Source organism: Mastacembelus armatus, chromosome 16 (genome assembly GCF_900324485.2).
Source record: "Mastacembelus armatus chromosome 16, fMasArm1.2, whole genome shotgun sequence".
NCBI lineage: Eukaryota > Metazoa > Chordata > Actinopteri > Synbranchiformes > Mastacembelidae > Mastacembelus > Mastacembelus armatus.
The window spans coordinates 14,671,613-14,743,701 of NC_046648.1; the positions used below are offsets into that span (position 1 = coordinate 14,671,613).

General features: G+C 40.9%; 2 protein-coding genes across 2 annotated transcripts; one reads left to right on the forward strand and one right to left on the reverse strand.

The window, feature by feature from the left end:
* Nucleotides 1-20,804: 20,804 nt before the first annotated feature.
* On the reverse strand, nucleotides 20,805-30,034 carry alg2 (ALG2 alpha-1,3/1,6-mannosyltransferase). Its single transcript, XM_026317836.1, has 5 exons — nucleotides 29,846-30,034; nucleotides 25,993-26,164; nucleotides 25,725-25,862; nucleotides 25,180-25,347; nucleotides 20,805-22,399 (listed from the first exon to the last, which is right to left on the reverse strand). The coding sequence occupies exons 2-5, from the start codon at nucleotides 26,161-26,163 to the stop codon at nucleotides 21,659-21,661; spliced, it is 1,218 nt and encodes a 405-aa protein (XP_026173621.1). The 5' UTR covers nucleotide 26,164; nucleotides 29,846-30,034; the 3' UTR covers nucleotides 20,805-21,658.
* A 233-nt stretch (nucleotides 30,035-30,267) lies between these two features.
* sec61b (SEC61 translocon subunit beta) lies at nucleotides 30,268-34,126 on the forward strand. The gene is made up of 4 exons (XM_026316555.1): nucleotides 30,268-30,425; nucleotides 30,984-31,081; nucleotides 32,249-32,353; nucleotides 33,582-34,126. The coding sequence occupies exons 1-4, from the start codon at nucleotides 30,423-30,425 to the stop codon at nucleotides 33,667-33,669; spliced, it is 294 nt and encodes a 97-aa protein (XP_026172340.1). The 5' UTR covers nucleotides 30,268-30,422; the 3' UTR covers nucleotides 33,670-34,126.
* Nucleotides 34,127-72,089: the final 37,963 nt, after the last annotated feature.

Below are 72,089 nucleotides of genomic sequence, written 5' to 3' on the forward strand. Positions count from 1 at the left end.
ATATATATGTGTGTGTATCCTCCTCTCACGGAAAGAAAATAACGCTCGAGAAATCCTTTATTTTTTATTATTGGTCTACAGTGTTTAAATTGTAATGTACTATTTAATGAAAATACTGAAATGACCCATTAATAAACTGCCTTAAAGAAAAAACCCTCCCATATGAAATATAAAGATAATCAGAGTGTTCAGGTTAAATTAAATAAAATCTGTCATATCATTTTTGTTTCTGTGGTTTTTAAGGTCCAGATTTTTTAATCTATTTAAAAGTGTAGGTGTATTCTTGCATAATGTACAAGAAGGCTGTGTACAACATTTGAATGAATTTGCATTGTGGCAAATGAATAAAAGTAACTTGGCTCAAAAAACATCACCCAGCTCTTCTTGCTCACATCCTTCAACTGTTACTCCATCCCTCCGTCTTTCTCAGTAGTTGTACCTATTCCGGCCACTTGATGGTGGTATAAATCCACAGATTAAACTTCATATCCAGCTTGGCTTGAGGAGGTTAGACTACTATTTTTATCATTTTTTTAGGTTTTATTTATCACTCATAACAAAGCACTACCACTCTGTGCATTGTAGCATGTAATATCTTGGATTGCTGTGGGTTCATCAACTTTTGTATTGAATCTTTTCACAGTGATGGTGCTGTACACCTGACAATCAGCATTTCACCTATTTACCAATTAGTTTTATTTTGGAACAGCTAATCGACTAAACAGTCAAGGTGGAGGAGTAGCTGCAATCTTCCACTCAAACTTATTGTTAAACTTTCAGCCTCAGAACAGTTATGACTCATTCAAGAGCCTTACTCTGCGCCTCTTACATCCAAACTGGAAAACACAAAAACCAGTTCTACTTGTCATTGTGTACCGTCCACCTGTCCCTTACTCAGAGTTTTTAACTGAATTTCCAGACTTCCTGTCTGATTTAGTGCTTAGTTCGGATAAAGTCATTATAGTGGGAGATTTTAACATTCATGTAGATGTTGAAAATAATAGTCTCAGCAATGCATTTAATTCAAGGAAGGGACAAGATGGCGACCGACCCCCCGTTGCTCAGCTACTACATCAGTGCGCCGTAGGATCCTTCGCGATGCCGTGCTCTGGAAAACTCATGGGCTCCCTAGCTACGGACCAACCGAACTGCCGCCTCCATCTTCCACCTCAGCACCCGATGTCACCGCCCCGCCTCCCCGCCAGCCAGCACGACATCACGGCTCAAGCGGCCAACTACTGGCGTCTTCTCCACGCCCCCTTTTTCCCCCAACCACGTTAATCATCGGAGACTCAATTATAAGGAACGTACGCTTTTTCAACGCCACTACTCACTGTCTCCCTGGAGCTACGGCCTCAGACATCTTGGCCATGCTTCCTGGATGACTGCCAACACTTCCGTCTTCCATCATTAGAGTGATTGTTCATATTGGAACTTGTGACACGTCACTCCTCCGGTCTGAACTGACTAAAAAGGATTTTATCTCTCTCCTCTACCTCCTAAGCAACTGTGGTAAGACTGTTTTCATGTCTGGTCCCATCCCCACGTTTGGAAGAGGCTATGGCCGCTTCAGTAGAATCCCCAGTCTCAACACCTGGCTCAAGTCTGTCTCCCTGTCCTACAATCTCCAATTCATCGACAACTTCAACCTCTTCTGGAACCGACCTGCCTTCTGTACCCCACACGCTAACACTGGACAATCTGTCCATTCTGTCCCACATGCCTGACTATCTGACTCCATACTACCAATCCCCTCCATCTGGTCATCCTCCCGACCTCAGCCTAGAAAATCTGGTATACGCCTGATCAACCACTCTGTACTAGCTAACATCCCCAGATACATGGACTCTACATCTTTCCATAACACTCATTTTGGGCTACTTAACGTTCGCTCCCTCTCTCACAAAGTATCCCTCATCTTTGACATTATTCTTAAACACAATCACGACATCCTGTGCTTAACTGAAACCTGGCAGCAGCCCAACGACTTCACTGAACTTAATCAATCTATTCCTCCTGGTTTCACATATCTCACCCATCCACGCCTCTCGGGACGCGGTGGCGGCCTCGCCATACTGTACAACCTTAAATACAAAATATCCATCCACCCCACTATCACCTTCCAGTCCTTCGAAGCTCTCATAGCACGTATTCATGGTCACACACCAACCTTCTTGGCCACTAGCTACCGCCAGGTCCATACCCACCTTTCCGCCAATAGCCTATACAAACACTTTCAATCTGGCTTCCGCCAACTTCACAGCACTGAAACTGCCCTGGTCAAAATCACCAACGACCTCCTAGTAGCCGCAGACTCTGGCCTTGTCTCCATCCTCATCCTCCTTGACCTAACTGCAGCTTTTGACACCATCTCACACAATATTCTCCTCCATCGCCTTGCTTCCCTCGGTATAGCCGGCTCGGTCCTCTCATGGTTCACCTCCTACCTCTCTGACCGCACCCAGTCCGTCCATCTCCAGAACTTCCACTCCCAGCCCTCTACTGTCAGTTGTGGCGTGCCTCAGGGCTCTGTCCTGGGGCCCCTCCTCTTTATTATTTATCTCCTTCCTCTCGGAAATAGCTTTAGGCAACATAACATCAATTTCCACTGTTATGCAGACGACACCCAGCTCTACCTCTCTGCTGCTCCATCTTCTACCCTCCGCCCTCCCTCCCTCCTTACCTGCTTACATAATATCAAATCCTGGTTCACCCATAACTTTTTGAAACTGACAAAGCAGAAATTCTCCTCGTGGGCACCAGATCCACCCTTTCTAAAACCAGCACCTTCCCCATTCAAATTGACAACAATACTGTCCTCCCCTCCCCCCAAGTTAAAAGCCTGGGTGTCATCCTAGACGGTACTCTCTCCTTCACTCAGCATATCAATACCACTACCCGGTCGGCCTACTCCCATCTCCGTAACATAAACCGCATCCGTTCCTCACTCACCACCGATAGCACGGCCATACTCATTAATGCCTTTGTCACCTCTCGTTTGGATTACTGTAACTCACTCCTCACTGGTCTACCTCTCAAATCACTTCGCAAACTTCAACTTGTCCAGAACTCTGCTGCCCGAATCATCACCAGAACTCCATCCTCACATCATATCACCCCTGTCCTTAAACAACTTCACTGGCTCCCTGTGTCCTTCCGTATAAACTATAAAATCCTCCTTCTCACCTACAAAGCCCTCCACTCTATTGCCCCACCATACATCACTGAACTACTTCATATCTATTCTCCGCCTCGTACTCTCCGCTCCTCCAGTTCCACTCTCCTCTGAACCCCTACAGCGTGCCTGGCCACCATGGGCACTAGATCCTTCAGCCACACTGCACCCCGCCTTTGGAACATTCTCCCTCATCACATCCGGTCGTCTCCGGACTTATCAACTTTTAAATCATCACTCAAAACATATCTGTTCCGTATAGCGTTTTCCACCTAACTCTCTTAACTTCTCAAAGCAGCCCGTGATGTTCTACCACCCTCTGCCTATTTCATATTGTCTCATACTGTTTCATATTTGTTGTTCTGTCATCTGGGTTTCTGTATTTCAATTTACTTTTACTGTACTTCGCCCACTTCCTAGATAATCCACACTTTTGCCTTTACATTCTCGCCCTCTGTTTATGCATTGTTGTTACTGTTGTTTTAATGCACTCTATGTACTTCATGCTGTATGCTTCCTTTTCTCTCTGTAAGGTGACCTTGAGACTTTGAAAGGCGCCATGAAATAAAATCTATTATTAATATTAGATTCAATTGCTTTCACTCAAAATGTTAATAAACACACCCACTGTTTCAATCACACCCTTGATCTTGTTCTGACCTATGGCATCGAAATTGAACATTTAAGAGTTTTTCCCCCAAATCCTATTTTGTCAGATCATTCTTTAATAACTTTTGAATTTAAGATAATGGATCATGCAGCATTTGGAAGAAAATTCCACTACAGCAGATGTTTATCTGATAATGCTGTTGAATTTAAGAAAATGATTCCATCTTTATGATGATGCCATGTGCCAATACAGTGGTAGGACGCTGCCTCAATCCCACTCCCTATCAAATTGATCATGTTGACAGTGCTGTAGCCTCACTGCATGAAACGCTTGATACTGTGGCGCCTCTGAAAAAGAAGTTAGTGAATCAGAGGAGATTAGCTCCATGGTACAGTTCACATATCCGTACCTTAAAGCAGGCATCATGAAGCCTGGAAAGGAAGTGGCATTCCACAAATTTAGAGGAATTTTTTCTAGCCTGGAAAAACTGTTTAACATAAAAAAAGCTCTCCATGAAGCCAGAACTGCATACTATTCATCACTAAGAGGAAAATAAAAACAATCCCAGGTTTGATTTCAGCACTGTAGCCAGGCTGACAAAAAGTCACAGCTCTGTTGAGCCCAGTGGTCCCTTAGCTCTCAGCAGTGATGAATTTATGAGTTTCTTTACAAATAAAATCACAACTATTAGAGATAAAATTCAGCAGATACCTGCAATAAATGAATCTTCTACTACAGTAGCTCTTGACGCATCTGTAAGACCCCAGTTATGTTTAGAATGCTTCTCTCCCATAGATCTCTCTGAATTCACATCAGTAGTTGCTTCATCTAAATCATCAACGTGTCTCTTAGACTCCATCCCAACTAGACTGCTTAAAGACACCTTGCCATTAATTAACTCATCTTTATTAGACTTAAATTTATCTCTAGTATCAGGCTATGTACCACAGGCCTTTAAGACTGCAGTAATCAAACCCCTACTCAAAAAGCCTAGTCTTAATCCAGGAGTCTTGGCTAATTAAAGACCGATATACAACCTACCATTTATTTCTAAAATCCTAGAAAAAGCTGTTGCTAAGCAGCTATCAGACCACTTACGATGAATGAACTATTTGAAGATTTTCAATCATCACATCATACTACAGAAACAGCACTGTTAAAAGTCACCAACGATCTTCTCTTAGCCTCAGATAATGGACTTGTTTCTATACTTGTCCTCCTAGACCTTAGTGCTTATTTGTGCTTAGTACTTATTTGGACCAATGATAAGCCCACTCTGGCATTCAGGTGCCAGGTAACTTTATTCCAGAACAAAAGAAAAACCAAGGTAAACCAGAAACAAGAAAACAAGGCAAGAGAGCAAAGGATATGGCTTAACTGAACAGAACACCAGGGAGTGTGGGGAATCTAAGCAAAGGGACAAGGCAACATGAACAAAAGGGGCAAGACATGAGAATCTGGGTCAAACACACCGGGGACACACCAGACCACAGGTAACAAGGACAAGGGAACAAGGGGACAGAGCATGAAGGTCGGGGTCACACACACACTCGGGGTCTCACCAGACCATAGGAAAACAAGGGCATGAATACAAGGGACAAGGCATGAAGGTCGGGGTCACACACACACTTGGGGACTCAACAGACCATAGGGAAACAAGGACATGATTACAGGGGACAAGGCATGAAGGTCTGGGTCACACACACACTCGGGGATTCACCAGACTACCAGGGAAACATGAACAACAAGGCATGAACAAAAGGAACTAAACATAAACATGAACTAGGAGAAACAAGACAAGACTATGGGGAGAACAAGGAAACATGAACACAAGGGAACTAAACAAGAACACAAGACATGGTGAGGAAACCTAGAGAACACATACACAAAGAAAAACTTAATAGGAACGAGGCAGTACATGAACAAAAATTAGTGATGGGCAAATGATACCGAGGCTTCGGAGCTTGTGTCACTGTTCCTGAAGCGGAGTGATTCAAAACACTGTGTCTAGGCTTGTATCAAAACACCAGTGTCACTTCGAACGTCATCACTGTTTCGCTTCGTGCTTCATTGCTTCAAAATGTTTCAAAGCTTTTCATTGGCTCATAGTCTTTCAGTGTGTGTCATTGGCTCATGGCGTTTCAATGCATTCTGAGGCAATGACAGCTTGACAGGTTTGACAGATTTGAGTGGTTTGGTGCCATACCAGCTATATAAGATGCATCATTTGGAGAGTGAGAGTGAGAGTATTTTGGCAAGTTTCACGGCAAGTCCCACCAATAAGCGACGTTCTAAAGTTTGGGATCATTTTGACCTCAAGAGGTCTGAATTTTTATTGCTGTCATGGGATTGAAACAGTGCCAGTGCTTCAGTCGTGCTCTTTAGAGGTTGCTTTTGCTTCAGTTGTCCACCAGATGTCACCGTCACTGAAGTCTCGAAGCTTTGAATCTTTTTCGGCACAATTGTCAGGAAAGCCTCATGCTTCATGAGGCTTCACTTGCCCATCACTAACAAAAATCCAAGAGGGAAATCCAGACGTGGGAAAACAAAAGGCAAAAACAAACTTGGAGTAATGGGCTTGAATAAGGCAATTCTCTGCAGTTCTAAGTAGTATTAGGCAGTGCTGGGTAGTTCTAGTCAGACGAGCTGGCAACTTGACTGGGAGTGAACAAAGGTATATAAACCAAAGGAACAAAACAAGGCACAGATGAACACAATTAATGAAATCAGGACAAACTAAAGAGAAACAGAACAGAACAAAACTAGATCCTGCATGATCCTTCAAAATAAATGTCCACAACAGGAAACTCAAAATACAGATCATGACAGTTCACCCTGTACATGCTTCCTTTAGGCAATGTCATTAGGAAGCACTCTATTAAATACCATTGCTATGTAGATGACACTCAGATGGATCTATCTATGAAACCTGTTAACACAAACCAGTTAATCAGACTTCAAGCGTGTCTAACTGACATAAAGGCCTGGATGACCAGTAACTTTCTACTTTTAAATTCAGAGAAAACATTAGTTATTGTATTTGGGCCTAAAAACCTCAGAAATAGCTTTTCTAAAATTATAGCTACTTTAGATGGCATAGCCCTGGCCTCCAGCACTACTGTGAAAAACCTTGGAGTTATTTTTGACCAGGACATAAAACAAATCTCTAGATCTGCCTTCTTTCACCTGCGCAACATTGCCAAATTTAGGAACATCCTGTGTCAAAATGATGCAGAAAAACTAGTCCATGCATTTGTTACCTCAAGGCTAGATTACTGTAACTAATTACTATCTGGATGTCCCAGTGTCTCCATAAAAAACCTCCAGTTAATCCAGAATGCTACAGCCAGAGTCCTGACAGGAACTAGCAAGAGAGATCATATTTTTCCTATATTAGCTTCTCTTCATTGGCTCCCTGTAAACTACACAATATAATTTAAAATCCTTCTTCTTACATACAAATCCCTTCATGATCAAGCTGCTTCATACCTTAAAGACCTCATAGTACCATATTATCCCAATAGACCACTTCGCTCTCAGAGTGCAGGTCTACTTGTGGTTCCCAGAGTTTCCAAAAGCAGAATGGGAGGCAAAGCCTTTAGCTATTAAGCTCCTCTCCTGTGGAACCAGCTCCCAGTCTGGGTTCAGGAGGCACTGTACTTTTAAGGCTAGGCTTAAAACCTTCCTCTTTGACAAAGCATATAGTTAGGGCTGGCTTTAGGTAACCCTGAACCATCCCTTAGTTATGCTGCTATAGGCCTAGACTGCCCGAGGACCATCGGTGCACTGAGCTCCCCTACCTCTCCCCTCCCCTCCCCTCCCTTCCCTTCCCCTCTCTTCCTCTCTTCCCCCTCACATGTATATTCCACCATTGAATGTCACCAACCTTGTGCTCTCTCTCTCCGCTAGTTTGTGCTCTCTCCCTCTCTCTGTACCTTCTGCAGGTGTCCCCGGTCCTGGAGCTGTAAATCGCTGATGTGCAGTTACTGGCCCCACCAACCTGCAGTGTCTATTTGTTGTTTATTGTTGCTGTTCTTTTCTCTCTGCTCTATCCACTCACCCCAACCAGTCGAGGCAGATGGCTGCCCAAACTGAGCCCGGTTCTGCTGGAGGATTTTTCTTCCATTAAAGGGAGTTTTTCCTCTCCACTGTTGCCAAGTGCTTGCTCATAACGGTGATTTGTATTGTGATTTGGCGCTATACAAATAAAATTCAATTGAATTGAATTGAATTAATAAAATCCTAAAGCTAAATATGTAAGTCTACACTGTTATGAAACACACAAGAAATTTAGTGAATCTGCAACCACTGATTCAGTTATTCCTCTGCCACATTTTGGAATAAACATTACAGAATTGCAGATGCCTCTGACTCATAAAGACAGGAATGGCGATGGTGAAATGAATATTTTTACACTTGATCATCATCATTCCTGGATACTTTCATATTTCATGACTCAGTCCATACACTCTGAGAGCTGTAGATAGCACCACAAAAAAATGCAGTGAGGAACATAAATTTGCAACTGAATCAATACAAATCACTGTGGCAGTGACACCCTGATCCCACAGATAATAAATAAATGTAATATGTAATAATGAAAAAAGGTTGTGTAGACACTAGACTACATATTTACAATATTATCACACACACCTATTTACGAAATAAATCAGGTCTGAAACATTATTTTATATACTTGTTCTGTTTACTTTTGTTTACTCTTGTTCAGTATTTTAACCCAAACAAAAGTAAAGAATGTTTGCATAAGTTGAGGAAACATGAATAAAGCAGGGGTAATTTGTTGTTCATGTCTATGTCCTGTAGATGGTGCTGGTGTAACACTGTGCAAAACTGACTAAAAGCATAAATAGATAATTACTGTCAGGAAGATTCAGGGCTGATTGACACACATAATCACACAGGCAGACAAACAAACACACAAACACAAATACATGGCCTAGTAATGGAAATAATTTGAAAACTCTCAGACATATTACATCAGATGAATGTCAACACAAAAATTGATAGGGAACAGTATAATAACGCTACAAAGCTTCAAAGCTAGTATTGATCACTTTTGCACTGTGAGTTTTCATGTATGTTTCAGCATGCTTGCATGAATATCCATCCACGCACGTAAAAAGTGCATGTAAATGTTTGTATAACCCTGCGTGTGACCTTTAGCCTCACCCTCCTTTATACCATCTACCTCAGCAGACACAAATCAACCTGATCAATCACACCTCTTGTTCTTCAACCGCCCAATTATTACTCATTTTTTCTTCTTATTTCGACTTCTACACCATCTCTCTCTCTGTCTGTCTGTCTTTCTTTCTCTCTCTCTCTCTCTCTCTCTCTCCCAATTACCATTCTGTGTAGGGGGCAATGCTTGCTGGGTAATGAGGGACTCTGGGCGTACCAATCTTATCTTAATAGCCTTAAAGGGGCACTCATTAACACAAACATTCACTCTGGATCACACACCCACACACACATATCCACACACATCATGCCATAGAGAGAAGTGGAGTGACAGGAAAAGAGAACGAACGAGGGACTTGATGGAAACATTAGAAGAGAGGGAGAGGAAGGGTATGGTGCGAGAGGAGAGATGAGGAGAGGGTGAGGCAGGTGTGGATGGAACTGGGGGGGGGAGTCTGGTAAATGTCAGCAGTGTGTCTCCTGGGCCTGAGAGACAAGTTATTGACAGGAGAACAATGGCCGCTGGATCCATTCAGAAACACAGCTGCTATGAGTGCATGCCTGGAACTGTCTTCTGCTCAGGCCGTCAACCAGCAACTTGTAAAGGAAAAGTAGACACATACACACACACTAACAGAAAATGTATGCCTAGTGCACATGCAGACACTCATAATTGTGTATCTGGACACACAAGGTAAGCCCAAGGATGTTATGGGGGGGATCAGCAGTGATGTGGATGGCTTACTGTCAGTCAGTAACAGTGGATGGATGAAAACTGGCCAGTTGAACATATGGCCTGCATACTCATATCTCTGCTACTGTGACTTGTCTTCTCTTCTCTGTCAATTTAAAGGATAAATATGGTAACAGTCAACAATTTTGTTACTATCAACGGACGTAGGAACTGACAATGAACTGATGTGCCAAATTTGTATTTGTTGTCAAAACCGGACATTGCTTTTTCTGCTGTGCCATAGAACTTCCTGATCAAAAAGGCATAAATTGCATTTTCTGAAAACAAACGTCTTCAGGTGAACATTATGCTGGCTACATGCCACATCATTCTGCTGGACAGAAACTAGATCACTTATTGACTCAACTCCGCTTATAACGCCAAGCTATTACCTCTGTCTCTAACTCTCTCACACAGACAGAGTCATAAAGCAGGTCTGTGATCTAACCTCAGTCCCTCCACCTATACCCCCAGGGCTTCATTTAGAGGTTGTCAGAAATCACTTTACTCTCAATGGACAGTAAGCACTATTGGCATGTCCCTCTAACTGTGTATCAAATGTGCCTCAATCCCACTCCTCCCATCTTCACACCCACAAAGACACTAAACAGACACACATCTCTACCACAATATGCTTATTAGACTTATTGGGTAATTCTCTGTGACAAGGGGGTTATGAACAAAAGCTTGTCTGTCTTTGTCATATTTGCATGCCTTGTTTGGTTTGTGTAGTTTGACTGTTGGGGTCTCTGTGTGTACCAAAAGCTGAAAGGTTCCACTGTGCTGATGAAATGTTTGCTTTAGAGATAAGAAGGCACAGATGAGACATCGATCAGCACTCATTAAACACCTCCAACTGTGGTGACACACAGAAACACAGAGGCTCACATTCACATACACACTCAGCCACATGCACAGTACAATTGACAAACACAGAAAAACTATTTAAGCTTTGAATGTATTTGATCTAATTCCAGCCTCTCATATATTGGTCCCCTGCCATGTGAGTGACTCTCAAAGCTCATATTGACAGCTGATTTAAAATGCTTGCTGTCAGTAGACTTATCCATTAAGCTGTGACACTGCTGTCTCTCCATATAGACATGCGGACTAGCCAGGGCCTTCAGCAGTGATTATGGTGTTGGGCTTTGGGAGCTAGAGGCTCCACTGTCATTAGTCTGGTTAATCAGAACCTTGCTCCAGGTTAAGCTCCGCAGCCTCAAGAGATAGGCTGATGAGCTGAGAGCCGTGCCCAGCCTACAGTTCTGGGGTGTGGGCTGCAGCGGCTCCCCTGGCCCATGCCTGCTCCACTCAGTAATCTATAACTCTCCCCTGGAGCACCACAGAGAGGCTCAGCCTCCTGGACAACACTGACACATGATGCATGGTAATGAGACACACACAGAATGACACACTGTCACACACACCTGTTCGCACACACCCACTCTTCCCACTGATGCATTGCAATCATCACTGTGTTTCTATGAGTTTGCTCTGTTCAGCTTCCAAGAGCAGTGTGTATTGCTCAATAACACAAAACAAGCCAATCCGTCTGCGTCTTACCAATTAGCAGTGACCTTGAGTTAAATGGCAATGTGTTTTGACATCTAAATGCTTAACTACCCCTGTCTAAAGAGCAAAATAATAACCATCTCAGCAGACCGACTTTATGACCACAGGGACTGCTGGGTTTTCAAAGAAGAACTATCAAGACACACACATTCATACACAAACAAAATCCCACAGGGACATAAGGGGCCTCAGCTCAGCAGGGATCCTCCACAAAGGTGTATGTGAGCCAGCCCTGCCATTGGCCAGCCTCCTTTGTCCCAGTCTCCCCTGTGAGCTCATTAGCCCTAATCATAACCACTTCCCTATGTCTACTTTACACACTTCATCCATTGCTACCCTGCTAAACACAAATTACACTCTCCATCAGGGTTGTACAGATTGTGTGTGTGTGTGTGACTGCTATGGTACATGTGTGTCTAAAGGACAAGGAAGGTCAGAGAGCCCCCAGAGACCCTCCACCATTCCCAGTGGACTTTACAGACCAAAGAAGAGCAGAGACAAATGGGTGGAAGGCAGGAGAGGAGGTGACCAGAGATGAAAAATAGGAAGAAGGAGGTTAAGAAAGTATTCTCAGGTGATGAAGTGGTTGACCACGTTTCAGTTCAGGGCCTATGTTCTGCTCTTTTATACTGTGTGACCCAAATGGGTGGTGAGGGAAAAAAAGAGGAAGGAGGGGGCGGTAGAGAGAGATAAAGAAAGAGGCTTTTCATTTTAAAAATGAGTGTATGCTGCAGACACAGGAAGGACCCTAGAGAACCACAGAATGGGCTGAGACAACAAAGAGCCCCATCATCAGTTTAGTGAATAGATCTGTCTATCTATCCCTTTTATCTCCCTCTGCTCTCTTTTTTCTACCATCTCTTCCTCTCTTAATCAGCCTTTCATTGTGCTATTAGCTGAACCTGTAGTCTTAATCAGAGGCTTGGCGCAGACATCATTGCTTTCTGCTGTCCTTCTCACACACCTACACATCAGATCAAACACTAAATAAACACATTTTAATGTGACACCAATCATGTCATCTACTCAATGAGCCTTCCTCCCCTCCCTCTTGTAGCCCACAACCCAAACATAAGACATGGGACGTCCGTCTACCATCCATCAGTCAGCCAACACGCTGCCAGTCTAAAAATGTGTGTGCGTGTGTGTGTGTGTGTGTGTGTGTGTGTGTGTGTGTGTGTGCGCGTGTGTGTGTGTGTGTGTGTGCACCTGACTTTTTGGTGTGCATCCTGAAGGGAGGGAGGATGAGTTTAATTCAGTAACTTGAATCACCTCCTATCCCAAATCTTTGCATGAATACTGTACACACACATACCCACACTTATGCATGTCACTGAGTGTGTATTGATAATCTCCATTAGCATATTTATGATCATTGCCAGCCTCTTATTGTTTGTGCGCTCCATTAATCTTCATCTACTGCCTGCCGACTGACAGCTCAATCTAACGGGCCATCGCTGGGCACTGGGCACACGCACACATGCACACATACACACATTAAGAATGCTTAGTTGTACATAAAGCACGCTTGCATCAACAATCAAGAGGCATTGTCTCACAAACACAGACACACACATACCCACAGACAGCATGACTGGCATTCACCCCGGTGAGTCTAATCACCGGAGGTTATCATCTCCAGCTGTGTGGGGGTCTGTTTAGCTTCTGCTGTGCAGTGCTGCGGTGTTGTACCCACAGGCGAGTGTGTTCCTTCTGGGTCATAGGTGGGTGATGGTGCCCTTTGATCAGAGTTTACCAAGCCTGCTTCCCTCTTTATGCTTGCCTGCACACACCACACAAATGCACCCTTGTGTATGCCAGACCTATACCCACATCATTAAAAACCCTTTACTGTGGTTGCCCTAAGCCAGTCCCCACCAACCTATACCCCAAATGCACCCCAGAGGCCATAGTCCACAAAGAAACAGACACTCCTATCTTCTGTGGGTGATAACATAGAAATATCCAGGAATCTAAAAAGTGATGGGTTGTTTGTGTGTGTGTGTTTAATGTGATGACAGCATGTGTTTTGTGCATGTGCAAGTGAGTGACTGCGTAATGTGCACTCAAATGTTAATGTGTTTGTTTAAAGCCAGTATGACTGACTCACAGCTGATTACTAGCTGAATGAGTGCTGGAAGTGAACCAAGTTCAATGGGAGGTCTGTTCTCCTGTTGCTTCTTCCTTTCTCTTCGCTCTCTTCCCCCCTCTTCCCCATTTACATCCCCTGCTGCTCCAGGAAGAGCAACCAGGGAGCCAGGATATCTGTGTCTGTTCGTGTGTGTACATATGTGCACTTATCTGGGACATAAATTTAAAATAGCAGATGAATTACAGCATAATAAAATTTCAAATTTAGCCTCTACTCTAGTTATGATAGATGGTCTACATTTACCATTATTGACTATATTGAAGGATATTCACCCATTGACCTGTCTTAAAGGTACAGTATACCTTAACCCTGGAAAATAAAGTTATCTGCTTTATTTTTGAGAGTTAGGTGAAAAAACAAAGATTTAGCTTCTTGAACACTTCTGGGTGTATCTTACAGATTTTTCCTGCTGTTCATAAAAATCACCTTTAAATGTACCTGCCACCTACAAAATCTTGTTTTTCTAATTCCTCTCATATTTTACGTCCAGATTTTAGCTTGTAGTCACATCATTCAACTGTCCTAAAGAAGCCAATTTTACTGCTGTTTTGTGTACTGTGTCACAGTCAGCACTTTTCACAATGCCAGACTCAGAATTGTAACTAGGAGGCTGATATGATTGGTTGTTATCATTTAAATTGAACTTTGTTACCCTTCTAGTGTCCACTTTCTCTGTAAAGGTGATTTGAGAAAAAGATATATGGTTTCCTTGATGTGTGGTTTGGCCTAAACACTCTTACCAACAGAAACATTATCATCATTACCAAACAGCTGGGAGGCTTTGGGGTACCAATTGGGGAGTGGATATATTATGGTGTAAAGCTGTCTTGAGCTATGAGAATACACAAAGCCAGGTTGTGCTTCCTGATTTCAAACTGTGCAATAGTAACTGATGTACTCTATCACTGTTCAGCTAATATACTGTAAATGAGAGCAGCAACAAAGTAGCTGGAGTTCAGATGTAGCAGAATGACAACCAACTAGTAATATATCAAGTAGACATCACAGAACACAATGTATATGTATGTATGTATATATGTGTAGTTTACATTATTGCTATGTGGAAACAACAGTGAATAACTTATACCTGTGTCAAAACAGAAGATGCAACCTACTTCTTTTGTTTTTTCCCCCTAGGATTATTTATTAATTCCTACTGGACAAAACTCCTAACAGTTTTACTGATAAACCTACTGTGAATTACAGTAGATGACATCTGATGTGTGAAATCTATGGACTCATTTATCTTTGACCTATTAGATGGTTGAAACCACAATACACAGGGTAAAAGTCGTAATGTTTCTCTTTCCTGTGCCATAAAGCCATTTTTATAGAGGCTATCTATAATATTCTACTATCTCAGATTAAAGAAGTTTTATTGTGATCTCCCACAGAGAGAATAATTTTATGAAGCAAAGTAAATCATTCCTTCCTGTGTGATATCAGCACCAAATACTGTTTGCCAGTGTGAGCACAAGAGTTGTGCAGTGTTAACATTTATGAGATTTGAGATAATATATTTGAATACTTTATGGAAGCAGTAAAGTATGAAACACATAATTTGTTAACATGCACCATGTAAAACAGCTCTTAAAGATGAGCCGTGAATACAAATGCAGATGTTTGACTGTTCAAGCATATTCTATCATGCATGACAAGCGAGGATCTTTCTCTTTTCTGTGCACTACCTAACAATAAAACTCCAATCATCTGTGTTGAAAATGAAAATATCTGGAGCAAAAAAGAACACTGAGATAGATTATACATTATGAATCTTAATACATCGTTAAAAAAATGAGGAACATAATTTGAAAGTATGGGTTAGAGTTTTTTAAATGTTCTTTTTATTTATCACTGATTAAAACACCACCAATAAGAAATGTCATTTTTGTATGTTTGTGCTTGATGAATCATGTGCTGAGAAGCAGACAAGATTTGTTTGTATTTTGAAAAATTAAGCTGAAACAGAAACTAAAATAGAAATGAAATACAAAATAGAACTGCATACAGAACAATTAATACTCAAGTCTTGTACTGGCTCTTTTTATCATTGAATGGCATATACAGTGTAGAGTATTATACTTCACACAACTGTGCAAACTCATACTGCAGTTACAATATTGTTCATGTGCACAAAGTCAGTAACATATTTCGTATACTTCAATTCATGGCAATTCAATTTGATTTATTGGTATATCACCAAAGCACAATAAAGTAAACTCAAGGCACTTTACATAGAAACCCAGCAAATCTGTAATGAGCAAGCACTTGACAACTAAATGGATGAAACCTCCAGCAGAACCAAGCTCTTGTCCTTTCAGCAGTAGGAACTAAATTCAACCAAAAAATAAAATGATCAATGAGAAACAATACACTTCAAGGACTTCAAATCTCAGTTATATATTTCCCGATTCCCTAAACCTGTGTAAAACACTGGTCTATAAACCATCCAGTTCTTGCTCAATGTTTATATTCCATGTACATTTCTCAGTTTTCAGGTTAATGAGTCCATGACCTGCTTAGTGCACAAACACCAGGCTTCAGATTGATGGAGTAATACAAATTGTTTCTCTCATCATCATCCTCATTTAGCCCATGATTAACTAACAATCATAAGGCAGGATTAAAAGCCAGAATAAAAATATTCCATACATATTTAATATTCCACTAACAAGGTAACCAGCTCCCAAACTGCCAACAAAATAGATATCCACCCATAACACGCACACACTCCTGCATGCATCTCTCCTTTCCTTGCCTGAAAACACACACCTAAATATTTCGGGGCTATCTCCCCCACACCACGGTGCTTGGTTAGGTGGAATTAGAAAACCAACCCTGCGGTCTCATTAATTAATTAAACACCATGTGCCAGTGGCACCTGGGTACCGGTTATCACTGCCACTCAGACACACCGTGATCTCAATAACCACCCCACCGCAAGGCAATGAGAGAGAGGAGGTGGAGGCAGATGAGAGGGAAGGGACATTCATTCTTCTTTTAAAACTTTGAGCTAAAGACAGTTTTTTTAAAAAGCAAAGAAAACATGAAGAAACAGAAAAGTGACTTCAGACACCATCTTTCTTTATAGGTAGTAAAGTGGGGCACATATAGACTGGACTAATACAAAGGTGTGTTTACTGCTACTGTGTTTTTGTTTGTGTCTCTTTCCCTCCCTTGCAGGCTCCACTGAGCCTTTTTATCATGTGGCCTAACAGGGCTCTAAATCACTGCAGCTGTGCCTCCTCATCATCTACTTTTAATACCTCTGCATGTGGCAATACTGCAGGAACACACGCACAAGCACACACTTTTCCATTCTTGCCGTATTTGCATTTTAAAAACTGTCTATATAGGTTGTGTGTGGCTAGTTCCTGAGTTCCCTATCTTCCTTTTTGAAGTGGACACGCTTTATAATGTTGTGTACATTGGAAACAACTGGGTTTCGTCTATAATGATTTTTTTATTTTTTCAACATAGTTTTAAAAGCCAATAGTTCAGTTATAAAAAGGGCCTAATTATTTTATCAGAAAAAAAAATGACATTCACATTTTTTGGGACTGGTTTAAAACAGCCTCAATGTTAATAAACAGCCAACTGAGTATATGTAGTACTGACAGATCAAATAACCTACAACAAACTACAAGTCACAGCCTTGTTGAGCCCAGTGCTCCCTTAGCTCTCAGCAGTGATGACTTTATGAGTTTCTTTACAAATAAAATCACAACAATTAGATACAAAATTCCGCAGATGCTTCCTATACCTGCAATAAATGAATCTTCTACTACAGTAGCTCTTGAATCATCTGTAAGATCCCAGTTATGTTTAGATTGCTTCTCTCCCATAGATCTCTCTGAATTCACATCAGTAGTTGCTTCATCTAAATCATCAACGTGTCTCTTAGACCCCATCCCAACTAGACTGCTTGAAGACACCCTGCCATTAATTAACTCATCTTTATTGGACTTGGTAAATTTATCTCTAGTATCAGGCTACGTATCACAAGCCTTTAAGACTGCAGTAATCAAACCCTTACTCAAAAAGTCTAGTCTTGATCCAGGAGTCTTGGCTAATTATAGACCAATATCCAATCTACCATTTATTTCTAAAATCATAGAAAAAGCTGTTGCTAAGTAGCTATCAGATCACTTACACAGGAATGAACTATTTGAAGATTTTCAGTCAGGATTTAGAGAACATCTAGTACAGAAACAGCACTGTTAAAAGTCACCCACAATCTTCTCTTAGCCTCAGATAATGGACTTGTTTCTATACTTGTCCTCCTAGACCTTAGTGCTGCATTCGACACTATTGACCACAACATCTTATTACAGAGATTAGAGCATGTGACTGGGATCAGAGGAACAGCGTTAAAATGGTTCCAATCCTATTTATCGGACAGATTCCAGTTCGTTCATGTCCATGATGAACCTTCCAGACGCACAAAAGTTAGTTATGGAGTTCCACAAGGCTCTGTGCTAGGACCGATTCTGTTCACCCAGTACATGCTTCCTTTAGGCAATGTCATTAGGAAGCACTCTAATTACCATTACTATGCAGATGACACTCAGCTGTATCTATGAATCTATCTGTATCTATCTATGAAACCTGTTAACACAAACCAGTTAATCAGACTTCAAGCGTGTCTAACTGACATAATGGCCTGGATGACCAGTAACTTTCTACTTTTAAATTCAGAGAAAACAGAAGTTATTGTATTTGGACCTAAAAACCTCAGAAATAACTTTTCTAAAATTAGAGCTACTTTAGATGACATAGCCCTGGCCTCCAGCACTACTGTGAAAAACCTTGGAGTTATTTTTGACCAGGACATGTCCTTTAACTCACACATAAAGCAAATCTCTAAATCTGCCTTCTTTCACCTGCACAACATTACCAAAATTAGGAACATCCTGTCTCAAAATGATGCAGAAAAACTAGTCCATGTATTTGTTACCTCAAGGCTAGATTACTTTACCATAAAAAGCCTCCAGTTAATCCATAATGCTACAGCCAGTGTCCTGACACGAACTAGCAAGAGAGATCATATTTTTCCTATATTAGCTTCTCTTCATTGGCTCCCTGTAAAACACAGAATATAATTTAAAATCCTTCTTCTCACATACAAATCCCTTCATGATCAAGCTCCTTCATACCTTAAAGACCTCATAGTACCATATTATCCCAATAGACCACTTCGCTCTCAGAGTGCAGGTCTACTTGTGGTTCCCAGAGTTTCCAAAAGTAGAATGGGAGGCAGAGCCTTTAGCTATCAAGCTCCTCTCCTGTGGAACCAGCTCCCAGCCTGGGTTCAGGAGGCAGACACTCTCTGTACTTTTAAGGCTAGACTTAAAACCTTCCTCTTTGACAAAGCATATAGTTAGGGCTGGCTTCAGGCAACCCTGAACCATCCCTTAGTTATGCTGCTATAGACCTAGACTGCCCAGGACCATCAATGCACTGAGCTCCCCTACCTCTCCCCTCCCTTCCCTTCCCGTCTCTTCCCCCCTCACATGTATATTCCACCATTGAATGTCACTAACCTTGTGCTCTCTCCTCTAGTTTGTACCTTCCGCAGGTGTCCCTGATCCTGGAGCTGTATATCGCTGATGTGCAGTTACTGGCCCCACCAACCTACAGTGTCTATTTGTTGTTTATTGTTTCTGTTCTTTTCTCTGTTTTTTTTTTTTTTGTTTTTGTAAAGTGCCTTGAGATGATTTGTATTGTGGTTTGGCACTATACAAAAAAAAAAAAGAATTTACCTGAATATAATATAATATATATATATAAAGCCGTAGTGGTAGATGTAGCAATCCCAAGTGATAGCAACATCCGAAAGAAGGAACATGAGAAGCTGGAGAAATACCAAGGGCTTAAAGAAGAGCTAGAAAAGATGTGGAAGGTGAAGGCAACAGTGGTCCCCGTGGTAATCGGCATCCTCAGGGCTGTGACCCCCAAACTGGGAGAGTGGCTCCAACAGATCCCAGGAACAACATTAGAGCTCTCAGTCCAGAAGAGCGCAGTGCTAGGAACAGCTAAGATACTGCGAAGAACCCTCAAACTCCCAGGCCTCTGGTAGAGGACCCGAGATTGAGGAAGACACACACACACCACCCATAGGGGTGAGAAGGGACTTTTTTTTTTTTTAAATAATAAATAATAAATGTAACGCCCCCCCCAAAAAAACAAAACTCAATTCTCTGCTCAAGCTAATTCTGAATATAAAATTATAACATATCTATTTTATTCTAATTGCACAAATCCAAAATAAAAGGATTATATACATGAATTGACTGAGGTCTATCACTGTGATGCTAGATGTTAGTATCTATCTTAAATTAAACCAAAGCCACCAGCCCTAATTGGACAAATAATTTGCAGTTCTGAAAAACAAATAGTATCTGTTAAGTTTCTTTGCATTTGAGCTTTGGAAATTGACTATGAAGAAATGTCCGAATCAATATGAGAAAAACTCAATTCAAGTAAAATACATTTGACACTAGAGCAGCCAAGGGGTCATTTTTTACTCCCCTCATTTTCAAATGCCTGTAACTCTCTCAAATAAACCCCATACATATCTCAGTTCATGACTTTTCCTAAAATGGTGTTATTAATTATTTAGTGAATTAAACCAACTCTGACAGTGTTAATTTAACACTGGTGATATTGCTGAGATGTCTAACCAACTTCCCTTAGACTGAAGAAGCCACTTGGATGAGTGGTGAAAAGTCTCAACTCAACAAGATGTCCAGTTGTCATGACACAGATTCTAAAGAAATCTAATGATTTATGGGGAAGGACAGAAGAGGACCTTCTGTAACACAAATTTTGTAATAGTTTTTCATAGATTTTTGTTTTTAAATCATGTTTTATTTATTAAATGAAAAACAGTGATTTAAACAACCCGAGACATGACAGAAAAAAAATCTGATTAGTGGTGGCTGAATGAACAATACAGCCCATAATGGATTAACATCTTATCTAATTGGCAGATTAATCAACCAGCCATTAACCTCAATTATCTACTCTCTTTCTTAGATTACCTTTAAAAACACAAGAATGAAGCACATATTGATACAATTTAAAGTTTGCATATGATAATACAGCAATGGATGAAGACAAAAACTTGAGATCTTCTCCAGTGCCTCTTATGTATATCTGACAGACTAACTTTGCTAATGAGCAAAACAAAAGAAATCCTCTGCTGCTACTTTGTCAGAGAAAGTTTTATCTAACAAGTCAAGGAACAATCAAATTTGTTCACAACTGTAACAATGTTTCTGGGCCTCTGTGCTCACCCACAGAATCCTTAGCAAACTATTAAAGGCCAAAAAAAAAAAAAAAAAAAAAGCACAGCCAATAAGAGTCAGGAAACTATGTGTCCTCTTGTTTATTAAGACTTCAGGAATGTCAATAAGAGCATTTTTATACTGTAGGAGGACTGAGGAGGCCAGCATGTAGACACAATGACCTTCTGTTATTCTCCTCTTTGATAATGACCCAGATGCAGGCACACTGCCCATCAGCCAGACCTCTAATAAAGCCAAACACACTCTATCATGTGCTAATAACCTCCACCCAGCAGCAGGAGTCATGGACAGGCCAGCGTCTTACGAATGTGAGGAGGGGAACAAAGCTCAGGGTGGACAGGAAGTTGTGGGGAGCATCCTGTTTATTGATCTGGGACTGTGCACTGTCTGATGGCACATGGTGGTAACTACATTCTTCTTCTTTAGCCCCAAACACACAAAAACAAAGACTACTAAAGCAAAGACACGCACACACACGCACACGCACGCACGCACACCTTTTGGTACACTCATTTACTAGACTCTTGGTTGCTGGGTTGCTACACCTGTACAACATGTACAATAACACTTAAACATACACACACATATAGACTTATAAGGGTGGTATTTTTCTAGAGACAGGATAGATAAACTCGTTACTCTTTTCTTAATTGGTATAGAAATTCCGTGCTGTTTTTCTCTCAGCAACCTCTCTAGGGGAACGCTGATTAATTGCCCTCTAAGTCAACCCCCCCCCCCACACGCGCACACACACACGCGCGCGCACACACACTCACACACCTCCTTGCACATATGCACATACATTTTCTGTTACAAAACATTTGCTTCAGTCAGTTTAACAGTTCAGTTGATTATTTTTCAACAAGTCCACAGATTTTGTCTAGCTTCTCTTCCAGCCTTCACATCACTGGTTCAGCCTGACAATGTACCCGTACAGCTGGTTTGAGAAAGCCTGAAGCGAGAACTTATCTTGTACCCTCTTCCTCCCAGATTGTCCCATGTCCCTGCGGAGCTGGGGCTCCCTGACGAGCCTCTCCATGGCCTTGGAGAAGGCCTCAGCTGTGGGCTCACACAGGAAGCCTGTCTCTCCGTCTGCAATGCTCTCCAGGGGGCCCCCAGAGTTCACAGCGATAACAGGGCAGCAGCAGTACATGGCCTCAACAGGAACTATCCCAAAGTGCTCCCTGCTTGGGGTGTATAGCACGGCAGCACTACCCCGCAGCAGTGCCACCTTCTGTGAATCAGAGGGGGAGCGGAGGAAAGTGACACAGTCTTCCAGGTGGAGCTGCACAGCCAGCTCTTTCAGTTCAGTATAATGTTGAATGTTCTCAGTAACCCGGTCATCATAGCCACCTGCAACCACCAGGTGAATACCTGCTCCCTGGCCTGGAGGAAGGCTGCTCCTTAGGGCTGCCAGAGCCTCCAGAGCCAGCCCCAGATTCTTCTTCCTCTCATATCGGTTGAGAGAAAGAAACAGACAGGAGGTTCCCTCAGGAAGAAGCCCTTCCAGGCCTGGTGCATCAGTGGACAGCTGGTCAAAGGTATGTATGTTGAGGGAGGGATAGAGGACATCCGTTTGGACACTTCTTAGACTATGAAAGGTCTGCCTGAAGATGCCCATGGTGAACTGACTGTTTACCAGAATCTACTAGGAAGTACAGAGAGCTTAGTTATAAAGATCTCACATATATCACTGGTGTTTTCAAAAATCAAAGTATCTGCCTGAGAAGATCAGGTTGTATCTTACTTTGAATAATCACTTCAGTTTATTTAGGCCATAAGTAAAATTATAATACATTGTATTTATTTGTTCTGTTACATTGCAGTTTTACCACATCTTGGCTGCAAAAGCACTGTGGCTTTCAAGAGTCAAAGTCGGTGGGGAGCAAACACACAACCTCTTTTAACCTGTCAAACAACATCTGGGTGAGATAAAAATGATTCTGAGCAAATCAACTCTGGTTGTTGTTAAAATAGAGCAATATTTAAATGGCTTGTGACTGCAATCTAATTTGGATGTGGCCAAACCAATTTCTGGGTTGCTAATTGCAGGTTTGCATGAGCTGCATTGTTTATTGCATTGGCAGTAAACAAAATTATGAAGAAACTATTTTTCCGTAAAATTCAAAACCACTGAGCATTTATATTTTGTATAGAAGTCTTCAATGTATCGCCTGACCCATGTACAACATCTACATATTTCATGATTACAAGGAATGGCATATACAAAAACGTTTACTAAATTTTTAGACATTATTTGTTAATATTTACTTCATAGGCATGGAAGACTATGACTGGCTAATTAGCAGCAATAATAATAATAGTAATAATAATACTAGGCTGCAAATGACTTGCATCATCATTATTATTATTTGGGTCTTCATGTCATTTCCACAATGTGTACACAATCAAAATACATCCACAAAAAATGACTATGTAACACTGTAATAAGGTTGTTACCATAGTTAAAACAAGTTATACAAATTGCAGCAGAAAGGCCTTGACATTAAATTGAGAGAATGGCCTTTTTATGCTATTACTTTTAAAAAATTAAAATAAATGCTCCACCTGAGGAACTTAGAACAAACCTCAAGCATATTTTCTAAACATTTTTTTCTTAGATTTTTAAATTTGTCCTAATTTCTGCAAGCCATTTTTGTACTGTGTATGTTCTTTCGCTTCTTTGTTCATTTAACATTTCACACCAAGTCTTTAAAAGAAGCTAGGCATTTGTATTCATCTACAGTGGGTACGGAAAGTATTCAGACCCCTTTAAATTTTTCACTCTTTGTGTCATTGCAGCCATTTGCCAAAATCAAAAAAGTTCATTTTATTTCTCATTAATGTACACTCAGCACCCCATCTTGACAGAAAAAAACAGAAATGTAGAAATTTTTGCAAATTTATTAAAAAAGAAAAACTGAAATATCACATGGTCATAAGTATTCAGACCCTGTGCTCAGTATTGAGTAGAAGCACCCTTTTGAGCTAGTACAGCCATGAGTCTTCTTGAGAATGATGCAACAAGTTTTTCACACCTGGATTTGGGGATCCTCTGCCATTCTTCCTTGCAGATCCTCCCCAGTTCTGTCAGGTTGGATGGTGAACGTTGGTGGACAGCCATTTTCAGGTCTCTCCAGAGATGCTCAATTGGGTTTAGGTCAGGGCTCTGGCTGGGCCAGTCAAGAATGGTCACAGAGTTGTTCCGAAGCCACTCCTTTGTTATTTTAGCTGTGTGCTTAGGGTCATTGTCCTGTTGAAAGGTGAACCTTCGGCCCAGTCTGAGGTCCTGAGCACTCTGGAAGAGGTTTTCTTCCAGGATATCTCTGTACTTGGCCGCATTCATCTTTCCTTCAATTGCAACCAGTCGTCCTGTCCCTGCAGCTGAAAAACACCCCCACAACATGATGCTCCCACCACCATGTTTCACTGTAGGGATTGTATTGGGCAGGTGATGAGCAGTGCCTGGTTTTCTCCACACATACCGCTTAGAATTAACGCCAAAAAGTTCAATCTTGGTCTCATCAGACCAGAGAATCTTATTTCTCATAGTCTGGGAGTCCTTCATGTGTTTTTTGGCAAACTCTGTGCGGGCTTTCATGTGTGTTGCACTGAGGAGAGGTTTCCGTCGGGCCACTCTGCCATAAAGCCCCGACTGGTGGAGGGCTGCAGTGATAGTTGACTTTGTGGAACTTTCTCCCATCTCCCTACTGCATCTCTGGAGCTCAGCCACAGGGATCTTTGGGTTCTTCTTTACCTCTCTCACCAAGGCTCTTCTGCCACGATTGCTCAGTTTGGCTGGACGGCCAGGTCTAGGAAGAGTTCTGGTCGTCCCAAACTTTTTCCATTTGAGGATTATGGAGGCCACTGTGCTCTTAAGAACCTTGAGTGCTGCAGAAATTCTTTTGTAACCTTGGCCAGATCTGAGCCTTGCAACAATTCTGTCTCTGAGCTCCTTGGGCAGTTCCTTCGACCTCATCATTCTCATTTGCTCTGACATGCACTGTGAGCTGTAAGGTCTTATATAGACAGGTGTGTGCCTTTCCTAATCAAGTCCAATCAGTTTAATTAAACACAGCTGGACTCCAATGAAGGAGCAGAACCATCTCAAGGAGGATCAGAAGAAATGGACAGCATGTGAGTTAAATATGAGTGTCACTGCAAAGGGTCTGAATACTTATGACCATGTGATATTTCAGTTTTTCTTTTGTAATAAATTTGCAAAAATTTCTACATTTCTGTTTTTTTCTGTCAAGATGGGGTGCTGAGTGTACATTAATGAGAAATAAAATGAACTTTTTTGATTTTGGCAAATGGCTGCAATGACACAAAGAGTGAAAAATTTAAAGGGGTCTGAATACTTTCCGTACCCACTGTAAATACAGTAGAATAAAACAACACAATATGACAATAACAACCACGTACCATATCAGCCATGCCCGTGGTGCATTCCTCCAGCCAGTCGATGGGAGCACGGTAAAGCTTCTTCAGTACTGACTTTCTCTGGGTCAGTAGCTGGTCTGGGAAGTGACAGTAGAACAAAATCTTCTTCCTGTGTCGTGACAGTCTCAGCACCGGGATACACACAGAAACCTGAGGACAAATAAACAAAAAAGTACATGTCTTCTTTAAAAAAATTGGAAAAAAAAACAAACTTTCTTTTTTTTGACTAATCAGAAACAAATATGACAGCATTTTGAATCTATGCATATGTATGACTCATAGTGCTTTGATTAATGTGATCAGTGTAACATGTAAGAGTAATGTGGCCTATCATTCACACATGGAGATAAAACTAACAAAAATAAACTTGAAACAACTCACTATATATCAAATATATGTAAATACTAAAAGTATTTAACCACTGAATACACACCTATTAGTGTGAAAGAGAACCACAGAAGGCTCAGAAGAACTCAAATAGGCAATGACAAAGCCAACAGAGGTAGTTACTGAATGACACAACTCACCTGATCACAAAAGATGACATCATACTCAATCCCGCTGAGAATGACTAGGTAGAGGGCCACATAGATCATCCTCAGGTAGGCACAGAGAGCATGTAGGTAGCCAAACACACTGGTGGGAAGCCAGTCTCCCACGCATACCTATTACAAGAGTGATAGAAACTATGAAATCATAGCCATCACAGATTCTGCATTTTACACAAACTAGTCTTTGTTTTTGCTATGAATCTTTGAGAGACAACATTATGTAGTAAGGCATTTGTTAATGTACCACAGGCAAGTCTGGGTCCAGGGTCTCAGAGAAACAGTGTGCTGGATCATAATGGGCCGTCCAGATCTGTACGCTACAGCCACGAGACTTCAGAGCCACAGCAGCATCTATCACCAGCCGCTCTGCTCCACCAATACCCAGGTCCGGATGGAGGAACACCACCCGTGTCATCCTGCACACAAAAAATGAGTAAAGTTCAAATTAAAGATGGAGTATATAAAAAGACAATGCTAATGCAACCACAGGGGGGTACAAGGGGGTCTTCATGTGCCGTTCCCAAGTCCGGGTAAATGCAGAGGGTTGTGTCAGGAAGGGCATCCGACATAAAATTTAAGCCAAATCAAACATGCGAATCACAAATATGACTTCCATATCGGATTGGTTGCAGCCCGGGTTAACAATAACCACCACTAGTGCTGCTGACTTACAGGGTGCCAGTGGAAATTGGACTACTGTTGGTCGAAGAAGGAGAGGAGGAAGGCATGTTCGTGGGGAAAGAGAGAAGAGGAAGGGCAGGAGTGTAGGACTTAGAATAGGGACTTTGAATGTAGGGACTTTTTCAGGGAAAACGGGAGAGTTGGCTTATATGTTGGAGAGAAGAAAGGTGGATATCTTGTGTGTTCAGGAGACCAGGTGGAAAGGTAGCAAGGCCTGTAGATTAGGAGCAGGGTTCAAGCTGTTTTATCATGGTGTGGATGGAAAGAGGAATGGAGTAGGAGCTATCCTGAAGGAGGATTTTGCTAGGAATGTTCTGGAGGTGAAGAGAGTGTGAGATAGTGTGATGAGTCTGAAGCTGGAAGTTGAAGGTGTGATGTTGAATGTTGTCAGTGGATATGCCCCACAAGTAGGATGTGAGTCAGAAGAGAAGGAGAAATTCTGGAGGGAGATGGATGAGGTGATTCAGGGTATCCCTAGTGGTGAGAAAGTGGCGATTGGGGCAGACTTCAACTGACATGTTGGTGAGGGAAACAGAGGTAACGAGGAAGTGATGGGTAAGTTTGGCATGCAGGACAGGAATGCAGAAGGACAGATGGTGGTAGACTTCGCAAAAAGGATGGAAATGGCTGTACAACACATTTTTACAGAAAAGGGAGGAGCATAGGGTGACATATAAGAGTGAAGTCAGGAGCACACAAGTTTCAACCTGAAAGAGATCAGTGACTGCAAAATAGTGGCTGGGGAGAGTGTAGCCAGACAGCATAGGATGGTGATGTGTAGGATGACTGGTGGTAAGGAAGATGAAGAGGACAAGGGCAGAGCAGAGGACCAAGTGGTGGAAGTTGAAAAAGGAAGAGTGCTGTGTGGCTTTCGGGGAGGAGCTGAAACAGGCTTTGGGAGGTCAGGAGGTTCTTCCAGCTAAAGTGATCAGGCAGACAGGTAGGAGGGTACTTGGTGTGTCATTTGGAAAGAGGAAAGTAGATAAGGAGACATGGTGGTGGAATGAGGAAGTTCAGGAGTGTGTTAAGAGGAAAAGCTTAGCTAAGAAGAAATGGGACACTGAGGACAGAAGAGAACAGACAGGAGTACAGGGAGATGCAGCGTAAGATGAAGGTAGAGGTGGCAAAGGCCAAACAAAGGGCGTATGAGGATTTGTATGATAGGTTGGACACTAAGGAGGAAGAGGTGGATTTGTACAGGTTGGAGAGAGAGATGGGAAGGATTGTGCAGCAGGTTAGGGTGATTAAGGACAGGGATGTAAATGTGTTGACAGGTGCCACAAGTGTGATGGAAAGATGGAAGGAATACTTTGAAGAGTTGATGAATGAGGAAAATGTTAGCAAGCACAGAGTAGAAGAGGTGACTGTTGTGGAGCAGGAAGTAGCAAAGATCAGTAAGGATGAAGTGAGGAAGGCGTTGAAGAGGATGAAGAATGGAAAGGCTGTTGGTCCTGACGACATACCTGTGGAGGTATGGAAGTGTTTAGGAGAGGTGGCAGTAGAGTTTTTGACTGGGCTACTTAACAAGATCTTGGAGAGTGAGAGGATGCCTGAGGAATGGAGGAGAAGTGTACTGGTGCCTATCTTTAAGAACAAGGGAGACGTGCAGAGAGAGGAGCTGTGGTTTTGTATGAGGAAGTCGGGAGTGGCAAAGAAGTATGTTCAAGTGGTGCAGGACATGTATGAGAGCTGTAAGACAGTGGTGAGGTGTGCTGACAGAGTTCAGGATGGAGGTGGGACTGCACCAAGGATGCTTTGAGCCCCTTCTTGTTTGCTGTGGTGATGGACAGGCTGGCAGGTGAGGTTAGACAGGAATCTCTGTGGACCATGATGTTTGCAGATGACATTGTCATGTGTAGTGAGAGCGGGGAGCAGGTGAAGGAAAATCTAGAGAGGTGGAGGTTTGCTCTGGAAAGGAGAGGAATGAACCTTAGCCACAGTAAAACAGAGTACATGTGTGTAAATGAGATGGACTCAAGTTGAACAGTGAGGTTACAGGGAGTAGCGGTGAAGAAGGTGGAGGATTTTAAGTCAACAGTCAACAGGGTCAACAGTCCAGAGCAACGGAGAGTGTGGAAAAGAAGTGAAGAGACGTGTGCAAGCAGGTTGGAACGAGTGGAGGAAAGTGTCAGGTGTCATGTGTGATAAAAGAGTGTCAGCAAGAATGAAAGGAAAGGTGTACAAGACAGTGGTGAGACCAGCAATGTTGTATGGTTTAGAGACAGTGGCACTGAGAAAAAGACAGGAGGCTGGAGAGCTGGAGAGCTGGAGGTAGCAGAGCTGAAGATGTTGAGGTTCTCTTTAGGAGTGACGAGGATGGATAGGATCAGGAATGAGGACATCAGAGGGACAGCTCATGTTAGATGTTTTGGAGAAAAATGCCAAGGAAGCCAGATTGAGATGGTTGGACATGTTCAGAGGAGGGACAGTGAATACATTGGTAAAAGGATGCTGAGGTTAGAGCTGCCAGGAAGGAGGCCTACAAGAAGTCCAAAGAGGAGGTTCTTGGATGTAGTGAAGGAGGACATGAGGATAGTCGGTGTGGGTGAGGAGGATACAGAGGATAGGGTTAAATGGAGGCAGATGATTCGCTGTGGTGACCCCTGAAGGGAGCAGCCCAAAAGAAAAGAAGAATATAAAAAGACAATGCTGGTTTACATATAACATTTAAAATAAAATAAAAGACATGAAACATCTATATCAGGTAGAATGACAGATGAATTGTTTAGCAAACAGACAGGGCAATTGCTGCCAAACTCAAGCTACTTAATACAGTTTAACTTAGACACGACACACCAGAGAAAATACTCATTTTTCATATGTAAAAAAAAATTGAACTCATGCATAATTTTCTTTCTACTTTACAATTGTATGCCACTTTGTGTTGGTCTTTCGCATAACATTCCAATAAAATATATTTATGTTTGTGGTCATAATGTGAGAAAATGTGGAAAAGTTCAGTGTTAAAGTTGCTGAAAACTATTTCCAACATAAGAGATTCATAAATCTATTCTGTGATTCCAGGAAACATTTTAAAGCTGCACTGCTCGCAAACTTTGCTAATCTATCCTTCTAACTGTGCAACTTTAATTTACACCCTTCACCTCTTACAGCACTTAATGACACAACTTAAGAAAATAACGTTATACCGAAGCTACACCTCTCAACGTTGCTGTCACACTGTGCCCAAGTAGCTACCCTGTTGGCCACACAAACGAGGCTTCAGATTTAGCTAGATAAGTGTATACTTTAGAAAAGGCAGATTAAATCTCTTTAGCTAAATTACCATGGTAACGTTAGGATTATGGGTACTAACTAACGTTAGCTTATTTGATGAAAATAACCCGTTCCAGATAGCAAATATAACAGACAACCACAATCACATCTTGGTACAGATTAATTATAAAGCATTTTACCTTGGGGTTTCTTCACTACCTTAAACTTGGGAACTTGTCTGGCTATCCATAACAGCAAGCAACCGTCAAGAATCTCCACTATACAGACGCCTATTTGGCTCATATAAACCGTTGTGGTCAAAATGCTAGTGTTTCAGGTTTGAGCCACAATGGCGCCTGTTTCCTCGTTGTGACCAGACATGCTTCCTGTGAGACACGTCTTCTTCACAGTCGAGGTGATTCATTAATTTGCCTTTGAATTAAAGTACAATGAAACATATAAAACAAAAACAATAAGACAAATTTTTAAAACATATGCGAAATGCATTCAAATAATACAAAATAATCTAAAAAAAAGAATGCTTGTTTGAAACTTTTTGGGGCTGAATGAGTTAAACCAGTCAGGCATCTGCTTGGTTGCCTTCGCCGGTCCTGCGTTTTTTAGTCGTGTCCTTCTTAGCCAAGCGTCAGCTTTTTGTGAGCCCCCTTATTAAGTTTTAATCAACTCAAACACCGACTGCCTTCCCTTCATTTGACGTGGACATCAGCTTGAAGAGTGGCTCAGGGTTTCAGCTCGCATCGGAACAACTAAAGTAACATGGTAACATACTCGTCTTAACCTAAAACCTTCTAGTGTTGAAGCTAACAAGCTTTATTGCATTCATTTACTGTTATCTCTAAGCTAGCTTGCTAATGCTAGCGTAAGCGTTTGTAGACGTGGCTGTTCTAAAGCATCTCTAACCTACGATGTAACTACAAATCAGTCAGCAAGGCACATTTTAAACTGCTATAACACTGGATGAATTATTTATACACATTTACATTTGGTGGACACTGCATGTTACCACTAGACGGTGAAAGAAATGAACAGTGCAATTATTATATAGTTAGGCCTGTGCTACCAGTTTCTGAAATAAAACATTGTGCAGTTTAGAATAACACGTGATTTAACTAACTACTCAAGAATCAGTCTTTTTTTATTATTTAAATGTAATAGATCAGATTTAGGTGTGTTTGTGTGTGTGTGTTGGTGTTCTTTGAGGGTTAAGGCTTGGTTTTAGGATTAGGATTAGAATTTGAATAGAGGGTTTATGTAAACAAAGCTGAATCCTGTCCAAGAAATGCTAACTTTGAATTAATTTTGGTGTCTTCTTCTCAGCCTGGACCAGCAGCAAGTGCAACCAACGTTGGGGCGTCCAGTCGTTCCCCCAGTAAGACAGTGGCTCCGCGAGCTGCAGGCTCCACAGTCAGACAGAGGTAAAAACTGACCACTGAACTTCTGCTGGTACAAGCTGTGCTCATTGAAGCATACAGATACAGTGGGAAAAGTTTCCACATGATACATAAAGATGAATGAAAAATAAAATGAATTGGTGGAGAAAAACAAGAGTAGATTCTTCCATACAGGCCACAAGTGACCTGAGTATGACAGATGTAATTTATGATTAGAGCCTTAGCTCAAGCCCTTTCAGAACCTATGGGAGATTTTGGACAGATGTGTTAGAGAGGACTCTCTGACATCATCAAAATGTCAAATGAAGGAATATCCTTTGGGAAAAGGTAAAGTTCAGAGACCTGAAAAGTGACTAGTGGTTCATATCTTACTGAGACACACATGTATCCTACGTGCTACTTTAAACTCATCTATTGATGCCCAATTTGTATTAAACATGAGAACATAAGTTTTGTTGTTCTAGTCTGCACACAATCTCCAGAATTATGACCCTGCCTGATCATGTCATCATACAGTAAAAAGTGATTGATGATTTTGAGATAGCACTTCCCTGTATATTTCTGTGTCCTTCATAGATTAGAGCAGCAGATAGATGTTCTGTAGGCTTAATCAGTGTGTAATCAAAGGCTTGTTGTTACCCCTGTCATTATTACCCGTTACTTTCATCCTGTTCATTACCTCATTAACCTCAGTTTAATCTCATCAGATGAGTGAAGCAGCCATGAATCATTCTGTTTTTTAATCACCAGCTACTGTATTTGGAATTGCATTCAAAGTCCAGGCTATAATGCACTGTTTTATTTATTTATTTTTTTAAATAAATTTCAAGATGGTTTTAACACATTAGTTTGTGAAGTTTGCTAAGATTTTTTATTTGAAAGGTCATAAAATTCTGGTTTGAGAATGAGTTTTTAAAAAAAAAAAAGAATATCTGAATTTCACCTAATTGGGTTATGTTCTCATAAACTGTGATTTTTTTTTTTTTCTTTTTTTTTTTCTGTATTTCGTCATTATTTATGTAATGTAAGTAAAGCATGTTTATTTAAAACAAATTTTACATTTAACAGCTGGAAATCAAATAAAATGTCATGTAAACACAGATATTGTGTTGGCATGACCACAGTTACTGTACCGTATTAACATATTTCTGACATTGTGTGTGTGTCTGTGTGTGTGTGTCCTTTCCATAGGAAAGCAACCAGCAGTGGCACACGCAGCGGTGGCAGGACCACAGGATCGGCAGGCACTGGTGGTATGTGGCGCTTCTACACAGAAGACTCGCCAGGACTCAAAGTGTAAGTGCAAAGCAGCCATTCATGCTAAAAGTGAGCAGGGCATAAACACTACTGAAGTGTTAAGTCTATTCACTCCACCTCAACTCCAACCTCTGAGCAGCGGACTGAAAATGATCTCCACCAAGTTTGCTGACAGCTGAAATGTACAGGAAAAAAATGTTTTTATGTAGGCTCATGATGAACAAATCAGCAATGTTTTTATTGATTTGATTGATAAACTCCAGCTCACTACATCATCAAAAAATGTCTAAAAACACTTTGTATGTGAATAGGCCTTGAGCTGTGGCAGCAAAGAAAAACTTGGACACTGTCCTCATCAGAAATAAGTCGTGTGCATGGATGCATTTTCAATCAAAGAAGACACACACACACAAGTCAGTGCTGACTTATGAATGAATTTTTCTCTCTAGAATCAAAGTTTACATTGAATTAAGAGGTCATCATGAGGCTTTTTGAATAACATTTTATAATGAACTAAGAACAGCACAAAATGTATTTATTTTTTTAAATCAACTCTGACTTATACCTATACTCAAACAAATTTTTGGGTTGCACCTACTCACAGAATAACACTAATTTTCAGTATTTCCGACCCTTGTGTCATCATTATTTTTGTTCATAAGGCTGGTAGAATGGGAGGAATGTTTAATGTCAGGAAATTGGGCAGATGTGCCTCTGTGGCAAAACAAATATCTGAGCTATGGACAAGCTTGACTTAAGTGCATGTGTCTGTATACAAACTGTATGTTCGGAAAGCACACATTAAAAAAAACTCTGCCTCACAAACTTCTGTTCTGCCGCATCCTCGCCCCTAATATCACAGAAGGCATCCTGTCTCCTGGCCTTAGTCAGCTATGGTTGATCGATGCTGAGGTGGTTATTGAGTGTGTGTCTCAAGCAGTCGAAGCAGGGCAGACTTGCCTTACAGTGCTGTATATCGGGTGCATGTTTGTTCCTGCGTTAGACGCCGGTCTCAAAGCTTCATTAAAGGATCCACTCTGAAAGGTCAACTCAATTACAGCCTTCTGACAGGAGGGAGGAGATGGTTGGCATGGCAATGCTGCTACTTAGTGATGTGCCCCATCCCCCACTCAGTCCCTCCTTCAGAGATGAGAGCCCCTCCTTGTTTCTGAAGCCCATCAATAAAATCAACCACTCTCACTCTGGTTGGAGTTACAGCAAATGATGGTTTTGTGTTTGGGTGTTAAGTGTTTCTTTGTTCTTACAGTGGTCCGGTGCCAGTGCTGGTGATGAGTCTGCTTTTCATTGCTTCAGTTTTCATGCTGCACATCTGGGGAAAGTACACCCGCTCTTAAAACCTGCCTGATGACCTCTGACCCTGCACCTCGGCTTCTTAACACATTGGATCCGGACCAAACAACAAATGAACAAAACAACTATGCCCTTTATTACTTTCTTTCCCCAACTATTACTACATGACACATCTGACACACAGACTGGATTTTTATGCAGCCTTTACATTACACAAGCTTCATCTGCATCTAATGCTGGTATGCACCTTGTTTGTTACCCATCTGTTTTTTTTTTTTTTGGTTTTTTTTAATCATCTGATCGAGTGAATGGGAGTAATCTGTAGTAGCGTATGCGTTCCTCCCTTCAAGCGGCTGCAAGGTTCCGTGCAGCATTCAGACATTGTTTTCAGGCCCCCAGCAAACGTTTCTCCTTGTTGCCTGATCTTTTTTTTTTTTTTTTTTTTCACAGCATTTGTACAAAATGTAATTGTGATATTGTACAATAAAAAAGTAAAATTCAGTGTTGGGAAAATAAGTTTTTTTTTTTTTTGTTTTTAAAATATTTCAAGTTAAATTAGTTATCAGCGGAGGAAAAGATTATATTTGTCTGTTTAACCAGGTAAAATCAGATGGAGGTAAACAGCATCCCAATTTCACAGGGAAATCCAACATGAAAACAGCAATATACAACAATAGTACCAGGCAACATACATAAAGGCTTAAAATAAGTAAACAGGACAAGTTGAATCAGAATCAGAATGAGTTTTATTGCCAAGGAATTTGATTTGGTACGGGGGGGGGGGGGGTACTCCAGTGCAAACAGAAATAAATACAAATGCTATAGGAATTAAACAGTAAACATAAATGCTACAAAAGTAAGTAAAAAATGCACGGACAATAAAAAAGTAAACAAATTACAGATAACCTTATGACGAAACAAGGGTCGAGTGTGCTTACAAAGTCCAGTGTGCTTACAAAAAAGACAATGTTAAGAAACATAGTTTGTGCTAAAGACAAAGACTTTACAACAGACCCAAATTCAATTTGTGATACCCAATTTGTTGATTTAATTTTCCTCTGCAAAATATTTGAAGTTGCTGGAGCAGAAAACATGAAAGCTTTTCCTGTCTCTGTCCATGCCCTAGGGCCAGATGGCAAAAATGTGACCTGCGATCTATGATTAGAACTGGAAGATGAACTCTATTGTTTCTCATTCATATTTTTCTCATTCATTATCATATTCAATGACAGGTGAGGTAATGCTCTGGCTTTGAACTTTCTATAACCACTGCAAGACTGATGCCAAGAGGCATTTACAGATCCTTTGTTGCAATAAAAATTACATTCTGGATAGTTATGCTTTGAGACAGAACAGGCATCTTAGGAAAGACAGCTTCAAAAATGTTGAGAATCTAGTTTCAGAATGATTGACAGTTCACCTAATGATTAATGCTAAGTTTAAACAAATTACAGCTACTTGCAACTTATTTGACTGGGATTTTGGACATACCTCACTCTATAATCCTATCAGTGTTCTTTTTAATTTGTTTAACCTTAAGTGGCACCTAAAATCACATGTATACTCACTGTATAGTCAACCTTAACTGTCAAACTAATTGTGTCACCCTAAGGCTTTGCATGTTGACCTTAACAAGATTACACAGCACACATATTCTGTATAGCATCTTATCTGCATGAGCAGAAAAGCCCAGACATGTCTCTCTTTCCATATATTTATATATATATGTGTGTGTGTGTGTGTATCTGAATGAAAGCGTTAAATTCTCAGCATGCATATTTCTATAGAGATTTAAGTCTCCAGCACAGCCTGCCCTGAGGTTTATTATCACCACTCGTACTGCCTCTTCCACTAATTGCAGACAGGCTAAATGAGTTTTTAACATAAGACTGCATAATGTCAGAATAATACCAGAAGGCATACAATATGCAGAGCATCAGAGAATGTGTTGATTATGTCTGATCACCTAAATACTGAATGTCACTTGGCTGCATACTTTGTATATGTAATGTTTTACTCTTTCCACCTAACTGTCCATAGAGTTCAGGTTTACTGTGTCCAGAAGAACAGAGCCGTTTGACAAAATACTAATATCTAAAATCAAAAGAATACAGTGCGCATTTATACATTTTCCTGTGTAATCAATGAAAACCATACTATCTTATAAATTTCTTTTCAGAGTTTTGGCCAGGTGTTTGCTTTTTTCTCCTGAGGGGGGTGCTGCAGACTATTTTCTGAATATCATTCAGAGGACATCAAGATATAACTGCCTGTGCTGGCGATGGACAGGAACACATGTTTCATATGGGGATTTTGTTTCCTAGTCAAATCCGTAAAATATTAAGCAGTGTAACACGTTTGTATAACCAAACTCAGCTACCACAATGACATCACGTGGTGTTTGATAATGAAGTGCTTCATAATCAGATTTTTTAAGATTGAGTAAATTTGATTCAAACAAACTGATCCGAGTTTATCAAATATAAACAATGAGGGAAAAAGCTTTGATTTGTTTGATTAATTTAAACAGTGTTAGACAGTTTATGACATGATGTTCAGTGAAATAAGTCCTGCTGTGAGCTGCTGGCTGGATGGTTTGAGTTTTGTAGTAGTTCTGGCCCTATGCCTGCATCACTACGTTATCAGTGTTGAATATGAAACCACCAGCTGGCATGGCTTGTTCTCGTAGGTGTGTGTGTCAGTGTGTGTGTGTGTGTGTGTGTGTGTGTGTGTGAGCTTGTGTCTTGTGTTAAACATAGCATTCAGATCCTGTTCATTAATTCATTGTGTTACTATGGCTCTACTTTCCCACAAGTTTCCAGTTTTCATGGTAAACTAAAGCACTAGTGCCACATCACCCTCCCTCTCGTCCCTGTGCGCCACGCACACACACACACACATGCACTACAATATGATTACAAACTCTGTAGCCCAATTCATGGTGGCACAACACGGCAGTGAGCCAGAATAATTCAACATAATTAAATATGAAAGAGCTGTGGTAAAGTTGTCCCTCAGTGCTCAGGAGTCAAACAGGCCCATACAGGCAGCATGTAGAGAGCTGTGACCCTCCAAAGCTGCAACCTGTAGTTCCAAACTCCTCTTGACATCTATACAAGTCGCATCAGCTTTTCATCAGGGGATAAAAGGAGGTCTTTTTTTTTTTAATTTCCTGATGCTGAAGCCAGAATCCACAGTCTTTGTGTTTTGGACACATAGAGCCACCAATAATCCTCTGAAATCACTCAGTAATGAAATGCTTTCTATCTATCTTTCTTTACTCTGTGTTTCTCTAGTTAGCACTTCTTGGTTTTTAGATACAGGGAAATGTTATTGTTGCACCATTTTGTTGATTATTACTCCCTATTTAGGAACTCTGTGTCTATGTCCTTCAAGTTAATTGCCCTGTGAGCTCTGATTTGGAGTACTTGTCCAATAGTTAGTACAAAGTGTGTCTTATTTTATTTTGAAGAAGGTAATTTGCTGAAATGTAAATCTTTATAAATGGAAATAAATTATTGCTCTGAGTCATGAGTGAGGAGCTTTTCTAATCTTTCTTTTTCTCATTCATGCAAGGTTACATAGAGAAAGGCTGCTTTCATCCATAGTTGTGAGTACAGCATAGTATTATAAGGTCCATGACATTAAAGAACAACTTATAGATTAAATAAAATTATTTAATCCATCCACCTGCAATTTGACATTTGAGTTTTTTTAAGTCAATTAACCTGTCTGTGAAGAGTTCTCAAGAACAACTGCTGGTCTTTCTGTTCTTAAGAACAACTGGAATTTACAAGTGAGTGATTTATTGTCCCTGCAAATGAGATTATTAGATAAAAAGCATCTGGATACATATTTATTTCCACTACACCATAAGTACATTCAGAGATTCCATCTTTCAGTGTATTTGATGTTACTAAAAAAAGCAAATCTTATGTATATCACTCTGCATAAATCACCCGGAACATACACATGTGCGATAACTCGTGGAACGAGAGGAGCGAAAGATAGTATGAGAAAGAAAAGAGAAAATTTCTTTAGAGCATGTTTTATGTCTTTTTCACCAGAAACCCATATCCTGTAAAGAAACCACACACTTTTACAGGGGATGGTCCCTTACATAGAGAGGTGAGAATGCACATGCGCGTGCAGACATACACACTTACATACACACACACTGATAAGACCTGTAAATAGGTCACATGTACTTTTTGTTCTACTTGAAACATGCTGCACTGTGGTTTAGCAGGAAAGAGGAACTGTTTAAGTCAGTCACTCTCTCTCTCTCTCCTTCCTCTCAGGGTCAATGTCACTCTCTCACTCATCTGCCATGCCCAGAGATGTCGCCCTCTGCAGGTATCAGCTAACAGGATACATGGTGCAGCAAAGGGCCTCTGATTTTAAACTCCTCTTTTCCTGTGTAAGAATACACCTCTTTTCAGTGTGAGCACCCAGTCTTGCATGCACATATGTGAAATAGGTGTGTGTGTATTTTCTGAACAGATCACATGATTGGTAAAGCATGGAAGTGCATAGACAGACGAGTGGAATCAATCCACGTTCACTCACTAAACGAATCCTGAGGGATGGTACAAAACACGAGGGCTGGTCAAGGGGATTTAGGGAAACCTGGGACAGGCCAATCAGCAAACTAATTTCATTTCCAGAAACCTGTTCCACAATATATGCTGTAGCAGATGCATATTGGCAGGTGGAACAAGATTTTAGCTTCTTTGTTTGAATAAATCAATAATAAAAAACAATGTGAGAAAAAACATCATGCTTGTTTTCTGGTTTTATGCTGCTTATGTCCTGTCATTGTGAATTACATAATTCACACAAAACAGCTTATATATAAACCGTATATTATTTGCAAGTGCAAACGCTTCAAAACTTTATTCTATAATACAAAGTTTTCCAGTTACATTGGCACAAGGTGCACAACATATTATTCATCTTTAAATCTTTAACATTCTCTGTGTTCATGTTGGTCTGATCACTATGATCATCAGGCTGTGATTAGTCAGTGGCATAAAAGCCAACTGGTACACTCTGTTAATGGCCACTGATCAGTAGCACAACATGTTCTGCTCAGATGGTTCGCTGTAAAATAATCTGACTGCATATTCTGCCATCCAGACCACATGGTCACTGTCATGTGTACTATATGTGGGTCAAGGAGGTCGCAGGGAGCAGAGACATACCATGAAGGAATTTATATGTGTGTTAGCTGGAGGATCCCTGATCTTTCTGGACTAGGATCCTCCTTAAGACAGAAATAAGAGACTCCAGGTTGGAGCCAAGTCTGAGTCTGCATGTAACAGTACCTCATTTTTCTCTCCAATCCTCTATGTGACAAAGACGCAGCTTGTGTTTTATGTATGTGTGAAAAAGTTGAAAAAAGTTGGAAGCATGTCACAAATCTGACTGTAGTCTCGTAAAACAATATTTTAATTTCCAAAATAATATCTACAGTGTCTTGGTTTTGCCTGTTCCTAAACAAAAAGTAGCTACTCCAAAAACAACAAAATCAATTAGTAAATTTTCTGACAACCCTGACAAAATTCCTTCGGCAGTTATGTTTGTCAGACTAGACATATCTGATGTCCAGACAAATGCCACATGTATATTCACCCTGCTGTTGTCAGATTCTCAGTAAGAGAACATGGTTTCTGAAAGATGATTTCCACAGAACTGGCACTCAATCTCAAACCTCTTCTAGATATTGACTTCACAGAGCTCATCCATGTTCACATACACAGTTTATAATTGACTGAACATGAATCTTTCAGTTACAGTGGTTAAAGGCAAGGAGGGTTTAAATATCTTTTGTATACAAATCAATTAGAACAACAAACTGAGGAGTCAAATATTACTCAATAAATGTGTCAGTTCAGATGAAGGATGTGATCAGAAAAGACAAAAGAGGTGCATAAAGATAAACATATAGGGTATAAAGTGAGAAAATAAAAACTGTAAAAACAAACTGACAAATATGACAGATTAAAAACAAGTCAGAATTAAAATGGAAATTGAGATCTTGAAGAAGAATATCGCTCCAACGGTTAAAAAGAACAAAGGAAAGGGAAAAAAATATACAGAAAGTTGAAGGAAATATAGTTAGAGCAGAAACAACAGGCAAAACAAAGTAAGAAGAAGAAACGCAAAGCTATGAATAACTACAGGAAGATGGAAACAACTGGAGCCAGTCAATGGTGGGAGAAAATCAAAAGAAATGTAAGAGTTCTATAGTGATATATGCAAAGAATTTAACAGAATGGAACAATGTGGAGGCTTCGACTAAAGGCAAAGATGACAGCCGAATAAAACCTTAAAGGAGCAGGAGTGGAAATCAAACAACAGTTCTTTTTGATGAGAACACAGAAAGCATGTGGCGAGGGATCAAACAAAATGCAAAAAGTTCAAACTGCAGGCAAAGCAGCCAAGCAATTAAACTAGCTCACATATTGAGAATTGGTAAACACTGGTGGTATAGAAAAGCATACTGTCAGTTAGTACGTTTTCTGTATGTGTATATGTGCAGTAGAGTGTGTGAACTGGGGCAGCGGTGGTTAGGGGGTCTATGATACAGAGAATCCTGCGACGGAGGCTACAGTGGTCTCAAACTTCCCCTCCCATTGTCGACAGGGCCACGTCAGGCCTGGTGATGCCCCGTGTGACTGCTTCAGGCATGCTGGGCCAACTGAGCTATGATGTCATAAACATGTGTCCCCCCCTACCTTACACATACCCCCCACCCCTTGAGACTCCCTCTGCTGACTGCCAGCCTGCAGCAGAGCAGATCAGACTGGACCCTCAGGAACATGCTGGCCAGGGCTGGACCTATTTGAGGGGTTAGGGTGGGGGAGTGCGGAGGGTGTTGCCTCTGTGCTGAGTGTCTCAGGTGTCAGCCTTGTGCTTTCTAATAATAAAGACACTTGGCCTGTGTGCGCATGGGTGTGTGTGTAGAGTACCCATGTGTTCGTAAGGATGTTGTTTATGTGCAGTGTATTTTTAGGTCACTGTATTTTCCATTCCTTGTGCAGCACTCCCAGGCAGCTACAGAGGGGAGAGGTGTGGCAGAGAAGTAGGGGGGAGTGTTGTATAGTAACTGTTTCCAGGGACAATCTGGAAATCACCTGACTTCTGTATGATAATTTTCCTTATTAAACTGTATATTGACAAAGTCTGAAAGAAATTCTAAGCAAGCTTTCAGTTTATGTCATTGCATACAGTGGGTAAGGAAAGTATTCAGACCCCTTTAAATTTTTCACTCTTTGTGTCATTGCAGCCATTTGCCAAAATCAAAAAAGTTCATTTTATTTCTCATTAATGTACACTCAGCACCCCATCTTGACAGAAAAAAACAGAAATGTAGAAATTTTTGCAAATTTATTAAAAAAGAAAAACTGAAATATCACATGGTCATAAGTATTCAGACCCTGTGCTCAGTATTGAGTAGAAGCACCCTTTTGAGCTAGTACAGCCATGAGTCTTCTTGAGAACGATGCAACAAGTTTTTCACACCTGGATTTGGGGATCCTCTGCCATTCTTCCTTGCAGATCCTCCCCAGTTCTGTCAGGTTGGATGGTGAACGTTGGTGGACAGCCATTTTCAGGTCTCTCCAGAGATGCTCAATTGGGTTTAGGTCAGGGCTCTGGCTGGGCCAGTCAAGAATGGTCACAGAGTTGTTCCGAAGCCACTCCTTTGTTATTTTAGCTGTGTGCTTAGGGTCACTGTCCTGTTGAAAGGTGAACCTTTGGCCCAGTCTGAGGTCCTGAGCACTCTGGAAGAGGTTTTCTTCCAGGATATCTCTGTACTTGGCCGCATTCATCTTTCCTTCAATTGCAACCAGTCGTCCTGTCCCTGCAGCTGAAAAACACCCCCACAACATGATGCTCCCACCACCATGTTTCACTGTAGGGATTGTATTGGGCAGGTGATGAGCAGTGCCTGGTTTTCTCCACACATACCGCTTAGAATTAACGCCAAAAAGTTCAATCTTGGTCTCATCAGACCAGAGAATCTTATTTCTCATAGTCTGGGAGTCCTTCATGTGTTTTTTGGCAAACTCTGTGCGGGCTTTCATGTGTGTTGCACTGAGGAGAGGTTTCCGTCGGGCCACTCTGCCATAAAGCCCCGACTGGTGGAGGGCTGCAGTGATAGTTGACTTTGTGGAACTTTCTCCCATCTCCCTACTGCATCTCTGGAGCTCAGCCACAGGGATCTTTGGGTTCTTCTTTACCTCTCTCACCAAGGCTCTTCTGCCACGATTGCTCAGTTTGGCTGGACGGCCAGGTCTAGGAAGAGTTCTGGTCGTCCCAAACTTTTTCCATTTGAGGATTATGGAGGCCACTGTGCTCTTAAGAACCTTGAGTGCTGCAGAAATTCTTTTGTAACCTTGGCCAGATCTGAGCCTTGCCACAATTCTGTCTCTGAGCTCCTTGGGCAGTTCCTTCGACCTCATCATTCTCATTTGCTCTGACATGCACTGTGAGCTGTAAGGTCTTATATAGACAGGTGTGTGCCTTTCCTAATCAAGTCCAATCAGTTTAATTAAACACAGCTGGACTCCAATGAAGGAGCAGAACCATCTCAAGGAGGATCAGAAGAAATGGACAGCATGTGAGTTAAATATGAGTGTCACTGCAAAGGGTCTGAATACTTATGACCATGTGATATTTCAGTTTTTCTTTTTTAATAAATTTGCAAAAATTTCTACATTTCTGTTTTTTTCTGTCAAGATGGGGTGCTGAGTGTACATTAATGAGAAATAAAATGAACTTTTTTGATTTTGGCAAATGGCTGCAATGACACAAAGAGTGAAAAATTTAAAGGGGTCTGAATACTTTCCGTACCCACTGTAATTTATGTAATCTGTAAATAGTTGCTAAGCTTTTCTGCTTTGATTGACTCAAAACTTATTGTACATATGAGCCCAAATTAGTAGCAGAAATAGTCTAAATGACATGTGCAGTCTTTTTAGGTTTTCGTTACAAGACAAATCCAGCTTTTATTGCAGAATTTCTGAGTCATTTTTTTTTCTTCCTATATTACATTAAAAATAAAACAATATTTAAAGAGCAATGTTCTGAATGTAAAAGAGCTAAATGAGCTGAAATTCTTGACAAACATGCTGTAATTGTGCTGAATGGGATCAAATAAAATACAAGAAATTATGCTGTCAGATTTCTGACTCTGACTGGAGTGTTACTGTTGTCCTCTTGGTAAAGTTAGAAATATCTCTGATTGCATGAAATTAAATATTCAGTTCTTCTGTGAAGACTGCTGGCAAAGCAAATGTTATTGTGTGTGTGTGTGTGTGTGTGTGTGTGTGTGTGTGTGAGTAATAATAATAATAATCCATTTTATTTGAAACGCCTTTCAAAAATCTCAAGGTCGCTTTACAACAGTGGATCTGGATTTGAACAATGGAAGAGAGTCGATGTTGCGGATGGCCGAAGGTAGTAAGTTCCAGAGTTTGGGTGCAGAGTGACTGAAAGCTCTGCTCCCCATGGTGCTGAGGCGAGCAGAGGGCACGGTGAGGTGGATGGAGGAGGAGGATCTAAGGGAGCGGGAGGAGGTGGTGATATGGAGGAGGTCAGACAGATAGGGGAGGGCGAGGTTATGGATGGCCTTGAATGTATGGAGGAGGATTTTGAACTGACCGGTAGCCAGTGCAGATCTTGTAGGATGGATGTGATATGGTGAGAAGAGGGGGTTTTAGTGATGATACTAAAGGCTGAGTTCTGGACTAGTTGAAGCTTATGGAGGGATTTGTGAGGGAGACCATAGAGGACAGAATTACAATAATCTAATACGGGAGGTGACGAGGCTGGAAATGAGAGCTGAGAAATGATAATGAGCTGTCAAGGATGACACCTATTCTCTTAACGTGAGCGGAGGGGTAAACTGAGGAGCTGTCGATATTGAGGGAAAAACTGTTAACTTTAGAAGTGTAGATAGAGTGAAAAATTTGAAGGGGTCTGAATACTTTCCGTACCCACTGTACATGTGAGGGGGGAGGAGAGTAGGCGAGGGGAGGGGAAGGAGGGGAGGGTTAGGGTAGGAGAGCTCAATGATAATTGAGCTGAATGAGGTCTGCAATCACTGAGGTATCAGGAAGGTGAAAACTGGAAAATGGCTGACAGTGCACAGGTAGTTCAGAACGGGGGAGAGGCGGGGAAACAGGTGGATATTGTGAGTTTTCTCAATGAAAAACTGCATTAGGGAATTACAAGTGTCAGTGGTGTACAGGTGAAGGAGTAGGGAGTCAGGGGGTTGAAGAATTTGGTTGAACAGTGAAAACAGTGCCTTGGAGTTACCTTCGTTGGAACAGATTAAACCATAAGTGGATTTAGTTTGATTAATGGAGTCCTTATAGTGAAGTATACGAGATTGTGTAGATCATTATTGTAATGTGTATGTCTTTCTATTGTAGTGCAGTTTAGTTCAGTACCGTTAGAGTGAGAACGCTGCATTGTGAGGATATTTTGGCCAGGCCTCAGGGTTAAGGATAGAAATAGGTCAGGGTGAGGGGCTCGATTGAGGTTAACCATTCAGTTGTGATGGTTAACGTTAGGGTAAGTAAATGCATTATATCAATGAGTGCGCTCACAATTATAGAAAGACCAGCATGAGTCTGAATCTTAACACTACACACACCAGCTTGTACACTACAGGCACTGTGGTTTTGCGGTTTATATCATGTTTTCCAAATGATGAGTGGCAGAGGTGTGGTGGTAACCACAAACAAGAGCCAGCCTTAGGTCACACATCTGATGGACACCCTTCACTGGTGATTACTGAATAAGGTTAATAATGATTTACTATCATCAATTAGCTGCTACGTTTAAGGTTCTATTAAATATTTTCCTAAAAAATGAAGTCGGTCAGTTTAATCCTAAAGAAATTTTTAGCAGTTACCCATTTCCACTTCCACTGCATACAGAGCAAGACTAGCCTTTATTCACTTTGTGTCCAATTGTCTGGCTCTTTAGCTACTCCACATCGGTAGTCACCAAGAATGTCTGTCTGTCATTTGATGCTGGGCATAAAACTGTTTTCAGCTTTTTTGCTAAAATCAGCTGCTTGCTGTGTCTGGAAATGATAATGATTAGAGTGGAGAGAATGAAACAAAATAGAAAAGTATTGCAGGCCCAAAAACCAAAGTAATGTGTTGAAAATTTGTGTAATGGGAATTAAACTGCAGAAGGCTCTACGTCCATAATCTGGATATAGGAATCTAATCTGCTATTCTGAAAAGGATCAATTATTATAAAGATTCAGCAGATGCTTCCTATACCTGCAATAAATGAATCTTCTACTACAGTAGCTCTTGAATCATCTGTAGGACCTCAGTTATGTTTAGACTGCTTCTCTCAATTCAATTCAATTCAATTCAATTCTATTTGTATAGCGCCAAATCACAATACAAATCATCTCAAGGCACTTTACAAAAACTAAAACTAAAAACCCAACAATTCCCTTATGAGCAAGCACTTGGTGACAGTGGAGAGGAAAAAACTCCCTTTAACGGAAGAAAAAAACCTCTAGCAGAACCGGGCTCAGTTTGGGCGGCCATCTGCCTCGACCGGTTGGGGTGAGTGGATAGAGCAGAGAGAAAAGAACAGCAACAATAAACAACAAATAGACACTGCAAGTTGGTGGGGCCAGTAACTGCACATCAGCGATATACAGCTCCAGGGATAGGGTAGGGGAGCTCAGTGCACCAATGGTCCTCGGGCAGTCTAGGCCTATAGCAGCATAACTAAGGGATGGTTCAGGGTTGCCTGAAGCCAGCCCTAACTATATGCTTTGTCAAAGAGGAAGGTTTTAAGTCTAGCCTTAAAAGTATAGAGAGTGTCTGCCTCCTGAACCCAGGCTGGGAGCTGGTTCCATAGGAGAGGAGCTTGATAACTAAAGGCTCTGCCTCCCATTCTGCTTTTGGAAACTCTGGGAACCACAAGTAGACCTGCACTCTGAGAGCGAAGTGGTCTATTGGGATAATATGGTACTATGAGGTCTTTAAGGTATGAAGGAGCTTGATTATGAAGGGATTTGTATGTGAGAAGAAGGATTTTAAATTCTATTCTATATTTTACAGGGAGCCAATGAAGAGAAGCCAATATAGGAGAAATATGATCTCTCTTGCTAGTTCCTGTCAGGACTCTGGCTGCGGCATTCTGGATTAATTGGAGGCTTTTTATGGAGATATTGGGACATCCAGATAGTAATGAGTTACAGTAATCTAGCCTTGAGGTAACAAATGCATGGACTAGTTTTTCTGCATCATTTTGACACAGGATGTTCCTAAATTTGGCAATGTTGTGCAGGTGAAAGAAGGCAGATCTAGAGATTTGTTTTATGTGTGAGTTAAAGGACATGTCCTGGTCAAAAATAACTCCAAGGTTTTTTACAGTAGTGCTAGAGGCCAGGGTTATGCCATCTAGAGTAGCTATAATTTGAGAAAAGTTATTTCTGAGATTTTTTGGCCCAAATATAATGACTTCTGTTTTCTCCGAGTTTAAAAGTAAAGAGTTACTGGTCATCCAGGCCTTTATGTCAGTTAGACAGGCTTGAAGTCTGGTTAACTGGTTTGTGTTAACAGGTTTAATAGATAGATATAACTGAGTGTCATCTGCATAGCAGTGGTAATTAATAGAGTGCTTCCTAATGATATATCCTAAAGGAAGCATGTACAGGGTGAACAGAATCGGTCCTAGCACAGAACCTTGTGGAACTCCATAACTAACTTTTGTTCGTGTGGAAGGTTCATCATGGACATGAACAAACTGGAATCTGTCCGATAAATAGGATTGGAACCACTTTAACGCTGTTCCTCTGATACCAATCACATGCTCCAGTCTCTGTAATAAGATGTTGTGGTCAGTGGTGTCGAATGCTGCACTAAGGTCTAGGAGGACAAGTATCGAAACAAGTCCATTATCTGAGGCTAAGAGAAGATCGTTGGTAACTTTCAACAGTGCTGTTTCTGTACTATGATGTGCTCTAAATCCTGATTGGAAATCTTCAAATAGTTCATTCCTGTGTAAGTGGTCTGATAGCTGCTTAGCAACAGCTTTTTCTAGGATTTTAGAAATAAATGGCAGGTTGGATATTAGTCTATAATTAGCCAAGACTCCTGGATCAAGACTAGGCTTTTTGAGTAAAGGTTTGATTACTGCAGTCTTAAAGGCCTGTGGTACGTAGCCTGATGCTAGAGATAAATTTACCAAGTCCAATAAAGATGAGTTAATTAATGGCAGGGTGCCTTTAAGCAGTCTAGTCGGGATGGGGTCCAAGAGACACGTTGATGATTTCGATGAAGCAACTACTGATGTAAATTCAGAGAGATCTATAGGAGAGAAGCAGTCTAAACATAACTGAGGTCCTACAGATGATTCAAGAGCTACTGTAGTAAAAGATTCATTTATTGCAGGTATAGGAAGCATCTGCTGAATTTTATCTCTAATAGTTGTGATTTTATTTGTAAAGAAACTCATAAATTCATCACTGCTGAGAGCTAAGGGAACACTGGGCTCAACGGAGCTGTGACTTTTTGTCAGCCTGGCTACAGTGCTGAAAAGAAACCTGGGATTGTTCTTATTTTCCTCTATTAGTGATGAATAGTATGCAGTTCTGGCTTTACGGAGAGCTTTTTTATATGTTAGTAGACTGTTTTTCCAGGCTAGAAAAATTTCCTCTAAGTTTGTGGAACGCCACATATCTCCCATATATCTCTCTGAATTTACATCAGTAGTTGCTTCATCGAAATCATCAACGTGTCTCTTAGACCCCATCCCGACTAGACTGCTTAAAGGCACCCTGCCATTAATTAACTCATCTTTATTGGACTTGGTAAATTTATCTCTAGTATCAGGCTACGTACCACAGGCCTTTAAGACTGCAGTAATCAAACCTTTACTCAAAAAACCTAGTCTTGATCCAGGAGTCTTGGCTAATTATAGACCAATATCCAACCTGCCATTTATTTCTAAAATCCTAGAAAAAGCTGTTGCTAAGCAGCTATCAGACCACTTACACAGGAATGAACTATTTGAAGATTTCCAATCAGGATTTAGAGCACATCATAGTACAGAAACAGCACTGTTGAAAGTTACCAACGATCTTCTCTTAGCCTCAGATAATGGACTTGTTTCGATACTTGTCCTCCTAGACCTTAGTGCAGCATTCGACACCACTGACCACAACATCTTATTACAGAGACTGGAGCATGTGATTGGTATCAGAGGAACAGCGTTAAAGTGGTTCCAATCCTATTTATCGGACAGATTCCAGTTTGTTCATGTCCATGATGAACCTTCCACACGAACAAAAGTTAGTTATGGAGTTCCACAAGGTTCTGTGCTAGGACCGATTCTGTTCACCCTGTACATGCTTCCTTTAGGATATATCATTAGGAAGCACTCTATTAATTACCACTGCTATGCAGATGACACTCGGTTATATCTATCTATTAAACCTGTTAACACAAACCAGTTAACCAGACTTCAAGCCTGTCTAACTGACATAAAGGCCTGGATGACCAGTAACTCTTTACTTTTAAACTCGGAGAAAACAGAAGTCATTATATTTGGGCCAAAAAATCTCAGAAATAACTTTTCTCAAATTATAGCTACTCTAGATGGCATAACCCTGGCCTCTAGCACTACTGTAAAAAACCTTGGAGTTATTTTTGACCAGGACATGTCCTTTAACTCACACATAAAACAAATCTCTAGATCTGCCTTCTTTCACCTGCACAACATTGCCAAATTTAGGAACATCCTGTGTCAAAATGATGCAGAAAAACTAGTCCATGCATTTGTTACCTCAAGGCTAGATTACTGTAACTCATTACTATCTGGATGTCCCAATATCTCCATAAAAAGCCTCCAATTAATCCAGAATGCCGCAGCCAGAGTCCTGACAGGAACTAGCAAGAGAGATCATATTTCTCCTATATTGGCTTCTCTTCATTGGCTCCCTGTAAAATATAGAATAGAATTTAAAATCCTTCTTCTCACATACAAATCCCTTCATAATCAAGCTCCTTCATACCTTAAAGACCTCATAGTACCATATTATCCCAATAGACCACTTCGCTCTCAGAGTGCAGGTCTACTTGTGGTTCCCAGAGTTTCCAAAAGCAGAATGGGAGGCAGAGCCTTTAGTTATCAAGCTCCTCTCCTATGGAACCAGCTCCCAGCCTGGGTTCAGGAGGCAGACACTCTCTATACTTTTAAGGCTAGACTTAAAACCTTCCTCTTTGACAAAGCATATAGTTAGGGCTGGCTTCAGGCAACCCTGAACCATCCCTTAGTTATGCTGCTATAGGCCTAGACTGCCCGAGGACCATCGGTGCACTGAGCTCCCCTACCCTAACCCTGGAGCTGTATATCGCTGATGTGCAGTTACTGGTCCCACCAACCTGCAGTGTCTATTTGTTGTTTATTGTTGCTGTTCTTTTCTTTCTGCTCTATCCACACACCCCAACCGGTCGAGGCAGATGGCCGCCCAAACTGAGCCCGGTTCTGCTAGAGGTTTTTTTCTTCCGTTAAAGGGAGTTTTTTCCTCTCCACTGTCGCCAAGTGCTTGCTCATAAGGGAATTGTTGGGTTTTTAGTTTTAGTTTTTGTAAAGTGCCTTGAGATGATTTGTATTGTGATTTGGCGCTATACAAATAGAACTGAATTGAATTTAATTGAATTACTGAAAGGCCAATTAAGTTAACATTCCCTCAACAGGAAATATCCCTATTGGCAATAGGTGATAGTGAACCTCATATCATTTCTCAATCACACATTTCAATATGCAATTCTCTGTGAGTCAACCAATAAAAGATTCTGTCTAAATATTACTAATACTTGTCGTATGAAGTCCTAACAATAATTGCCTATTTCAAACTGCTTGATTTGCCTATAACATTTCCTAAGGCATGCTGATTCTGTCTTAACAGGTCTGTTGCGGCATGTTACTGCAAGTGTTGTGTGTGTCATTGTGGCAGGAGAAGGTGCATTATGCATTCTGAAGTGTTCAGGGAATGGAAGCACTCAAGGGGAGGGGATATTATGTGAATTGACTTATTCTACACTGCATAGCTCAAGTTGTTACAGTTATATCAAAAAGATTCTTCTAGAAGTGTTTCTAGCATTTCACTGCAGGCCTGGACTCATGCACCTTCTTGACTCGCATTCTTGACGTAATTCCTCCAGAATGGTTATGTATCACATAAGAATTTGCATAGCCAGTTTGCTCTTTCTTATGTCTTGGCTCTTTTGTGCTGAATGAGCATATACTATACTACTAGTCCTGAAATGTCTGAACATCTTCCTTTCTCTGCCTCTCTCTCTCTCTCTTGCAGCTGCCGTGCTGCTGCAGAGCTGAGCAAGGAATTCCCTCATATTGCCCAACGGTAAATCAGGAAGTGTGGGAGGCTTATGTGTGTGAATGCTCAGTGTAGATGTGTGTGTGTGTCTGTGTGTGTGCGTGTGTGTGTGTGTGTGTGTGATCATACACATGTCAACACCCCAGGCAATACAGAGGATAATGTCATAATGATAGACCCGTCCTCCAGTCATAATTCCCTGGGAGCCTTGGGGTGAGGTTTGTCTATTTGTGGGTGGGTTGGGTTCCAGGAAAGAATCTGATAGGAGCCTCTTCTTCTTCAGTGGTTATCTGACCTCTGTTAACCCATTCGCTTCCTGCTTTCTCCACTTCCTTCCCTGCCTCCCTTTCTTCCAATGTATGGCTGAAGTATCAAGTACGACCTTTTACATAAGAGTAAGTACCAATACAACACTGCAAAATACTGCATGAGTTAAACACCTGTACTCAAAATCTTAAGCAGAAATAGAATATTAAGGCACTCATATGGCAAAAAACTCTAAGACCTTATTAGATTGTTAGTGATGCATGAATACGTAAGTCACATTTTACTGTTGTAGCTGTACAAGTTGGAGACAATTTTAGCTGCTTTAAATATAATTAATTGGTTTACACAAATTTAGATTTTTTTCTAACATTTTTTCTGATAAGAAACCTACTGAAAAGTTTAGAAGGAAAAGTCTCATTGCGAATAACTCATACAACCACTGATTCCTTCCTCCTCGTCCTTTCCTGCACTGGGCTCCTGCTTCCCCCTGACATTCACCAGTTGCTCACATAAATAAATAAATTAAAGGATGAACAGGTAAAATAAATTTGGTGATACAATCTGCAGGGGGAGAAAAAATGCAGACTTGCAGATTCTTCTCACAGAGATTTGCCCCACTGAATGACTGATGAGCAGAGACAGACAGTAAACATGATTAAACATGACAACGGCAGCACTTGTGTGTGTGTTAGCTATGAGCACTGGACCTCAGCTGTTTTTCTATGTATTATTAAGAAGCAGAGAAATACAAGGAAATATTTTTCTTGTTTAGCAGGCAACTTGTTATTCATTTATAAGGGTGTTTCATATTGATGACACTGTTGTGAGTCAGTGATTTGTTGTCAAACAAAAATAACTGATTCAGCTTCATGTTTCAGGAAAAATTACAAGGACCTTTTGGATACTTTTATTCTCACTGTATACATGCACACATGCACAAGAGTTTGTTTGTGTGTGTGTGTGTGTGTGTGTGTGTGTGCGTGCGTGTGTGTGTGTGTGTGTGTGTGTGTGTGTGTGTGTGTGTGTGTGTGTGTGTGTGTGTGTGTGTGTGTGTTCGGAGGATCAGTGTAGTGGTGGACCCAGGTTGTTGCTGGATGTCACATCCAATATCGTCACTTGAGCTCTATTATTCATGAGATCAATGCTGGGATTTAACCAGGCCAACCTGTCCCCCTCAGGTGCTTCCCCTCCTTGTTATTCCTCAGATTATTTCCCCTCAACTGTGTTCTTTTCTGTTGCGGTTCAGTTGTGAGCATGAAAACTAGGAGTGTTCATCTCAAGGAATGATAACCGGTGAGAGACAGACATTGGTGCCTCTAACACCTTGACAAGGCATAGGCAAAATGGGGGGAAGAAAGGCACAAGCTTTGAGAAGGTAGCAAGGTGCTAGAATGAAATGGTGTATCAGTGGGTGAGTGTCAGACAGCCAACAATGACCAGGAACGTGTGAACTTATGCTACGTGGCACACATTTCCTAAGCTGTGTCGGAAAGTCTCTTCTTTGGCCATTCACTGTCTATTTCCTACATTAAAGTGAGCAGTAAATGGATATTTCAGACACTTATGACTCATTACTGGTGCAACACTGATAAGTGTATTGTAACTGTTGCTTTGTATGAATGTAACAGCTTTCATTTTATTGTGAGCATTTTTGATTTTTGATTTTTGCACAGAACCACGATCCTGAATTTTACTATTTTTTTACAGCTTGTGTTTTTAATATTGTCAATGTCTTCAGTGTAAAAAGGCTGTAAATTACCAGAGCGTGAGATGCAATAAAATATCTCATGATGGCAATATAAATAAAGCACTACACAAACCAGCAAATAAGCAAAACAAGATAAATAATTAGTTTGAACATTTGGTGATTGCTGTTTTTCATTTTCTATTCTATGGAGTAAATGGGATGGCAACACTTTAATCTACATTAGCAGACCAATCTAGTGTAAATAATAAGATCTCGATTCTCCCTGTGTGTCCCACCAAATGTGTTAGTGTCTCATATCAATTCAAAAATATTTTCCAGACTAGTACCCGTAATGCCTCACCCCTGAGAGCTACAACTCAGAAACTCTGGGAACTACAATATCCACCAAGAGACATAAGTGTCTCTGCATGTCTTGGCCGTGACGTCTGTGAAGGAGTGTGTATGTGCTGGTCTGAACTGCCTGTGCGTAGACACCTGGACAGTGATGTCAGCACACACGCTTTGGCCGTGGTCAGTAAAGTTGGGGTTGAAACTTGGGACTCTGTGGATCTGCGACAGCTGGAACAGATTCCCAGAGGGAGAGCTGGGAAAGAGGCCACAAAACTCCCCCCAAAGGACTCAGCAAGAGACACAGAGAGGGGACGACCCTGACTGCAGCATGTTATTAGTGGACACATTATGATGCCATTCTTCCTTTTTGTGTGCCTTACTACGTACTTGCTAAAATCATTTTGTCTCTGCATGTCACACGTCTGTGTGTGTGTAGCAGTGTACAGGAAGCCGTACTGATGCTCACACACCACCCACCATAGATATAACAATGGAAAGTCCAAGCTAACCAAGCTGTCCCCCAATATACACATGGAAAACTTCCATAGGGTTGTCCTATGGCTAGATGACGCACAGGTTCATTAACCCTGACCCAATAATGGCTGAGTCAGGACACTTAGTGTGTACCTCTTGTGTTTGGGGACAGTGGAGAGATGATGGCAAAGCAAATGGGTGTAGACACACTCACATGCTTCACTCTTGACACATGTGAGGATAAGCATCAATTTCCTTGACTGATGGTTGTGTGAGCACATACTATAAATCACACAAGCACCATGTCTGCATCTGGATCTGTTAAATGCAACAGGCCCCACAAACAACAACAGGTCAGTGTTCAGTGCATCCTCACTACAGCTCTTACACACACATGCAAACACTAAACACAACAGTACATGTTAGTGTTATGGTTTACCTGCCTCTGATTGTGAGCACAGTTCACTGTTATGCCCTACAGAGAAATCAAGAGAAAGAGAGGGGTCTCTCAACACAGAAAATAGCACTCCATGTGGCTCTCACACTCAAGGCCGTATCTTATCTAAAATGTTAATTTACAATAAAGAAATCTATGAAACTCATTGTTGCCAAATCCATGGCCACATTAACTGGTTTAACGACAAAAGGGCAAAAGAACTTGCTGTCCTTTTTTTTCAAGCCTCAACCACAAATCCTGTCCCTGTGAATTATATAGTATATGTGCTCTGTCCATTATTCATTCCCATTAAGCACAGTGAACACAGTAGACTACACACAGCAGCTTCATTATTTGCCCAGAGATTCTTAATCTAAGCTGGAATAATATAGGCTCTGGTCATAGTGTATATGACTTTGTATCAATCTGTTTATTTGATTAACCAGGTCAATTTTATTTATATAGTCCAACATCACAAACTGGTCTCAGTGGGTTTTACAAGCTTCACAGCCTACTCTCTCTGCGTTCTCTGTCCTTTAATTCAGATAACAACCCCCCCCCCAAAAAAAGATCAAACAGGAACAGAAAATACTTCAGGAAGATCAACAGAGGAGGGATCCCTATTCCAGGATAGACAAATATTTAAGTCGCTGGTACAGTTTTCAACAGGAACTGTTGCTGCAGTGAAAGGAGTGGAAGTCACTCAACAAGAATAGTTTATGGGACAATGTGTCTAGTTATAAATATATAAATTTGTACTAATATTAAGAGGACAAGCTAACGTTACTTCAAATTTGATAATAAAGTGACACAACTGATGAGTGAAGAACAAGTCAGATGAAAACCCAACGTTCAGCCTGATTGAACCAGGTTAATGTCACAGCTGCAGTGAGTTACTTATCCTTGAGGATCACAGATCTTGTTCGGGTGAATAAAATAATGAAATGATTAATGATTCACACTCTTAACACTAGCTGTTGCTACAGGGCCACAAATTTAGGTAACAAAGAGGGACTCCTCTTATACTCTCATACTACTGCAGTGGTGTGAACTACCTAACAAAAGTAAAATTCATATTTTTAATACGCAGGATCATCTAGTTTGACAGTTGTTTTGTGGATAAAACTTTGCCAAAGCTTTGCCACAAGGTTCCAGAAAAATCCACCAAAAAAATCAAAACCAAAACCAAAAATGTCTATGCACACACCTGGACCCAAGCTAAATATATAGTTAAATATATAATTTTGCATATTTTATAGTCATCACTGTTGTAAAAATATACACTTCCTGCTCACTTTTAATAAACAAAATGTTGCTATAGCTATAGTTAACTAAGGTATAAACTGTATAATTACTCTAGATTAACAAGGGCTAAAATAATCAACTTCATTTCATCTGCACTGTCTATATTGACTTTATTTGTTCCTCTAGATAACCACACCCACACAACAAACACAAAAACACAAGTAGTGTCTCTGTGAGGAACACTGAACTGCTGTGAGCCTGAGCCAGGGAGGTTATTAAAGGCTAAACATGAAACCCATGTATTGAGGCATAAAAAAAATGAGGGAAAAATGTTAAATATTCTCACATGAAGGGCACGATGGGATGTTATAATGGTGTGAAGGAAGCTTAATTTTATTATCTCCCCTCAGGCTGATGAAAACACTGAGCTCAGAACGTCAGAATAAGATGTAAAAATGACTATAAGGAAGTTATTGCGTGGGCTCTTACAAAACTATGGAATTTTAGCTTTTGGCCTCTTTTTGTCGACAAATGTGATCAAATGCGTAATTTGGTTTATTACTTCAGTGTGTTATGCACATATGTGCACTAAGGGACAGAAATAGTGACAGAGTGAAACAGTCCAGTGGGGGCAGTCATGATACTATGAATGAATTCTTCTTTTATACCAGAAACCTGAGAGTCCTGAGGGTGTGTGTGTGTGTGTGTGTGTGTGTGCGTGTGCGTGTGTGTGTGTGTGTGTGTGTGTGTGTGTGTGTGTGTGTGTGTGTGTGCGTGCGTGTGTGCATTTGTGTATGTGTGTGTGTGTGTACAAGAAATGCTGCATATGAATACATATAATTATTTACACTTTCCTGTCTTTCTGTCCCGTCTCATAGAAAAGTCAAGCTATAACAGAAACAGGGTTTAAACTTTTTACTTTCACTCCTGGAGATTTAAATTGTCAACTTCCTATATTCATATTTTACATACAAACACATGAATGAACCAGCTGATGTGGCTAAAACAACCAACAAGTATAAAGGAAATTGTTAAAAGCAGCTCCACCACAACCAGATACAAGAGTAAAACAGTCATTAAAAAAGACTGCATCAGTAATAACAAAAACACTCATTAGGATATTTGTAATACTTTTACTTTTGATACTTTAGGTAGGTAGATTTGCTGAAAATATCTGCTGTAGATACTTTTACTTGAATGTTTTAAGTATTTTTATGATGCAGGATTAGTTTTTCTTAAACAAAGGATCTGAGTACTTCATCCACTACTGGTGAAGTGTGCATGCTTGTGTGTGTACGCACAAATACCCTGCATGTGAATGTATGTAATCCTTAACCACGTTTAAACCCCTACAATTATCTTGCCTGTTTTTCCTGTCTTCCTGTCCTGTCTAGTTGCAAAGTAAAGTCATTACAGAAATAGGCTTAAGTCTCTCTTCTCTCCTTTCATCTTTCAAAAACACAGATCTTTGACAGACACATAAAGAAAAGGCTGAAAGCACAGAGAGCAGCAAAGGGATAATTTCCTGAATGTGTGAGTGTGACGGCTTGAGGGCTGCTGGAGTGAGGTGAGGTCAGGTTTGCACAGGAACATGCTAGAGGATAAGGTGTGTTTCCTTCAGCAGCTCAGTGCAGTATAAATCCACAATGCCATCTGATGCATGTGTTTGTGACTGTGTAACACTGTGCGGCAGATGCTGAAAAAAGATCAGGCAGCTATAAATAGGCTGTGTGTTAAAGAGGCACGTTGTAAATATAGTGCCCTGCTGTGGTGTCACTTTACACCCACCCACACCCCCTTTTGGTCTCGGCCCCAGCTTCTACCGGACTCGGTTTAACAGTTTCATTATGCTAGAGTGCGTCATGAGCGCTGGAAAAAATGGTCTGAAAACACAGGAATAAAGGGAGAAAGAAAGAAAGGAAAGACAGCAGCTGGCAGTGGTGTAGTTATGGGACGGATTACGCTCAGGTTGTGAGTGTGTGTGTGCGTGCATGTGTGTGTGTGTGATGTAATGTAACTGAGGCCAGGCTTCCCCAAATCCTCTGGTGTCTGCTGGGTTGAGAAGCTTCCAAAGAACAAGAAGAGAAGCAATGAGAGGGATATGAGACCGTTTTTCTCTTCTCTTCTTTCCATCCACTCTCTTCCTTTCCATACTCTTCCCTGTCTTCTAGTGTCATCTCATGGAGTCATCGTTTCTATTCCCCTTTCTCTTTTTGCTATACTTTTTTATCTCCTGTCCTCTCTTTCATTTTCTCTCCTTTTGTTTCATTTCTATTTCTGCTTCTATCTTTCCTAGCCTTGAGTTTCCTCTTCTCTCCTCCCTTTTTCCTCCTCTCTTCATTTTTTACTCTCTTCTCCACACAATTATCCCCTCATCTCCCTCCTCTCCTATTTTCATTTCTCTTGCCTTCCATTTTTTGTCTTTTTCTTTTCTTTTCTTCTTCCGGTCTGTCTCTCTTCACAAACGTGTTGATGCTTTGCTGGGTGTGGTGTAGGCAAACTCTAGTCACTGTTTTAACACTTTTTCTGTGTTCGTAAATTGCTCCTATCGCAAATAAAATCCTTCCTATGACATCACACAGTGACGTTCCTTGACATTCAAATGTCCGCTAAGCCAGTTTTCAAGGCCAGTGTGTTGTGTGCCTGCGTGTGTGTGTGTGTGTCTATGCACATCTGGCAAAGATTTTCAAGAGTTTATTCCTTGTCAGCTTTAACAAGTAGCTTCTTTACAAGAGAAAAGTCAGATACACACACTCCCTCTCTTTCTCTCTCTCTCTCTCTCTCTCTCTCTCTCTCACACACACACACACACGCAGAGACACAGAAACACACACCACTATGTGACGCAACAGCCACTGGTCATGTTCCCAAGGTCCTGTTCTCAGAGCAGTCTGACTGGAGTCCTTTGTCTGAGCTCACTTTAAAAATAAAACTGGAGCAGGGTTACCACACACACACACACACATACACACACGCGCGCGCGCGCGCACACACACACACACACACACACACACACACACACACACACATACATACAAACACACACAGAACCTCACTCACTCTTTGTGCATGAACTAAGCCTGACCCGAGGTGGAAAAGGAGCCCAATGCCAACTCATAATGCTGTTTAAGTGAAGTGTGTGTATGTCTGTGCATGCGTTTTCTCATACTATATTTATGTGTATATTAGTCCACTCAGCCTATTCCTGACAGTGTAATTATTGGGCTTGTGTAACACCCATGTGCATAGGAGCGTGCACACACACACACACCTTAAACATGATCACACCACACGTCATTTTACTGCTGTACAGAAACACGACCCTCTCCAGATTAAACACGTCAACTCTTCATAACCCCTCAGAAGTTAGAGAAACTTTCTGTTCTTACAGTGTTACGTATTTAGTCTTCTCAACACTCCCCACACAGGACTGCAGCAACACCCTGGATCAGTGTGTGGAAGGAGTACAGGATAAGAATCAAGATCCAGTTTCACCATAACTTCATCACTGTCAGATGAATGTTTTCTAATACCAAATAATAGATACAGCATAATATGAATTGGACAAACGCTACAACCCTAAAATTTAAAACATCTTTACAAAACCAGTGAAAGTAGATAAACTCAAAAACAAAGCTGGTCAAGCTAAAACAAGGCAGGGCTCTTTCGAAATCAAAAGCAAAAAAAACTTAGCTGTTAATCAGGCAGTAATAACAATAAGATGTCCAAAGTGAAGATGATGCAGTGAAGCTACCAATTGAGTGTAAAAGTGTAAAAGTTTAGATCCTTTAAAAAACATAAATTATATTGAAAGCAACAAATGTACTTAGATTTGCATCAAGGGCATGCACACCAGGATTCAAACCTCCTCTGAGCCATATTTTAGCAATTGAGAAACACTATGCAAATAGCTCAAGACACTTAATTATCTTTGTCTACTAACTCCAAGATCCCTTCTCCATTAGCTTCTACTCCAAAAACACATCAGCCACAAATGAATCAGTGCCATCCTGAAGGTTTCAAGAGTGCATGTTGCCAGCGAGCACAGATGATACCAAATGAGAGCTCTCACAGCAGATTAGCAAAGTTTTGCCACAAGAAGGCTCCAGTTTTACATCAGTGATAATAAAGGTAGAAAATAGAAACGTAAAACTGGACGAAAAACCTTTAATTTTTAAATGTTAATTTTTATGTTTTATGTTATTTATTCTAATATTGTTTTCATTATTTTGGCTAAAATTATTTTGTTTTGCATAAAAACAAGGAACATGATCTATGTATTATTATGAATTTCAGTATTTAATTTCAAAATGTGTGGCTTGAGCACAGTGACACATACATTTTTCAATTTGATTTCTCTCTTCTATATCAAATATCAATGGATAAATTGCTTTATAAGCATCCGTAACCCTTAGCCTAATCCCTGCATTCACAGTTATGTGTAACCCATGACAGGTCAGTGTTCAGACTGCATCACAAGGCAAACCCTCCTCAGGACAATCACACACGTTCCATAACAGCGCGAACATTTGGGGGGACACCTGCTGAATCAGGCGCTTCCATGCAACAGAGTGTGATGGAAACTGATCTACTAATATCAGCCATGTGGCTATTAGTGGCCTATACAAACACATTGCTGTCTATTAATACTGTAATCTGGCACAGACACGCACTGCTCTATAAATGCACACTCACGCGGTGGCAGTCATACATACCTGATCTGGTTTCAGCTGCACAAACCTTCCCAGCAACACATTATACAATTGAGTACACTAGCCTACACATGCAGACAGCACACATACTCACACACACACACACATATATACACTAACTGGCAGTGGCTCTCAGTAGTGTCTCGCTCAGAAAACACTTAAGAGGACACCCCAGAGAGGGGTCCTTTTCACAGTAATAGTGCCCGGCAGCACTTAGCACGGACCCGGTGGCTCTCTCACACTGTGGTGAAGGGGATGAGGGTTCTCAATTCCACGGCAGCCCACTCATCTCTTCCCACTGAGTGGGGGAAGAAGAGTCTTTCACGGACACAGCACTCCATCGGCTGCACACTCACACACACTCCAAAGTACTCACTCACTCGTCGTCCACTATGGAGTGTGAGATCTCAAATTTGAGTGAACGAGCAAGTGGGAATTGACGATGAGTGTGAAATATTTCTGATTATATTCATGGTTCACACTCAAAATGCTGAAACGCTCAAAATGCATAGCTTATACACAGACATGGGGGACAAAATAAAGAAAAACACAACAAACTTAGTAGCTTCAGGTCTCTGAAATCTACTGGCAGGATGAAAAATTCATTCAATCATTTGGTGCTGATGATGAAAACTGACTAAGGCTGTGGTCAGAAAGATATAATGAAGGTGTGATGTGCAATGCATTGTACTGGAATGCATATGTGCATATCACTTTTTTGAATATTTTGTATTGTGAACTTGTGTTTACCGTCCATTTAAGGGCAGTAATAATTCTACAGCATCTACTAATATTTTAAAGAAAACAATGCTTTCTATCTTGTGACAACAATGTGGGGAGCCCTATTTTTAAAGCATGACAAAGCCCCTTTGCAAAAAGTCTAGCATTGGGATCACCTTACACATCCATTGTGAGTTGGCTGACCCCATGTTTCTGGCTGAATAGCAGCAAATCTCTGCAGCCAGGTTCCAACATCTGGTGAAAAACCTGAGACCAGAAAAAATTAAACGGAAGTAGCAGCAGTTTCTTTTTCCATCTGTCTTTTCCTGTCTTTGTTCCTCTCATCACTCCTGGACATATTGTGCATATTCTGTAGTATTCCCGTGTGTGTGTGTGTGTGTGTGTGTGTGTGCGTGCGTGCGCGTGTGTGTGTGTGTGTGTGTGTGTGACAGTGGACATTATCAATGTGGCTTAGCACAGCCAGGATTACAGCGCAGCATTCCCTGCTTCTCAGTCATGACAAACATTTTAGCTTGTCCTTGTGGATTTCTGGGCTTGTTGAACTGTGTGCGTGTGTGTTTCTTGGCTTAGGATCTAGACAGGATGAGCACAATGCTAAGCCTTTAGGAATCAGGAAGATAGTTCCCGGGATGCCTGGAATTCCTTCCGGAAACCTTGATGTCTGACATGGAGGGTGAATTAGAGTCCAGTGTGTGTGTGTGTGTGTGTGTGTGTGTGTGTGTGTGTGTGTGTGTCTGTTTGAAACAGAGAGTGAAAGTGAGAGTTACAGCTACTATCTTCCCCTCTCTCTCTTCCTTTTGAGGCCAGAGCCGGCTGTATCGACTCACGAGACTGAATTATGGGACAGTTATTCAGAGCGGCCTATTATGGTATGAGGACACAACCCATCTCTCTCCCACACACCCACACACAGACACACATAAACAGTTACAACATCTCAGGTGATAGAAATCAGGCTGTTCCATAGTTATCAGACCAGAATGTGATGATGTTGTGGATTCCTCAGATGCTTAAGTGGTCAGGTTTATTCCTCACTATAGACAAGTGTACAGACAATTACCTAATAGCAGTCTGAAGTGCAATAAAACACAATCTATGATTTGCCGTTACAGTCATGAAGTCATGCTGAAGAAAAAAGAAACCCGATCACAGATGAAAGGAATGCAGAGGAAAAGCAGTGAGAGTAGTGACAAACTACAAATACACAGGCTTTCCTTGTCCCTTGTTCCTTGTCCCACAACTCACAAACCCATTTACATCTGTTGGCATCAGAGACACACAAATGTTAACTGCTTGAAAACCATGCCTTAACAATGATTCATTTTAGTAACATGTCTTATTTTCATCACAGTGATCATTTCTCTCATGATAGTTCTTTACACAACACAGTATTTGTTGAGATCTGACAACTTAATTTCAAACAAGATAAGACAAAATTATAATAATCAGACATCAGGTTAACAAGGAAATAGTTCAGCCAAATAATTTTAACTGCAGTTGTAAAGAGGGTTCACCAGCAATTTAGTATTGTGCTTACATGAAGCTGGGGAACGTGCAGGTGACTTTGCATTAAAGGGGTTTTATGCATGAAATTGGTGTAGTTCCCCTTTAAGTTGGTGAGTTCAATGTGTATCTATCCTTTAACTGTGATTGTTGTCACAGCAGCTGAGACAATGGATAGGGATCAGGTTCACCAAGCACGCATCAGAAACTGATATTAAAATGATGTCAGAGAGGCACACCTTGTGGGACATTGGAGCATTTAGGAAAGAACATGACAGACACGTCTTACACCCCTCACATGCACACACACACACACACAGTAATAAAGATGTATAGTTGTGGCCATTCCTCATGAAAGGAATAATCTCCACAGCACACACTCTTCACCACATGTACACTGACACGGTCACAATAATAGCATAATACATTTCTACTGTCTGTTGGCAAATGAGCCATTTGATTCTGATTTGTTTTAAATCATAATATACCTCACACTGCCCTTGTTTCCAACTGCTGGAAACTTGCACCAGAAGAGAATAGGTTCCTTGAGGTTCTTTTTTGTTTTGTTTTGATGTAGTTTTTTCCGTTTTCTCCTACTAAAAATGGCAAAAACTGCCAATGCCTTCTATTATTCTACCTTTTTTCAATATCAAATTCATTTTTTCACACCCAAAGAATCCCTCAGTCACCAGTTCCCACAACTCACCTACAGTGGCCCATGGGAGACAATAGATGCGTTGAAGTATGAACAGTTGGCATCTTACTGAAAAGTGTAAAAGGATACTTCAAAATTGCTGCGCTATGAATTTACAGTCACATCAGGAACCTTCAAGGATGACACAAAGATACTGAAATCTGGCCAACTGCCACCTCCAACTATCTGAGTTTACACTGTGATACTGCGTCTTTCCTTTGACCAACAAGCACCAGCATCAGTAGTTTAGTAACTCAAATAACTCAGATTTAATTCTACAAATAAGGAAATCTAATAGCTGATTAACAGAACTGCACTGAATTTGAGGTCATTTTCTGTATCTCCCATTACATGAGCAGTAACTTGTGATGAATGCTTTGATATCAAAGTGACCTACTGATCATCCATTGTGTATCTGTGTGTGTCTGTGTGTGATATCTGTCACTTGGAGGCTCCCAGCACTATTATAACGAGCATACGGTTGGCGTCACACACCGCTCATATTAACCCCCTGGCTCTTTCTGAGTCTGCAAGACTGTGTGGTTGTGTCTTCTTCTCTATCTTTGCAGATGCATGCACACATTTCTTTATAAGTGTATGAGGATCCTCATCCACAGTGAAGCGATGGCTAATGTAAGTGTTTCACTCATGTTTAAATTCCTGATTATGTGCAGTGAGTCAGGAACAGAATGAGGCAAAGTCTTTGGCTCACAGCTACAACTTGAGTGTCGCCTCATTCTCTTAATCTAGCTTCATCATCCATCTTTACCAAGCCTGCACCCTCTGGTTGATGTCCTAAATTTTAGTGGTCAGTGCCCTGAGAGAAGTTAGCCATGCACCCAGAAAACTCCCTCACACTCCCTCAGCCGCTCAAAAGGGACTATTCATGGCCCACACTATAGGCTGCAACAGAACAGAACATTGTGCTTACACACATTTATGCCAATGTAAGGGTGAGCCAGAGGTGAGCAAGAAACCCCAAGAAGTCAAAATCTAATTTCACTGAGAAATTCACAGCAGAAGAAAACTCACAGAGACATAACAGACACGAGATGCTTCAACTGCAGCTTCAGACTCTGAAGAATAGCAGTCAAAAGTCCTGACGATCCCACACACCCATGCCTGCTCGAATCCTTCTCTCCTGATTGAACAAGATCCATGAGTGGCTCAAGCAAATATCTAACCTGGCAAGCATATGTATGTTTGTGTGTGTGTGTGTGTGTGTGTGTGTGTGTGTGTGTGTGTGTGCTCATTCCTCGGGCTGTCCCAGAGGGTATACATGCATCTCGTCTGTGAGTCATACACAGTCTGTGTCTGAGTGCTAGTCCATCAGAACATATCAGGATCAACATCTTGTAGTTCACCACAGGCAAACAACACACACACACACACACACACACACACACACACACACACATCGTACATTGTTAGACCCCAGGGCTATGTGCTACCCGCCTCCCCCAAATCCCCTCAAGCTGAAACCTCAGTCTCACTCCTCCCTTTAGCTTTTCTAACTGGACAACTACTAGCATATGCTGCTCACCTGAAAAATACAGAGAGCTGGCCAAGACTGAACGAGACACACACAAACTTCGATACAGACAAACTGCAGTCACTACAATTTCTCACTCACTCACAACTGAAATATTTTCCTGAAAAAATTTTATAGTTTCCATTTTTTTAACAAATTTCCAACAGACACAAACTAAGATAAATTCAGATATTAATAAAAAACAAAAACAATTATTATACAAAGGGGGAAAAATATAATTTGCATATTGAGTTTTGGAGGAAAATATTCCAGGAAGTAAAAATTATTTGTTTTCACAATGATCAAAATGAAAAATGGTGCTATATAGACACAAAGACAAACAAGAAAGTCAAAAGTAAACAGGGAAATAGACAAAAGGAGGAGAGTGTGGAGACAGAGAGGCAGACAGACAAACACAGACAGGGAAGTAGAGAAATGAACAGACAGGCAGATCCTGTATGAATAGGGAGGTGTAGAGAGAGAAATGTGGAGACAGAAAGGCTGAGTGTGGAGTGGACAGCAGAGCTTTACTCTGTGTTTGAGTGCCTCAACGACCTCTCAGCGCTGAGAGTCATTATTGTTCTATGACACAGATGAATAGTGCATTAGCATAAGGGAGGGCCGAACATGACACATGACAGACACAGTAACTCCCTTTTGCTCCGTCACCTTTTTACAAGCCTGCTTCCACAAAAATGCAGCAGTGACATCTTTTTCCTGCCTGTAGTGTCTTTATTAGTTTTGTGTGTCTGCTGATGAGGAGTGTACCTATGAATGTACGAGTTGAACATCACAGCACATGAAAAGAGGTTAGGCATTGTGCTTGATCATGCTGCCTGAGACAGATGTCCATAAAGTATACAGGTTGTTTTAATGCGTGTGTGTTTCTTTGTGTGTAGAAAAGAATAAAAGAGAATATAACAGCTCTGCAGAGCCTCACTACATAGTGAGTGTTCAGTAAGAGCCTCTGTATGGACTTGTGGCCTTGTTTAGAGTGCGCCTCATTCTGGTGTGTTGTTTAATGAAGAGTCTCTTAGAAAATACTCATATCCACACACACTCAGTACAAATGGTATCAATGGTTTTCTAGCGCATGGAAAATGAGTGCATGTTTGGTGGGTGAAAGCAGCATCCCAAGGTCTTCCATCCATTGATTGTTCTGTATTCCTGTTAATAATTTCCAGAGGGTATATGTCCGTGATTATTCCTGGCATGTGATTTGGAGTCTTATGTAGACAGGGCTGTGCTCAGGGGAAAGTCTCTTATCCTGGCTAAGCCCTGGGTTTCTGGTTCACTCTGCCACTCTGCTGACTGAGTGGAAGTCACTTATTGGCGTCTTCCTCATCTTTGTTGACTCACCAGGTTCAGAATCTGTTGTGCGTATGAGGTTCGTTCCTTAGAGTTGGGAAACACTGGGATTGCCCAGACTATCCATCCAGTAATAATTGGATCACCGTGTGACTGAGGAGGTTCAGGCCAGGCTGCCACTAACTAATGTCCTAATTGGATTAGTGAGTGTGACCGTGTGTGTGAGGGTTTCCCTGGCTTACCGTGTATCCATTGTGTACAGAAAACTGCTGGAGTAAGACATGCACCTGACGTCACTCTCTAAGACAGTTGTCCGGACTCAATTGCAACCTGATGACTCTGTTTTTCCTGCCACCATGACAACACCAAGGAGGAAATTTTGTCAGCAACACACATGATGTCACTGAGCAAAAGGGAGACACAAAGAGGAAAATGCCAATATACCTGACAGGACCCAGCTGAGCGAGCTCTTAATTAGCTGCTAACTGTTGCCAAATCAAGAGTGTTGACCGTTGGTGATGGAGCCTACTGTGTGGGACAGCCCTGAAAACCCCATGAAACATGAAGTTTGTTACCAAGATTACATAACTGTCAATAATAAGTTTTGCCTGGGATCACAAAGGACAAATCTACAGACTACATGTCACATTTTAAAGTTTTAACCATATTGTGCTTTCTTTGGCACTCTTTCAATTTGGTATCTCATGTCAAGTGGATCCTGGGTTTTCCAGGTTCTTGGGTTTCTTCTCACAAGCAAGAAAAATGGTGAATCTAAATTAGGTGTGAATGTGAGGGTTCGTATGATTCACTTTTAAGTGGGACTGGCTGCAGACCTCTACAACCACGCGGACAGAAGATAAGCAAAATGTCTCACAGTAATTCAATTCAGTTTCATTTGTATAGCGCCAAATCGCAATTCCGTTCTGGAGGGGAGGGAAGGGAGGGAAGGAAAGGGAGGGTTAGGGTAGAGTAGGGGGGTTCAGTGCACCGATAGAGAGTCCTCAGGTAGTCTAGGCCTATAGCAGCATAACTAAGGAATGGTTCAGGGTTACCTGCACCAGCCCGAACTATAAGCTTTGTCAAAAAGGAAGGTTTTAAGTCTAGCTTTAAAAGTACAGAGAATGTCTGCCCACTGAACCAAGACTGGGAGCTGGTTCCACAGGAGAGGAGCTTGATAGCTAAAGGCTCTGCCTCCCATTCTACTTTTGGAAACTCTGGGAACCACAAGTAGATCTGCACTCTGAGAGTGAAGGGATGATATGGTACTATGAGGTCTTTAAGGTATGAAGGAACGTGAAAGTGAAAGTGAAAGTGACTACTCTTGTCAAGTATGGTGACCCATACTCAAAATTCCCCTCTGCGTTTAACACACCTGAAGTGCGCACACACACCAGTGAAAACACACACACACCATGAACACACACCCGGAGCACTGGGCAGCCATTGCTGCGGCGCCCGGGGAGAAGTTGTGGGTGCCTTGCTCAAGGGTTTCACCTCAGTTGTGGTACTGAAGGTGGAAAGAGCGCTGGCTATTCACTCCACCCCTCTCTCTCTCACTCCCCGGTCCTGAGACTCAAACCCGCAACTTCTGGGTTACAAGTCCGACTCTCTATCCTTTAGGCCACAACTAACCCCAGGAGCATTTTGGATTAACTGGAGGCTTTTTATGGAGATACTGGGACATCCTAATAGTAGTGAGTTACAGTAATCTAGCCTTGAAGTAACAAATGTATGAACTAGTTTTTCTGCATCATTTTGAGACAGGATGCTCCTAATTTTGGCAATATTGCGTAAGTAAAAGAAGCTGGCTCTAGAGATTTGTTTTATGTGTGAATTAAATGACATATCATGGTCAAAAATAACTCCAAGGTTTTTCACAGTAGTGCTGGAGGCCAGGACAATGTCATCTAAAGTAGCTATATTGTAAGAAAAGCTGTTTCTGAGGTTTTTAGGTCCAAATACAATAGCTTCTGTATAACAATATCTGTTATACTGGAAAGTCTTTTGCTTAATTAGGTAATATTAGCCACCATACTCAACATACAACAACATGGGAACCTATAAAATCAACCCCCCCTGAACTGATCAAGATTTTTTTTATTGCTTATGAAAAGATTTTCATTTGTAAGACAAAAACTGTTTTTTTTTTTCTTTTTCCAGTAATATGGCCTCACTTTAATGTGTATATTTGACTTATTTATCCCCTCTACCACATCATCAGGTCTCCCTTTCAAAAGGGGTTTTAATCTCAATGGACCAGTTAAATAAAAGTTAAATAAAAAATAAATAAATCATTCTTAACTTAACTACAACCCAGCCTGTTGTAGTTTTAGAGGTTTCTCAACCCACAGACAAACAGATGACATTATCTGAGAGTTAAAAAGACCAACTGTGAAATTGACTAAGCCAATTGTGAAAGAGGTAAATTCAGAGTACATCAACATAAACACCTACCATTTCTGAATCCTATTTACACAAGAGACAAAAATTTCAAAATTCAAAACATTCAAGCATGTACCTTCAGTCATACAGACAGCATGTCAATGGGTTAATTTATGTAGTCTGTGCAGCTCATGTCACAAACTCATTACCACGAAGAGCAAACACAAGTGTTCATATGCATTACTGACAGCTTGAGGTATCAGTAGATATGAAGCTGTTGAAGAGACAGGATGTCCAAAGTAAAACATTTCTTAAGGACTTAAGTTATTTATCTGTTACTAAAAGCTCAGAAACCATGCAAAAGTAAAAAGTACACCTTGCAACCTTGTAAGGTTGCACAGTCTGTCTGTGTGTCTGCTGTTGTAATACACAGGCCAACAGCAAAAGAGTAATACTAATATGACAGGACTGTTGTCCAGTTTTCTAGTGTTAATTTTGTACACAATAATGCTCAAACTCAAAAAGTCCCCCTTCTGTCACTTGACCAGTGCAATAAAGTCTGAATCTAGTTTGTTCCTGCAGTGTTTGCATATGTGGGCGAGTAAGTGGGGGCATGGATGCTGAATGTGCCAATCCATAAGCCCCATCGACAGTAAAACTACTGTTCCTCAACCGGAAAGAGCATTGGAGGAGAAACACTCAAACTCAATGTCCTCAGAGCAGTTCAAACACACACAGCAGGCAGGCGTAGATGTCAATACGGAAATCTGGCAAAAGAAACATCCGAGTATGCACTGAATGGGAGAGAACTTGTTAAAAAAAAAAATCATAAAAGTTTCTTGTGTTGGTTTCAATTATTTTTAAGCTAATTATCAAACAATGGCACATCAGTTTAAGCATTCATTTTTGTGTGTGTTCATTTACATTTACAAATATTTACATATAGGCTTATAAGTAAGAGGTTTCTATTGTGTTAAAGCGTTGGTTCATCAAATCATCAAAACATGTACTTTCAGACTTCTCTCCTGGTGAGTCTGGCCATTCAGATTTACTCAGTATTTGAGACATATCATGTATTATAGGAACTAAATACCACTATTTGAAAGGACTCATTATGCAAATAAAAAATATTTTTCAGAGCACTGGGAAATTTTTTTTTTTACAAAAATATGAAAGCTTTATGAACTAAAAAAAAAAAACCAAACAACAAATGCACTGACTTTGTTCGCAGTTTGCAGACCTATTGCTAACAGTGACATCGGTTTTATAATGGTAATAAAATAAGAAATAACATTTTTGAGTACATTAATTTATTAGTTGCAACTCACAGGCCAACGCTGGTCCTTGAGGCAAATTTCCAGCAAGACTGACTAGCAGGATTATTAATACATCCCTGAGATATCCACCCTAATACTTAGAACTCCTCCAAATAAAAGAGAAAATGGTTTGGCCATGCCCTCAAGAGGCATTTTCTGATCTAATGCTCTAATCAGCAGAACAATATATAGTAATTTGTCTGTGCCTTCCATAACTGTTGCAGAACTGTTGCCTTCCATCACTGTGGAAAATGTATCCATTTTATGATCTGACAAGATTATGGTTTAGATTTGTTTAGGTTTAGGCACAAAAGTCAGTTGGTTTAGTTTATATGTATAATTCTGTAAACTTCTTACATTGTAATTATAAAAGTACACTCTCTGTACTTTTAAGGCTAGACCTTCCTCTTTGACAAATCGTATAGTTAGGGCTGGCTTCAGGTAACCCTGAACCATCCCTTAGTTATGCTGCTATAGGCCTAGACTGCCCGAGGACCATCGGTGCACTGAGCTCCCCTACCCTAACACTCCCCTCCCTTCCCTTCCCTTCCCATCCCTTCCCCTCTCTTCCTCTCCTCCCCCCTCACATGTATATTCCACCATTGAATGTCACTAACCTTGTGCTCTCTCTCTCTCCCTTAGTTTGTGCTCTCTCTCCCTCTCTCTCTCTCTCTCTCTCTCTCTCTCTCTCTCTCTGTACCTTCTGCAGGTGTCCCCGGTCCTAGAGCTGTATGTCGCTGATGTGCAGTTACTGGTCCCACCAACCTGCAGTGTCTATTTGTTGTTTATTGTTGCTGTTCTTTTCTCTCTCCTCTATCCACTCACTCCAACCAGTCGAGGCAGATGGCCACCCAAACTGAGACCGGTTCTGCTGGAGGTTTTTTCTTCCATTAAATGGAGTTTTTCCTCTCCACTGTCGCCAAGTACTTGCTCATAAGGGATTTGTTGGGTTTTTAGTTTTTAGTTTTTGTAAAGTGCCTTGAGATGATTTGTATTGTGATTTGGTGCTATACAAATAAAATTGAATTGAATTGAATTAATTATCACTTAGTTTATAGTTTAACTATGGTTTGGAGAAAATACTGCAATACTAAAACAACACAGAACATTGTACACTACCAGTCAAAAGTTTGGACACACTTTACCATTGAATTGAATGAGGAAATGTGTCCAAACTTTTGACTGGTAGTGTATGTTTGCAACAGAACACACCAAGATTGAATAAGATACCACTCACAATAACACAGAGCTCTCTTGTGTCAGTATACTTGTGAGTGCTCATGAATGTGTTTTAATATACTATATGTGCCTTGTAACCACAGATCTTTCATAGCTTGGTAATTAAATATTCAGCTCCAAGAAGCAACCTAGTACTATTAGGAATTCAAACATGAGGCTGTGACTTTCTGCATGTTGCACTTCATCAAAGTCATTACAAAAGGATCACGTTAAGGTCACAGTGACCTGAAACAACCTCTGTCATATTAACCCCCAACCCTACAAGCCCCACTCATTCACACAATCAAACACATCCTCCTATACATGGCATTACCACACGCACACCTACACACACAATTAATGTGTGTATTTACAGTACAAATTAGATAAGCACTGCTTATATTCTGATATTCTCAATCAAAAAAATACAGCCTTGGGATTTTCATAAATGCATTATCCAAGCCATAGCTGGATTAATTTAGACTGTGTATAATTTATTTTTTCAGGTCTTGAAGAGGTTATACAAAAGTATTATAAAATCCTGACAGCAGGTATATGTATAGTATATACATGATATAGTATATGCATAGTTTTTGTGTAGTGTACAGTTCTTATATTTATGTTTATATAATTTTATTATAAAAATGGATGGAAAATTTTAAATCCATGTCAAATCCACGCTTCATGAAACAACACATTTTTTAAATCTGTAAAAAAAAGACTTTTCAGGGAAATATGGAAAAGAATGGCATAAACAAAAAAGTTAGTGTTTGAATTTTAATTTCATGATTGCATAATGCAAGATTTGTCAATTAGTTAAAGATGTCAGTTCCATGTTATCAAACAGCTGACATATACTTTGAAATATAAATTTGTTCTATTTTATGTGGGCTGTGTGACATCATTTGGAAAAAAAAAACATAACTGTTTCTTTCTCCCTTTTGGAAACAGGATGTTTTTATCAATTATCTCTGAAAAGAAGCTCGCTGAGACCCCTCAACACACACACCCACTCTCACACACACACACAACACTACACTCACAGAAACATACATTAACAACTAGTTCAAAGACACAGTCTGCGATTGAGAGGAGGGCCTTACCCAATCAGAAGGAGGGTGACAGAGGAGGAAGTTAGTGTGGTCACACTATGTGTTCATCATCAGCGCCGACAGAAATAGCTCTGTCAGAGAGTAAACAACGCATCCCATTCATAAAAAACAACTAGCGAACGCCTACTCCCCTAGAGTCTAAAGAGAGAGGAAAGCAACAGATAAAGACAAAGAGAAACAGACAAGTGCACAGCTCGACAGATACTGTACAGAAACAGACGGAAATATAGACAGAGACAAAAAGAAGGCGACAAAAGAGTAGTGTGAGACGTGGGGCCGCAGTTACGGTGACAAAGAAAGCCTGATGATGACATCACATCCTCGTCACTGCTGGTTCCACTTCTTTGGTTTGGAAAACACCAGAAACCTACGTCACATGGTGAGACACCGCTTTCCAGCTCTTACTCTCAGTAATTCACACAAACATACACTCACACACACAGACCCTCAGACACTAATAAATGTATATACATATGTACTCTCACAATACATATGTAGTAAGCCTTCATAACAGCATTCTATGTATCCACGTGAAACTGGAAGCAACAGCTGTTTCTCAGCCCACACGTTGTGCCATTACACCAAACCGTTTTCCACTCACAGACACACAATGAAATGCACGCTCAACATGGTTACCACGCAATGCCAGATAAGGAAATAAGTGCTGTTAGGTTACACGCATGTATAAGAGTGTGTGAGTGCATGCATAGTGTGTCAGAAAGAGGAAGTGATGCAAACTGTAATGGAAGGACTATTTTTAGAAAAGAGCGGAAGTGTCCATCTCACTTCTCTTTCCAGGATTAACGAATAACACAAAATACAGACAGACACAGAGTAACCAGTGAAAGTGCGCACTTCCTTGCCACAAACACCCACACAGTCTTCCAGCGGTACAAGGTGGCGGACTTCACACAAAGTCTAGAAGTTTCAAATAAAAAAACACCCAATCATCATTTGCAGGTTCTTCAAACTGTGCGCTGAACTGCAGCCAACAAATTTTCATTTATTTCCATTTGTGTGTTAGAACAGCAAAATAAAATCAAAATAGCTGACACAGGTGAAAACAAGGCAACGGGCAATGCTATATATACTATAAG

Coding starts and splice junctions, on each gene's coding strand:
- sec61b (XM_026316555.1), top strand. Junction 31,082..32,248: donor GGCTCCACAGTCAGACAGAG/GTAAAAACTGAC, acceptor TCCTTTCCATAG/GAAAGCAACCAGCAGTGGCA. Junction 32,354..33,581: donor GACTCGCCAGGACTCAAAGT/GTAAGTGCAAAG, acceptor TTGTTCTTACAG/TGGTCCGGTGCCAGTGCTGG.
- alg2 (XM_026317836.1), bottom strand. CDS start 26,163: ATGACACGGGTGGTGTTCCTCCATCCGGACCTGGGTATTGGTGGAGCA. Junction 25,863..25,992: donor TGGACCCAGACTTGCCTGTG/GTACATTAACAA, acceptor CTCTTGTAATAG/GTATGCGTGGGAGACTGGCT. Junction 22,400..25,179: donor CCACGGGCATGGCTGATATG/GTACGTGGTTGT, acceptor ACTTCCTAGTAG/ATTCTGGTAAACAGTCAGTT.